At 39.2% G+C, this 72089-nt stretch overlaps 1 long non-coding RNA gene across 7 annotated transcripts; it reads left to right on the top strand.

Moving 5' to 3' along the window:
- The first annotated feature begins 56044 nt into the window (after positions 1-56044).
- Positions 56045-61716, top strand: LOC133819294 (uncharacterized). 7 transcript variants are annotated; one of them, XR_009886307.1, is made up of 7 exons: positions 56045-56306; positions 57383-57959; positions 58107-58317; positions 58713-58794; positions 59433-59473; positions 60153-60245; positions 61470-61716. It is a non-coding gene; the product is annotated as an uncharacterized LOC133819294 (long non-coding RNA). The 7 variants fall into 7 exon arrangements; XR_009886303.1 differs by having other exon boundaries at positions 56046-56306; positions 58107-58223; XR_009886306.1 differs by lacking the exon at positions 58713-58794 and having other exon boundaries at positions 56047-56306; positions 57383-57651; positions 57751-57959; positions 58107-58223.
- The last annotated feature ends 10373 nt before the right edge of the window (positions 61717-72089 follow it).

Raw genomic sequence — 72089 nt, 5'->3', positions numbered from 1 at the left:
GCTTCGACGCATCACAGTAGACTACAAACTTGTCGTTGGGTGTCAATACACAAAATACTGGTGTTAAGCATAGCTTATTCTTAAGCAACTGGAAGCTCTCTTCACACTTACCCGTCCAGTTGAACCTTTGTTGTTTCTGGGTCAGGTTGGTAAGCAGAGTGGCTATCATAGAAAATCCTTCTACAAACCTCCGATAATAGCCTGCTAGCCAAAGAAAACTTCTAACCTCTGACGCATTCTTAGGTCATGTCCAATCCTTTACAGCCTTTACCTTAGCTGGGTCTACTGCAACTCTGTCCTTGGATACTATCTGGCCAAGGAACTCTACTTACGAAAGCCAAAATTTGCACTTCTTGAACTTGGCACCATGGTCATTCTTAAATGTTCCTCGTGCTCGACTTCATCCTTAGAGTACACCAAAATATCATCGATGAATACTACGACGAATTTCTCCAAGTAATCCTTGAAGACCCGATTCATTAAATCCACAAATGCGGCTGGAGCGTTGGTAAGAACAAAAGATATAACTAAAAACTCGTAATGTCCATAACAAGTACTAAAAGATGTCTTGGGAATATCCTCTTCCCGTACCTTGATTTGGTGATACCCGGACTGTAGATTAATCTTTGAAAACACGGTTGCTCCACGGAGTTGATCAAATAAGTCATCAATTCGGGGTAGCGGGTATTTGTTCTTAATTGTCACCTTATTCAGCTTGCGGTAATCTATACACATCTGCATGCTTCCATCCTTCTTCTTCACAAATAGAACCGGAGCTCCCCATGGCGAATGGCTTGGTCTAATGAAACCCAAGTCCAGGAGTTCTTGGAGCTACGTCTTTAACTCCTTGAGTTTGGTAGGTGCCATTCGTTATGGTGTCATTGAGATAGGCTCAGTTCCCGGTACTAGCTCGATTGTGAAGTCAATTTCCCGAGTCGACGACAACCTTGGTAAGTCGTCAGGAAATACTTCTCAGAATTCCTTTATGATGCGGACGTGTCCAACCTTTAGTGGTGTTTCCTTTACCACATCCTTGACGATGGCTAAGAATGCTTGACATCCTTTCTCTATCATCCTTTGAGCTTTGAGAGATGAAATAAGCGGTGTTCGTAGTCTTGAAACCTTTCGCATAAAACATAGTCTCTGACCGTCAGGAGTTTCAAACATCACTTGCTTGCGTCTACAGTCTATGGTTGCACCATGCCTTGCTAGCCAATCCATGCCCAGTAATACATCGAAGTCTTCGATCTCTAACTCTATTAGGTCTCCTTCTAGTTCTGCGTCCTCAATTTTGATCGGTACGCCTCGTACTATCCGTGATGATAGGACTACTTTGCCCGAAGGAAATTCTGTCACAAACCTAGTTCTAAATCTTTCACAAGGTTTGTCTAATTTCTCTATCATTCCTAACGAGATATACGAGTGTGTTGCTCCCAAATCAAATAATACTGAACATATATTATCGAGGATAGGAATCTGACCTGTGACCAGTTTATTACTAGCTTTAACTTCTCCCTGGGTTAAGACAAAGACTCTGGCTGGAACCATCTTGTTGTCCCTTTTCTCTTCTTACTTGAGCTGTAGACATTCCCTCTTCAGATGACCTTCCTAGCCACAATTTTAACATCCCTTGGTGTTTGCATGGCACTCACCAGGATGTTTCTTTTGGAATTTAGAGCCCTGTGGGTATTCTACATAACCCGACCTATTGCCCCCAGTTTTTGTCCGTGCTCTTTTATCATTGTCAGACTGCTTATTGTCAGGATGCCTTCTATTCTAGCCATTATTGTTGCTATGTTGATGGTTGTTGTTGTGGTTCTGACCATTTTGAGGTTGATTCTGCTGTTCAGGCTTACTGGCCTCCTCCTTACTGACATTTTCCTGAAGCCTTTCCACTTCTATAGTCGTTTCTAGAGCATCGATGTAAGAAGTGGTTCTAGGATTTTCTAGTTTGACTCCTAGCTCAATCTTTGGTCTAAGTCCTCTAACAAACTTGGTGACCCTCAAAAAGTCTGTTGGAACCAACTCTGGTGCAAACTTGGCTAGTCGGTCGAACTGTCGAGCATACTCTGCTACTGATAAGTTGCCCTGCTTCAGACTAGTGAACTCTTCTACCCTCGTAGCGATGACTGTCGAGTTGTAATACTTCTTGTGAAAGAGCTCCATAAATCTAGTCCATGTCATGGTGGCGACGTCATGAGTCTACTATACTAAATCCCAGCAAATTCTAGCATCCTTGTTTAGAAGAGAAGAAACGCAGGATATGCGTTCCGCGTTACCGAGATTCATATGTGCTAGGATTGGCTCTTCATTCTTGAGCCATTCTTCTGCCTCAAAGGGGTCGGTTGTCCCTTCAAAGTTGGGAGTGTGTTGCTTATGAAACACCTCGTAGATTGGTTCCATGTACTGAGCTGGGTAGGGCGCATAGTTCTCCGTTGACCATCCCCCATAAGGACCTACTTGTTGTGGTGCTTGAGCCATTTGCTGAGGCTGTGGTTGAGGCTAAGTGTGAGTCTGAGCCTGTTGGCGTTGTTGCTGAAATAGTTCTTCCACTTGTCGTAGACAGACAATTTCAGCAGTGTTGTCAACCGGAGGCAGCAGTGCACTTATGTTAGCAGGAGTATTGGTAGCACGCGTTCCTCTTGTGCGAACTGGAGGGGCTTCATTAGTCTCATGAGTGGTGCCGGAGGCATTGGCGTTTGTGTGTACAGACCTTCTGAGTGACATATTCAACGAAGTTCTAACAGTCAAGAAAAACATGTTAGAACTTACCCTAATAGGCTCTAAGGCAAAACTTAGTCTAAGCAAACATAACTCGGACCTATTTGTTATGATTTCTTATGAAGAATTATGTAAGCCTTCTTTATGATTAGGGTGTGTTTCTATACTTAGAAAATCAACCATCTTTATTATTTTCCTAAGTCTATTTCTAATCATCCTATATGACTTAATTCTTAGGCTCGAAACTCGTCGTTGTTCCAAAGTTAACCATATTGAGGGAGGGTTGGGATCAATAAAATCGTTCCCACTACTATGGCCCCATAACTCTCAATATAGAACCCGGTCCATTGATTTGTATCCACCCTCACCGAAATCAGCCATTATTTATTAAATTTATTATGACTGTAAAAAAAATCAAACTCATACATGTCATTCAAAAATAACAATAATATTCATTTGGAAAAAAAAAAGGTTTCACTAAATACAATCATAAATCCAAAATAAATAAATAAACTAACATAACTAGGGTGAATCTAAAAATTAGGATCTTCTACATCTGACCATTCATCTAACATATCATCATCTATCTCCTCATAATCATCATTATCTTGAGCCTCAAAATTTCCTCGGGGAAGATTCATACAGATTCTATGTTTTTGTTCATTAGTGAATTGAAATTCCAACTTAGAGGTGAACCTTAGTATGAGAAAATAATATCTCATAGCTACCGGTAAATCATCTTCATTATCTATAGTCTCCCATATTTCTTCTAAAGTTGAAATTACAGAAGGAAAATCTTTAAAAAGCCTAATTACTAAGACATATTGCTCCATAGCTCTCATCATAATTTGCTTAGTAGTCTGAAGATGAACTATCTCCTTGTGGAATAAGATTAATCTCTGAGTGATTCTTTCTAACACTCCTACTGTATTCCTTGGCTCTCTAATCCTTTTCAATGCCTTAATGGCTCGGATATACTCATAGGTCAAGGCTTCATCCACTCTTAACTGAAAACATAACGGCTAAAACGTTAGCTATAAACATAAACATAAGCATAATATACATATACACTTACATTGGCGGTTAGATTTAGAGCTTGTGCGTGTGTATCAAGGAGAACTTCATGCTTATGAACCGTTACCCTAATACCAACTGTAATGACCCAACTATTTCTAAGACCTTGGACCATTAAAACTACTAGACATAGCTACTAATTTGGGAAACATACATTATGAATAACATAAGTTTATTTAAAACCCAAAATATTGTACCAATACAAGATAAGGTAAAACTATAAAATAAAATGTGATATGGTATGGGATCCCATTATTTATAAAACATGAAACATAAACTTTAATTGTTTAAATACTAAATGCGGAAATACATAAAGACATAAATAAAAAGACTTAAAAACAACGTCATCCTCGATTTTGATCGTCACGCAGTCCATTCAATCCATTCATCCTCAACTGTAATGACCCACTACTCTAGAATTTTGGACCATTAACGAAACTATACATACAAAACCTTAATAGAACTTACATTTGCGAAAATACCATAATTTTATTAAGTAACTTATAGAAATAAGAGTTACTTACATAAATACCAAGAAGGATATGGGATCCTCGAATCGAATAACGCTCGGCTCCTTGACTCCATTCACCATCGATACACATTCTCTAAGCGTCCACGAACCTTACCGCCACTAAAGCTATTTTCCTACACATAAAACAAAAAGGAATGAGCCTAATGCCTAGCAAGGAAAATCTAACACATACATCATGTACATAAAATTTCATACTAATCATAAAGACATAACATAACACTTATTACATACACATACTATAATGGCCATTATTACTTGGGGTCCCATAGACTAAACAAGTCATATGCCCATGAGATTAGTGGGGTCCTACTAGCTAAGTAGGTCATATGCCCATAATCTTTTTGGGGTCTTGTTAGTCATATGGTTCATATGCCCAAGCCTACAAACATACATATCATAACACTTATCATAACATAAGAAACATAAGATAACACATAGAACATATAACATATGCATTTCTATCCTATTTTCCTTACCAAGTTACCAGGATATGTGGACAGTGTTGGGACTTTGGAACACTCCTAATAATCATTATGGAAAAGAGTGAGTCTAATGAAGAAAAAGAGATGAAAAGGAATGGGAAAACTAACCATTGAGAAACATACTTACCAAAACTTATGTGCTCAAGAACTTAGATTTCCTAACCAAATTAAGAATTAAGGTTAGAGGCTGAGTAGAAGACTATGAGAACTTAAAAGAACAAATACAGAATTGAACTAGAGTTTTTGGTTACCTTGAAGACTTGTAAGACCAATCTACACCTCAAACTGAAATACTCTAAAACCTTACTTCCCAAAGTGTTTGATAAGCTTATGATGATCAAGCTTATGATTCCCAAACCCAGGTGTTTATACTCTCACACTCACTTAGCACTTGCAGCCTCTGAACTTAGAGCAAAAGATGAATAATGGCTGGGTACTAGGTCCTATTTATAGAGTTTAGGAATGAAAGGATCTTGATTTTACTTGAATAAAAATAATAGCTTTTTAGGTGAAAATAATTTGAATAATCGTTCAGTGGAGACTGAAGACTCGTTCAAAAAGATGCTGGACTTATCAAGAGGTTGAATGGCTGAATGGAAAATGAATTTAAACGTTTCAAAATACACTGAAGGAGGCGATATATCGCCCCCTGTAGGCGATATATCGCCTGGGCCAGTATGCCCGAGGCAGTCGTGCATCGTCTCGTGTTTTCCGTATCTACGTGCTGCGATATATCGCCCTCTATAGCTGCGATATATCGGCACACGCTGATTAATTAAACACGAAATTACACATTTTTAGCTAAGTTTGAATGGAGTAAACATCCTTGACTAAGCTCTCAACGTATTCAAAGCTGTTGACTGGCCTTATAACATTCAAACTTTACTCCTTATTAAATTTAATCCTCAAAATACTTAATTCCTTAATCACCCATTCATAACATGTGCTTAAAATCCTATTGGTCCTTATCTAAACCTTATAGTATAATAAATATTATCCTTAATATCAGTCATATAATCAAACCTTAGGTTAACATTAATATTCTTAAACTATAGGTTAAACTTAGAAAATCTATAAGTACTACTATGAGTGTCCAAATAATTCCCGGTCTGAACCAAAAATCCACAGTTACAAAGATAATACTATAAATACTATAATACTACTATCTAACTAGCTAAGTAAAGTTCTTGGACTCTACAATTCTCCCCTACTAAAAAGAATTTCGTCCTCGAAATTTACTTATCAAATAATTCCGGATACCGGCCTTGCATGTCCTCCTCCAATTCCCACGTTGCCTCGTGTTCAGAACTATTGCCCCATAGGACTTTGACTATAGGAAAGCTCTTGGACCGTAACTGCTTCATCCCTCTATCTAGGATGCTAACCGGTCGTTCCTCGTAACTCAAGTCTTTCTGGAGCGCTATCGTATCGTACTTGAGGACGTGAGATGGGACTGACACATACTTGCGTAGCATCGAGATGTGGAACACGTTGTGACTATCGGCTAGTTTTGGCGGTAGGGATAGTATATATGCAACTGGTCCCACTTTGTCCAATATCTCAAAAGGACCTATGAATCGGGGACTAAGCTTGCCTTTCTTCCCGAACTGCTTGACACCTTTCATAGGAAAGACTTGATCTCCAACTTGGAACTCCACATCGCGTCGCTTGGTATCCGCATAGCTTTTCTGACGGCTTTGAGCAGCAAGCATACGCTGTCTAATAAGCGCTACTGCTTCTTGAGCTTGTCTAATAGCTTCGGGCCTTAGAAGCTGCCTTTCTCCTACCTCGTCCCAGTGCAACGGTGATCGGCACCTTCTTCCATACAGCAACTCATAAGGTGCCATCCTGATCGTTGACTGGTAGCTGTTGTTGTACGAGAACTCGATCAGCGGCAGGTACTTGCTCCATGATCCTCCGAAATCAAGTACACTCGCGCGTAACATATCTTCTAAAATTTGAATCGTACGCTCGGACTGCCCTTCTATCTGAGGATGGAAAGCTATACTAAGACTTAACTTAGTACCCATGGCTTGCTGTGAGCTTCTCCAAAATCTTGATGTAAACACTGATCCTCTATCTGACACTATCATCTTGGGGATTCCATGCAATCGTACAATCTCTTGGATGTAGATGTCTGCATATTGGTCTGTCGTGTATGAAGTCTTAACAGGCAGGAAATGAGACGACTTGGTTAGTCTATCTATTACTATCCAAGCGAAATCATGCTGCTTATTTGTCTTTGGCAGACCCATCACGAAATCCATGGCTATATCATCCCACTTCCATTCTGGCACGCTAAGTGGTTGTAATAAGCCTGCAGGGCGCTGATGCTCCGCTTTCACTTGCTGGCATACCAGACACTTAGATACATACTCTGCTATGTCCTTCTTCATCCCTGGCCACCAATAGATTGCCTTAATGTCATGAGTCATCTTGGTAGACCCTAGATGAACTAAGTACGGGGTGTTGTGCGCTTCTTCCAGAATCTTCTTCTTAATACTTTGATCATTTGGCACGCATGCCCGATCCTTATATCTCAATAAGCCTTGGCTAGATATTGAGAAATCGGTATTCTTGCCTTCTCTGACTGCTTCCATATGTGCTGCTAGTGATTCATCATGTCTCTGACCAATCCGTATGTCCTCTAGCAGATTCGATTGGATAGACAAGTTAGCCAGCTTGCCTACAACCACTTCTATCCCGGCACTGATAAACTCCTGTTGTAGCGGCTTTTCTATTTTGGATAAGGCTACTAAGTTCCCATGGATTTTCCTACTAAGCGCATCGGCAACTACGTTCGCCTTTCCTGGGTGGTATAGGATTTCGCAGTCGTAATCCTTTACTAACTCTAACCACCTGCGCTGCCTCATGTTGAGCTCCTTCTGCGTAAAGAAGTATTTTAAACTCTTGTGGTCCGTATAAATCTCGCACCATTCTCCGTAAAGATAATGGCGCATGATTTTTAATGCAAAGACCACTGCTGCCAACTCCATATCATAAGTTGGATAACGTTGTTCATACTCCTTCAACTGACGTGAGGCGTAGGCTATCACCTTGTCATTTTACATCAGCACGCATCCCAATCCTTGCTTCGATGCCTCACAGTAGACTACAAATTTATCGTTGGGTGTCGGTACACTGAGTACTGATGTTGAGTAAAGCTTATCCTTAAGCAATTGGAAGCTTTCCTCACACTTGTCATTCCAGTTAAACTTTTGTTGCTTCCGGGTCAGGTTGGTGAGCGGAGTGGCTATCTTAGAAAAGCCCTCTACAAACTTCCTATAATAACCTGCTAGCCCTAAGAATCTTCTTACTTCAGATGTGTTCTTTGGTCTAGACCAATCTTTCATGGCTTCTACCTTTGATGGGTCCACTGCAACTCCATCTTTCGATATAATGTGCCCAAGGAACGCCACTTGTGAAAGCAAAAATTCGCATTTCTTGAACTTTGCGTAGAGTTGATGCTCCTTCAATCGCGTCAAAATCATCCTCAAATGTTCCTCGTGCTCTACTTCATCCTTAGATTATACTAAGATATCGTTGATGAATACAACGACGAATTTATCTAAGTAATCCTTGAAGACCCTATTCATTAAGTCCATAAACGCGGCTGGTGCGTTAGTAAGACCAAAAGACATAACCAAGAACTCGTAATGTCCATAACGAGTCCTAAAGGCTGTCTTAGGAATATCTTCTCCCTTTACTTTGAGCTAATGATACCCGGACTGTAAATCGATCTTTGAAAATATAGTCGCGCCTCGGAGTTGATCAAACAAATCGTCGATCTGAGGTAACGGGTACTTGTTCTTAATTGTTACTTTGTTCAGCTCACGATAGTCTATGCACATCCGCATACTCCCGTCCTTCTTCTTCACGAATAGTATCGAAGCTCCCCATGGTGAATGGCTTGGCCTAATAAAACCCATGTCTAAGAGTTCTTGTAGCTGCGTCTTAACTCCTTGAGTTCCATAGGTGCCATCCGGTATGGTGCCTTAGAGATAGGCTCGGTGCCTGGTACTAATTCTATCGTGAAGTCTATTTCTCGATTTGGCGGCAATCCTGGCAAGTCATTTGGAAGTACCTCTGGAATTTCTTGTATAACTCGGACATCTCCAACCTTAAGCGGCGTCTCCCTTTCCACGTTCGAGATGCTGGCTAGGAACGCTTGACATCCTTTCTTCATCATTCGTTGAGTTTTGAGAGATGATACTAACGGGGTGCGTAGTCCTGAAGCTTGTCCCATGAAGCATCGTCTCTGGCTGTCAGGAGTCTCGAACATCACCTTCTTGCGCTTGCAGTCGATCGTTGCGCCATGCCGTGCTAGCCAATCCATGCCTAGTATTACGTCAAAGTCCTTGATCACTAGCTCTATCAGGTCTCCTTCTAGTTCTATGTCCTCAATCTTGATTGGTACGCCTCGTACTATTCGTGATGATAGAACTACTTTGTCCGAAGGTAACTCGGTTACAAATCTAGTTCTAAATCTTTCACAAAGTTTGTCTAGTTTTTCTATCATTCCTAACGAGATATACGAGTATATTGCTACCAAATCAAGCGATACGAGAACATATACTATTGAGGATAGGATCTGAACTGTAATTGCTTGTTAATAGCATGGGTTCCTCCCTGGGTCAAGGCAAAGACTTTGGTCTGGAACCATCGTCTAATCCCTCTTCTCCTCACTAACATTCATCTGAATCCCTTTTACTTCTATTGCCGTTTCTGGAACATTGGCATAGGTAGTATTTCCCGGGTTTGCTAGCTTAACCCCTAATTCCATCTTTGGTCTAAGTCCTCTAACGAACTTGGTCATCCTCATAAAATCGGTTGGAACCATCTCCGATGCGAACTTGGCTAATCTGTTGAACTGACGAGCATATTCTTCTACCATTAGCGATGACTGCCGAGGTGAAATACTTCTTGTGGAACAACTCCACAAATCTTGTCCATATCATGGTGGCGACATCGTTAGTCTGTTGAACTAAGTCCCACCATATTTTGGCATCCTTCTTGAGTAATGACGAGACGCAGGCTATGCGGTCCGCATTACTGAGATTCATGTGCGTCAAAATCGGCTCCACGTTCCTTAGCCACTCTTCTGTCTCAAAGGGGTCTGTAGTCCCTTCGAAGTTTGGAGCGTGCTACTTGCGGAACCTTGACTCCATATTCGGTACTGGATGTGGCGCGTAGTTTGTCACTGGCCATCCCCCATATGGACCAACTTGTTGGGGTGCTGTGGCCATTTGTTGTGGCTGCGGTTATGGCTGTGACGGAGGCTGAGGCTGAGATTGAGCCTGTTGGCGTTGTTGCTGCAAAAATTCCTTGACTTGTTGTCGCAGTCTGGTGATCTCCGCAGTGTTGTCAGCTGGCGGTGCTGGCGCGTTGCGGCGAGCAGTAGCACGCACTCCCCTTCGGCGAACTGGAGGGACTTCATTGGTTGCTGGAACATCGTTGGAGGCGTTTCCGTTGGTGCGTGCAGATCTTCGGAGCGACATCTTCACCAAAAGTTCTAACAGTCGAGAACATGTTAGAACTTACCCTAATAGGCTCTAAGGCAAAACTTATTCTAAAACAAACATATCTCGGACCTATTTATTATGACTTCTTATGAAGAAAAAAAATTATAAGTCTTCTTTATTATTTAGAGTGGGTTTCTATACTTAGAAAAACAAGTCATCTTTATTTTCTAAGTGTGTTTCTAATCATCCTATATGAATTAATTCTCAGGCTCGAAACTTATCTTTGTTCCAAAGTTAACCATATTGAGGGAGGGCTAGGATCAGTAAAATCGTTCCCACTACTATGGCCCCCTAACTCTCAATAAGGAAACTTGGTCCATTGATTTGTATCCACCCTCACCGAACTTAGTCATTATTCATTTTATTTATTACTTATTATGATTGCAAAAATAAAATCAAACTCATACATGGTAATAAAATAGCATGTTATTCATTTGGAAAAAAAAAGTTTTCACTTATTACAATCATAAAAAATAAAAAAAACAAACAATGAAATCTAACTATTCTAAAAATCGGGATCTTCTACATCCGATCCTTCATCTAGCATATTGTCATCTATCTCCTCATAATCATCGTTGTCTTGAGCCTCAAAATTTCCTCGGGGAAGATTCAAGAAGATCCTATGTTGTTGCTCATTAGTGAATTGAAACTCTAAATCATAGGTGAACTTAAGTATGAGAGAATAATATCTTAGGGCTACTTGTAAGTCATCATCATTATTTATAGTCTCCCATATTTCTTCTAAAGTTAAAATTACTGAAGGAAAATCTTTTAAAAGCCTAATTACTAGGACATATTGTTCTGCAGCTCTCATCATGATTTGCTTAGACTCTTGAAGGTAACCTATCTCTTTGTGGAACAAGATCAATCTCCGAGTGATTTTCTCTAGTGTTCCTACGGTGTTCCTTGGTTCCCTTATTCTCTTTAAAGCCTTAATGGCTCGGATATCCTCATTGCTTAATGCTCCGTTCATACTTAACTGGAAACATAAACACTAAGGTTGTTAGCTATACACATAAGCAAAATAACTTGTAACTTAAATACTTACTTGGCGGTCAGATTCGGAGCTTTGAGCGTGTGTATCGAGGAGAACTTCATGCGAAGGAACCTTTTCTCTGATACCAACTGTAATGACCCACTACTCTAGACTCTTTGGACCATTAACGAAACTATACATAAAACTTACATTTTTGCGAAAATACCATACTTTATTGGAAACTTGAAGAAATAGAGTTACTTTCATAAAATAAGTAGGATATGGGATCCCATTGTCTTAAAAACAAAACATAATTTAAAATAAAAAGACATTACATAAATAGTGCGGAAAATACATGTAAAAAGACATAAAACAAAACTACATCCTCGAATCGAATAACGCTCGGCTCCTTGACTCCATTCACCATCGATACACATTCTCTAAGCGTCCACGAATCTTACCGCCTCTAAAGCTATTTTCCTGCACATAAAACAAAATGGAATGAGCCTAATGCCCAGCAAGGAAAATCTAACACATAGTCATAAACATGAATTTCATAAATAATCATAAAGACATATCATAACACTTATTACATACACTTATTATAATGGCCATTATTACTTGGGGTCCCATAGACTAAACAAGTCATATGCCCATGAGATTAGTGGGGTCCTACTAGCTAAGTAGGTCATATGCCCATAATCTTTTTGGGGTCTTGTTAGTCATATGGGTCATATGCCCAAGCCTACAAACATACACATTTCATAACATATTTATAACATATTTCATAACATATCACATAAGATAACACAAGCATAAAACATATAGATTCTATCCTATTTTCCTTACCAAAGTTAACGGGATAAGAGGACAGCGTTGGGACTTTTTGGAACACTCCTAGTACCATATATAACAGGGTGAGTCTAATGAAGAAAAAGAGATGAAATGAAAGGAATGGAAAGACTAAACAATTGAAAGTCACACTTACCAAAACTTATGTGCTCAAGAACTTAGATTCCCTAACCAAGATAAGAATGAGGTTAGAAGACTAAGAGAAAGAAAATAACAAATGAACTAGAGTTTTGGTTTACCTCAAAGACTTGTAAGACCAATCTACACCAAAACTGAAATACTATAGAACCTTACTTCCCAAAGTGTTTGATAAGCTTATGATGTTTAAGCTTATGATTTCCCCAAAACCCAGGTGTTTATACTCTCACACTCACTTAGCACTTGCAGCCTCTGAACTTAGAGCAAAAGGTGAATAATGGCTGGGTACTAGGTCCTATTTATAGAGTTTGGGAATGAAGGAATCTTAATTTTACTTGAATAAAAATAATAGCTTTTTAGGTGAAAATAATTTGAATAATCGTTCAGCAGAGGCTGAAGACTCGTTCAAAAGATGTTGGATTTATGAAGAAGTTGAATGGCTGAAAGGAAAAAGAATTCAAAAACATTTGAATTATGCTGAAGGAGGCGATATATCGCCCCCTGTAGGCGATATATCACCTGGGCCAGTATGCCCGAGGCGACCGTGCATCATTTCGTGTTTTCCGTATCTACGTGCTGCAATATATCGCCCCCTATAGCTGCGATATATCGGCACACGCTGAATATTTAAACACGAAATTACACATTTTTAGCTAAGTTTGAATGGAGTAAACATCCTTGACTAAGCTCTCAACGTATTCAAAGCTGCTGACTGGCCTTATAACATTCAAACTTTACTCCTTATTAAATTTAATCCTCAAAATACTTAATTCCTTAATCACCCATTCATAACATGTGCTTAAAATCCTATTTGTCCTTATCTAAACCTTATAGTATAATAAATATTATCCTTAATATCAGTCATATAATCAAACCTTAGGTTAACATTAATATTCTTAAACTATAGGTTAAATTTAGAAAATCTATAAGTACTACTATGAGTGTCCAAATAATTCCCGGTCTGAACCAAAAATCCACAATTACAAAGATAATACTATACATACTATAATACTACTAAATAATTAGCTAAGTAAAGTTCTTGGACTCTACACCAGGGTTGCCACCGACTCAGGAAATTGACTTCACCATCGAATTAGTACCGGGCACCGAGCCTATCTCTAAGGCACCATATCGAATGGCACCTACCGAACTCAATGAGTTAAAGATGCAGCTATAAGAACTCCTAGACTTGGGTTTCATTAGACCGAGCCATTCTCCATGGGGAGCACCTGCTCTATTTGTGAAGAAAAAGGACAGAAGCATGCGGATGTGCATAGATTACCGCGAGCTGAATAAGGCAACGATTAAGAATAAGTACCTGCTACCCCGGATTAACGATTTGTTTGATCAATTCCAAGGTACGACCGTGTTTTCAAAAATTGATCTACGGTCCGGGTATCACCCGCTCAAGGTACGGGAAAAGGACATTCCTAAGACAGCTTTTAGAACTCATTATGGGCATTACAACTTTTTAGTTATGTCTTTCAGTCTTACCAACGCTCCAGCCGTGTTTATGGATTTAATGAATAGGGCCTTTAAGGACTACTTGGATAAATTTGTCGTAGTATTCATCGACGAGATCTTGGTGTACTCAAAGGATGAAGTCGAGCAAGAGGAGAATTTAAGGTTGATCTTGTTACGACTAAAGGAGCATCAACTTTATGCCAAGTTCAAGAAGTGTGAATTTTTGCTTTTGCAAGTAGCATTTCTCGGCCACATAGTATCCAAGGACGGAATTGCAGTAGACCCATCAAAGGTAGAGGTTGTGAAGGATTGGCTAAGACCAAAGAACGCGTCAGAAGTAAGAAGCTTTTTGGGATTAGCAGGTTATTATCGAAGGTTTGTAGAGGGCTTTTCTAAGATAGCCACTCCGCTTACCAACTTGACCCAGAAACTGCAAAGGTTCAACTGGACTGATAAGTGCGAATAGAGCTTCTAGTTGATTAAGGATAAGCTATTGTCAGCAACAGTACTTTGTGTACCGACACCCAACGACAAGTTTGTAGTCTACTGTGATGTGTCAAAGCAAGGGTTAGGTTGCATGCTGATGCAGAATGACAAGGTGATAGCCTATGCCTCAAGGCAGCTGAAGGAGTACGAGCAACGTTACCTAACACACAATATGGAGTTGGCAACAGTGGTCTTTGCATTGAAAATCTGGCACCATTATCTTTACAGAGAATGGTGCGAGATTTATACGGACCATAAAAGCTTAGAGTATTTCTTCACTCAGAAGAAGCTCAACATGAGGCAGCGCAGGTGGTTAGAACTAGTGAAGGATTATGACTGCGAAATCCTATACCACCCGGGAAAGGAAAACGTAGTTGTTGATGCGCTAAGTAGGAAGAGTTATGGAAGTCTAGCAACCCTAGCCGGAATAGAAAAGCCGCTATAGCAGGAGCTGATCAGTGCCAAAATAGAAGTAGTCATTGGTAAGTTGGCTAACTTGTCTATCCAGTCAAGTCTGTTAGAAGAAATACATATTGGGAAAGGGCGTGATGACACACTAGTAGCACATATGGATGCAATTAGAGAAGGTAAGGCCACAAATTTCTCAATATCAGGTCAAGGGTTATGGAGATATAAGGATCAGGTATGTGTTCCAAATAATCAAGGGATTAAGATGAAGATCTTAGAAGAAGTGCATAATACCCCATACTCAGTTCACCCAGGGTCGACCAAGATGACTCACGACATTAAGGCAATATATTGGTGGCCAGGAATGAAGAAGGATATAGCGGAATTTGTGTCTAAATGTTTAGTATGCCAGCAAGTGAAAGCAGAACATCAGCAGCTTGCAAGAATTGCCGCGAACGAATAAGCATCATGATTCGGCTTGGGTAGTAATAGATAAACTAACCAAGTCAGCTCATTTCCTGCCTGTTAAGACTTCATACACAGCGGATCAATACGTAGACATTTATGTCCAGGAAATAGTAAGGTTTCATGGAATCCCTAAGACAATAATATTTGATAGAGGATCGGTGTTTACATCGAGATTTTTGGGAAGCTTATAGCAAGCCATGGGTACTAAGTTAAGTCTTAGTACAACATTTCATCCTCAAATAGATGGTCAGTCCGAGCGTACCATACATATTTTAGAAGATATGTTGTGCGCTTGTGTACTTGATTTTAGAGGATCATGGAGTAAGTACTTGCCGCTAATAGAACTCTCCTACAACAATAGCTACCAGTCAACAATCGAGATGGCACCTTATGAGTTACTTTATGGAAGAAGGTGTCGATCACTGTTACATTGGGACGAAGTAGGAAAGCTGTTAGAAAAGCTCAGGAAGCAGTAGTGCTGATTAGAAAGCGTATGCTCACTGCTCAAAGTCATCAGAAAATTTATACGGATGCCAAGCGACGTGATGTGGAATTCAAAGTAGGAGATCAACTCTTCCTAAAGATATCTCCTATGAAAGGTGTGAAGCGATTTAGGAAGAAAGGCAAGCTTAGTCCTCGGTTTATAGGACCTTTTGCGATATTGGGCAAAGTGGGAGCAGTTGTATATAGATTAGCCCTACCGCCAACTCTAGCAGATAGCTACAATGTGTTCCACATCTCGATGTTGCGTAAGTATGTGTCAGACTCATCTCATATCCTCAAGTATAATACGATACAACTCTAGAAAGACTTGAGTTACGAGGAACGACCGGTTAGCATCCTAGATAGAGGGATGAAGGAGTTATGGTCCAAGAGTTTTTTGATAGTCAAAGTCTTATAAAGTAATAGTTCTGAATGGGAGGAAATGTGGGAGTTGGAGGAGGACATGTTAGCTCGGTATCCGAAATTTTTTGGTAAGTAAATTTCGAGGACGAAATTCTTTTTTGTAGGGGAGAATTGTAGAGTCCCAGAATTTTACTTAGCTAGTTAGATAGTAGTAGTAGTAGTGGCAGTAGTAGTAGTAATAGCTAGTAGTAGTTATAGTATGTTTATTACTATGGATTGTGGTTCAAGCCGGGACTTAGTTGAACACTCGTAGCAACACTTATAGATTTTATAAGTTTAACCTATAGTTTAAGAATATTAATTATAACATAAGGTTTGATTAATATAACTGATTATAAGGATGTCATTTATTATACTATAAGGTTTAGATAGAACTAATAAGATCATGACACTTGTCGTGTGCATGTTTTTTTAAGGAATTAAGTATTTTTGATGAATAGTTTTATAAAAGAAATATTTAAAAACTCTAGGACCTGCCAGCAGCTTTAAAATCGTATTATGACTCAGTCAAAGCTGTTTATCCAATTCAAATTAAGCTGAAAAAGTACAATCACGTGTCTAATATTTCAACGTATGCCGATATATCGCCACACGGGGAATACGAAAAACACGTCAACTTCGTGACGAGCACTCGGGACATAAGCCCAGGCGATATATTGCCTATGGTGGGCGATATATTTGCCCTAGGGCCATATTTTCAAACATTTTTGAAACTGAGCTTAATTCATTCCTTAACCTCTTGACTAGCCTCTAAATGTTTTGACCGAGTCTTATGCCTTTGTTGAACGAATATTCAAATATTTTTCAATTAATACTCATTATTTTTATTCAAGCTAAAAGGAGGTAGTTCACTCCTTTAAATCTATAAATAGGACCTAGTACCCAGCCATTTCTCTCACTCTTCCAACTGTTTTCAGAGCCTTCAAGCTGCTAGGGTTACTATAGAGTAATAAACACTTGGGTTGGGTTATAAGCTTTATCATCTTAAGCTTTCTAAACTCTTGGGAAGTAAGATAAATAGTGTGTTTTTCAAGATCGAGGTGTAGTTCGGTTCTAGTACATTCAAAGGTATTCCTAATCTTAAGTTCATTTCAGTTTAATTCTTTAGTTTTCTTTACTCAAATCCTAACTCGTTGTTTTCCATTATTGGTTAGGTATTTAAGTTCTTTGAACTTAAGATTTCTTTTCGGTAAGTTTCTTCTCGGTGGTTTAGTTCATTTCTTTATCATCTCTTTCTTTAGAAATACTCACCATTCTTATTGTTTGTTTTAGGAGTGTTCCGAATCCCATCCTTATTCTCACATCCCGGTTTTGGTAAGGAAAATAGGATAGAATTCTATATGTCTATATGATATGCTTATGATATGTTATCTTATGATTGTTATGTTATGTTTACATTATGTATAGTATATAGTCCTTGGGCATATGACTTGTCTAGCTAGCAAGCCCCAATAATTTATGGGCATATGACTTGCTTAGCTAGCAAGCCCCACAAATCTAATGGGCATATGACTTGTTTAGTTATCAAGCCCCAAGAAGTATGATGACCATTGTAGTATATGACATATGTTTATAGTATATGGTTATGATATAGTTTATGTATATGTTTTATGTTATTAGTAGATTTTCCTTGCTGGGCATTAGGCTCATTCCTTTATTTTTATGTATGCAGGAAAATAGATATGGGGGGGAGGATTCATAGTATCTTGGTTTGTGTATTGAGGAAGAAGGGATTTGATGGACTGCGTGAACGATTCGAGGACGTCGTTTTTTTTTTTTTTTGTCTTTTTAAATTATGTTTTTATGTATTTTTCCGCACTTAGTTTTGTAAAAAATTGCATTAAAGTTTAAAGTTATGTTTTATTTATAAACAATGGGATCCCATACCGTTCATTTATGTATTTCAACATTTACCTTAGAATTTATAATAAAGTTTTGAATGTTTCTTATATATGTTTTCTCGAAAATAGTGTCTATGTATAATTGTTTTAATGGTCCAAAAGTCTTAGAATTAGTTGGGTCATTACAGTAGGCCTAATCTATATGCAACTATTCCCACCTTGTCCAATATCTCAAAAGGACCTATAAACTGGGGACTAAGTTTTCCTTTCTTCCCAAACTGCTTCAGACCTTTCATAGGAGATATCTTTAGGAAGACTTGATCTCCGAATTTGAATTCCACATCACACCGCTTGGCATCCGCATAACTTTTCTGTCGACTTTGAGCAGCGAGCATATGCTTTCTAATCAGTGCTACTACATCCTGAGCCTCTCTAATAGCATCGGGTCCAAGAAGTTTCCTTTCTCCTACCTCATCCTAATGTAACGGCGATCGACACCTCCTTCCATAAAGTAACTCATAGGGTGCAATCCCCATCGTTGACTGGTAGCTATTGTTGTAGGAGAACTCTATCAATGGCAAATACTTACTCCATGATCCTCTGAAGTCAAGAACACACGCGCGCATCATATCTTCTAAAATATATATGGTACGCTCAGACTGACCATCAGTCTGAGGATGAAATGTCGTACTAAGACTTGTTGCAAGCTTCCCCAAAATCTCGATGTAAACACTGATCATCTATCAGATACTATGGTCTTAGGGATTCCATGCAGTCGTACTATTTCTTGGACATAAATGTTTGCGTACTGATCCACTGTGTACGTAGTCTTGATAGGCAGGAAGTGAGCTGACTTGGTTAGTCTATCTACTACTACCCAAGCCGAGTCGTGCTGCTTATTTGTTCGTGGTAGTCCTGTCACAAAATCCATGGCTACGTCTTCCCACTTCCATTCTAGGATACTAAGTGGTTTCAATAAGTCTGCAGGTTGCTGATGTTATGCTTTCACTTGCTGGCATACTAAGCATTTAGACACATATTCCGCTACATCTTTCTTCATTCCTTGCCACCAGTACAATGCTTTAAGTTCGTGCGTCATCTTGGTCGACCCTGTGTGAACTGAGTATGGGGTATTGTGCTCTTCTTCTAAAATCTTCATCTTAATTCCATGATCATATGACACGCATACCCGATCCTTATATCTTAAGAACCCTATCCTAATGTAGAGAAATATTTGTCCTTGCCTTCTTTGACTGCAGCTATATGAGATACTAATGTGTCATCATCCCCTTGCTCGATCTGTATATCTTCTAACAGACTTGACTAGATGGACAAGTTATCCAATTTACCAATGACTACTTTTATTTTGGCATTGATCAGCTCTTGCTAAAGCGACTTTTCTATTCCAGATATTGCTGCTAGATTCTTGTAACTCTTTCTCCTTAGCGAATCAGCAACTACGTTTGCTTTTCCCAAGTGGTATAAGATTTCGTAATCATAATCCTTTACTAATTCTAACCACCTACGCTGCCTCATGTTGACGTCCTTTTGCGTGAAGAAATATTTTAAGCTTTTGTGGTCCGTATAAATCTCACACCGTTCTCCATAAAGTTAATGGCACCAGATTTTCAATGCGAAGACCACTGTTGCCTACTCCATATCATGCGTTGGATAGCGTTGCTTGTATTCCTTTAGCTGCCTTTAGGCGTAGGCTATCACTTTGTCGTTCTGCATTAGCACACAACCCAAACCTTGCCTCGACACATCACAGTAGGCTAAAAACTTTTCGTTGGGTGTCGGTACAAAAAGTATTGGTGATGAGCATAAATTATCCTTAAGCAAATGGAAGCTCTCTTCACACTTACCAGTCTAGTTGAACCTTTGCTGTTTCTGGGTTAGGTTGGTAAGCAGAGTGGCTATCTTAGAAAAGCCTTCTACAAACCTCCGATAATAGCATGCTAGCCCAGAAAACTTCTAACCTCTGACGCATTCTTAGGACTTGGCCAATCCTTTACAGCCTCTACCTTAGCTGGGTCTACTACAACTTCGTCCTTGGATACTATGTGGCCAAGGAACGTTACTTGCAAAAGCCAAAATTCGCATTTCTTGAACTTGGCATAAAGTTGATGCTCTTTCAGTCGCAACATGGTTATTCTTAAATGTTCTTCATGCTCGACTTCGTCCTTAGAGTACACCAAAATATCAACAATGAATACTTCGACGAATTTTTCCAAGTAATCCTTGAAGACCCGATTCATTAAATCCATAAAATGCAACTGGGGCATTGGTAAGAACAAAAGATATAACTAAAAACTTGAAATGTCCATAACAAGTTCTTAAAGATATCTTGGGAATATCCTCTTCCCGTACCTTGAGCAGATGATACCCAGACCATAGATCAATCTTTGAAAACACGGTTTATCCTCGGAGTTGATCAAACAAGTCGTCAATTCGGGGTAGCAGGTACTTGTTCTTAATTGTCACCTTATTCAACTTGCGGTAATCTATACACTTCTGCATGCTTCAGTCCTTCTTATTCACAAATAGAACCAGAGCTCCCCATGGTGAATGGCTTGGTCTAATGAAACCCAAGTCCAGGAGTTCTTGTAGCTGCGTCTTTAACTCCTTGAGTTTGTTAGGTGCCATTCGATATGGTGCTTTATAGATATGCTCAGTTCCTGGTACTAGCTTGATTGTGAAATCAATTTCCCGAGTCGGCGGCAACCCTTGTAATTCGTCAAGAAATACTTCTCAGAATTCCTTTATGATGCGGACGTCTCCAACCTTTAGTGGTGTTTCCTTTACCACATCCATGACGCTGGCTAAGAATGCGTGACATCCTTTCTCTATCATCCTTTGAGCTTTGAGAGATGAAATAAGCAGTGTTCTTAGTCTCGAAACCTTTCTCTTAAAACATAGTCTCTGACCATCAGGAGTTTCGAACATCACTTGCTTGCGTCTACAGTCAATGGTTGCACCATGCCTTGCTAGTCAATCTATGCCCAGTAATACATCGAAGTCTTTGATCTCTAACTCTATCAGGTCTCCTTCTAGTTCCACGTACTTAATTTTGATCGGTACGCCTCTTACTATTCGTGATGATAGGACTACTTTGCCCGAACGAAATTCTGTCACAAACCTAGTTCGAAATCTTTCACAAGGTTTGTCTAATTTCTCTATCATTCCTAACGAGATATACAAGTGTGATGCTCCCGAATCAAATAATTGCGAACATATATTATCGAGGATAGGAATCTGACCTGTGAACACTTTATTACTAGCTTTTGCTTCTCCCTGGGTCAAGACAAAGACTCTGGATGGAACCATCTTGTTGTCCCTTTTCTCTTCTTGCTTGAGCTGTGGACATTCCCTCTTCCGATGACCTTTCTGGCCACAATTGTTACATTCCTTCGTGTTTGCACAACACTCACCATGATGTTTCTTTTGGAATTTAGAGCACTATGGGTATTCTACATAAGTCGACCTATTGCCCCCATTGTTTGTACGTGCTCTTTTATCATTGTCGCACTACTTATTGTCAGGATGCCTTCTCTTCTGACCATTATTGCTGCCAGGCTGATGGTTGTTGTGGTGGTTCTGACCATTCTGAGATTGACCCTGCTATTTAGGTTCAAGATTACTGGCCTACTCCTTACTAACATTTGCCTGAAGCCTTTCCATTTCTTATGTTATTTCTAGAGCATCAACGCAAGAAGTGGTTCCAGGAGTTGCTAGCTTGACTCCTAGCTCAATCTTCGGTCTGAGTCCTCTAACGAACTTGGTAACCCTTAAAACGTTTGTTGGAACCAACTCTGGTGCAAACTTGGCTAGTCGGTCGAAATGACGAGCATACTCTGCTACTGATAATTTGCCCTGCTTCAAACTAGTTATAATACTTCTTATGAAAGAGCTCCAGAAATCTAGTCGATGTCATGGTGGTGACGTCTCGAGTCTGCTGTACTAAGTCCCACCATATTCTAGCATTCTTCATTAGAAGGGATGAAACGCAGTATATGCTGTCCGTGTTGCCAATATTCATGTGTATTAGGATCGACTCTACATTGCTGAGCCATTCTTCTACCTCAAAGGGGTCTATTGTCCCTTCAAAGTTTGGAGCGTGTTGTTTACAAAACCACTCATAGATTGGCTCCATGTACTGAGCTAGGTAGGGCCCATAGTTCACCATTGGCCTACCCCCATAAGGACCTACTTGTTGGGGTGCTTCAACTGCTGGTTGAGGCTGTGTTGCAGCTGAGGTTGAGGCTGTGACTGAGCCTATTGGCATTGTTGCTGAAGCAATTCTTCCACTTGTTTCCCTAGTCGGACAATTTCAGTTGTGTTGTCAACCGGAGGCGACGGTGCACTTCTGTTAACAGCAGTATTTGTATCACGCGCTCCCCTCCTGCAAACTGGAGGGGCTTCACTAGACTCGTGAGCAGTGCTGGAGGCATTGGCGTTTATGCGTGCAGACCTTCTGAGCGACATCATCAACAGAGTTCTAACAGTGGAGAAAAACATGTTAGAACTTACCCTAATAGGCTCTAAGGAAAAAACTTAATCTAAGCAAACATAACTCAGACCTAGTAGTTATGATTTCTTATTAAGAATTATATAAGCCTTCTTTATAATTAGGGTTTGTTTCTATACTTAGAAAAATAAGAAATCTTTATTATTTTTTAAGTCTGTTTTCTAATCATCCTATATGACTTAATTCTCAAGCTCGAAACTCATCGTTGTTCTAAAGTTAACTATATTGAGGGAGGACTGGTATCAGTAAAATCGTTCCCACTGCAATGGCCCCCTAAACTCTCAATATAGAACTTGGTCCATTGATTTGTATCCACCCTCACCGAAATCAGTCATTATTTATTTATTTAAATTTATTAAGATTGCAAAAAAAAAAAATCAAACTCATACATGTCATTCAAAAATAACAATAATATTCATTTGGAAAAAGGTTTTCACTAAATACAATCATAAATGAAAAAAAAAATAAAGAAATAAACTAAACTAGCATAACTAGGGTGAATATAAAAATCAGGATCTTCTACATCTGACCCTTCATCTAGCATATCATCATCTATCTCTTCATAATCATCATTATCTTGAGCATCAAAATTTCCTCGGGGAAGATTCATAAAGATTCTATGTTTTTGCTCATTTGTGAATTGAAATTCAAACTTAGAGGTGAACTTAAGTATGAGAAAATAATATATCATGGCTACCGGTAAATCATCTTCATCATCTATACTCTCCCATATTTCTTCTAAAGTTGAAATTACAGAAGGATAATCTTTAAAAAGCCTAATTACTAAGACATATTTCCCTGTAGTTCTCATCATAATTTGTTTAGTAGTTTGGAGGAGAACTATCTCCTTGTGGAATAAATTCAATCTCCGAGTGATTCTTTCTAACACTCCTACGATATTTCTTGGCTCTCTAATCTTTTTCAATGCCTTAATGGCTCGGATATCCTCATAGGTCAAGGCTCCATCCATTCTTAACTGAAAACATAAGGGCTAAAATGTTAGCTACAAACATAAACATAATCATATATACTTACATTGGCGGTTAGATTCGGAGCTTGTGCGTGTGTATCAAGGAGAACTTCATGCATATGAACCATTGCTTTGATACCAACTATAATGACCCAACTATTTCTAAGACCTTGAACCATTAAAACTACTAGACATATCTACTATTTTTTTTTCGGAAACATACATCATAAATAACATAACTTTATTTAAAACCCAAAATATTGTACCAATGCAAGATAAGGTAAAACTATAAAATAAAATGTGATATGGTATGGGATCCCATTATTTATAAAACATAAAACATAAACTTTAATTGTTTAAATACTAAATGCGGAAATACATAAAGACATAAATAAAAAGACTTAAAAACAACGTCATCCTCGATTTTGATCGTCACGCAGTCCATTCAATCCATTCATCCTCAACACACAAGCCAAGTTGCCATGGATCTTTCTGCCTTCCATAATCATTTCCCTGCATCAAGCTACAAATAAAGGAATGAGCCTAATGCACAGCAAGGAAAATCTACTAACACATAAATCATAAACATAAGACTAAATCATAAACAAAACATATGACTATAAAAACATATATCATATAGGACTACAATATTAATGGCCATTAACTCATTAACATGGCATGTGATAAACCATCTAGGTCCTCTGTCTACTAATCGAGGTAGGTTAGATCCCATGGTAGTATATGATAACTCATCTAGGGCCTCTATCTACTAATCAATGTAGGGTAAATCTTAACTCTAAACTATGAAAATGATAAAAAAATTCTTGGGGCTTGCTATCTAAGCAAGTCATATGCCCAAGGACTACAAAACATAATTATACATGTACATATCATAGCATAAACATATAAGCACATATAATCTAACCTACTTTCCTTACCAAAAACTGGGATATTTGGGGACAAGAACGGAATTAGAACAATCCTAAAAACTAACATGAAGAATGGTGAGTATCTCTAAAGAATAAAGATGAAAAGAGGACTAAACCATTAAGAAGAAACTTACCAAGAAGAACCTTAAGTTTCAAGAAACTTAAATACCTAACCAAGAATCATAAACAAGAGCTAGGATCTGAAAGAAAGAAAATAAAGAAAACTAAAGAACCATAAAGAACTAAACTTAAGGATGAGAATACATTGACTGATCTTATGAATTGATCTAAACCTCGATACTGAAATCTCAATATATCTCACTTCCCAAGTGTTTAGTAAAGCTTAGAATGATAAAGCTTTTAACCCAAAACCCAAGTGTTTCTCTATATAGTAACACTAGCAACTAGAAGGCTCTGGAGACTGCTTGAACAATGAAGAAAATGGCTAAGTACTAGGTCCTATTTATAGAGTTCAAGGAGTGAAACTAACCCCTTTTAATTTGAATAAATAAATGATTATAAAATGAAAAAGATTTGAATTTTCTTTCAACAGATGCCCAAAACTCGGTCAAAATCATTCAAGGCAGGTCCAAGAGGTTAAGGCTATTTTTAAAATTCAAAATCCAAATTTCAAAAATTAAAGCACCAGGGGCGATATATCTCCTACCCTGGGCAATATATCGGCTGATACATTTTCCCGAGCCCCGTTCGAACGCTCGTGCAAAGTCGACGTGTTTTCTGTATCTTCCGTATGCGATATATTGGCCCCTATAGCTACGATATATCGGCATACGTTGATATATCAAACAAGTATTTGCACTTTTTCAGCATATTTTGAATTGAGTAAATAGTTTTGACTAAGTCATAATACGATCCTAACAGTTTCTGAAAGGTTCTAGAGCTTCTAGATCTTTCTTTTAATTAAACTATTCATCAAAATACTTAAATCCTGAATAAACATGATTATGACAAGTGTCATGCTCTTAATGGTTCTACATAAACCTTAGATTATAATAAATATATTTCTAGAACCAACAATATTAATCAAACCTTATGTTATAATTAATATTTTTAAACTATAGGTTAAACTTATAAAATCCCTAACTGTTGCTATGAATGTCCAACTAAGTCCCGGCTTGAACCAAAATCCACGGAATCTAACATACCACAAACTAATACCAACTACTACTACTACTATCTAGCTAGCTAAGTAAATATTTTGGGACACTACAACAATATTAATCGCTATTAACTCATTAACATGGCATGTGATAAACCATCTAGGTAGTTTAGATCACATGATAGTATATGATAACCCATCTAGTTCCTCTATCTACTAATCGAGGTAGGGTAAATCATAACTCTAAACCATGAAAATGATAAAAATTCTTGGGGCTTGCTATCAAAGCAAGTCATATGCCCAAGTGACTATAAAACATATTTTTGGGGCTTGCTATCTAAGCAAGTCATATGCCCAAGGACTACAAAACATAATTATACATATACATAACATAGCATAGCATAAAACATATCATAACATAAACATATAAGCACATATAATCTATCCTATTTTCCTTACCAAAAACCGGGATATGGAGACAAGAACGGGATTGGAACACGCCTAAAAGCCAACAGTAATACCATGAGTATTTCTAAAGAATGAAGATGAAAAGAGAACTAAACCACCCAAGTAGAAACTTACCGAAAAGAACCTTAAGTTTCAAGAAACTTAAATACCTAACCAAGAATCATAAACAAGAGTTAGGATCTGAAAAGAAAATAAAAGAAAACTAAAGAACCATAAAGAATTGAACTTAGGGATAAGAATACCTTGAATGATCTTATGATTTGATCTAAACCTCTATACTAAAATCTCACTATATCTCACTTACCAAGTGTTTAGAAAAGCTTAGAATGATAAAGATGTTTACCCAAAACCCAAGTGTTTCTCTCTATAGTAACGTTTGCAACGTGGAGGCTTTGAACAATTGCTTAAAGAATGAAGAAAATGGCTGAGTACTTGGTCCTATTTATAGACTTCAAGGAGTGAAACTAACCCCTTTTAATTTGAATAAATAAATGATAATAAAATGAAAAATATTTGAATTTTTGTTCAACAAATGCCCAGAACTCGGTCAAAATCTTTCAAAGGTAGGTCCAAAAGGTTAAGGGATGTTTTAAGTTAGGATTCCATGGAGTTCAAAAATGCAAAGGTGGGGCCGATATATCTCCCCCTATAAGCGATATATCGCCTCCACTATGTTCCCGAGCCTCCGTTCGATCCTTCTTGCGAAGTCGACGTGTTTTCCATATCTTCTGTAGGCGATATATCGGCATACATTGATATATCAAACACGTATTTGCATTTTTTCAGCATATTTTGAATTGATAAAATAGCTTTAACTAAGTCTAAACGTGATCCTAACAGTTTCTGGAAGATTCTAGAGCTTCCAGATCTTTCTTTTATTTAAATTATTCATAAAAAATACTTAAATCCTTAATAAGCATGATTATGAAAAGTGTCATGCTCTTAATAATTCTATCTAAACCTTAGGTTATAATAAATAATATTTCTAGAACCAGCAACATTAATCAAACCCTATGTTATAATTAATATTCTTAAACTATAGGTTAAACTTATAAAATCCGTAACTGTTACTATCAGTTTCCAACTAAGTCCCGGCTTGAACCAAAATCCACAAAAACTAACATACTACAGTCTACTACTTGCTACTACTGCTACTGCTATCTAGCTATTTAAAATTATGGGACACTACACGCCACAACGGGAGTTCGAGTTTGTTCTAGAGTTGGCGCCAGGGGCGGAGCCAGTATCTAGGACACCTTATAGAATGGCTCCGACAGAGTTGAAGGAATTGAAGATTCAGTTGCAGGAGTTACTGGATTTGGGGTTCATCAGACCGAGTTTCTCGCCATGGGGTGCTCTAGTGTTGTTCGTTAAGAAGAAGGATGGATCTCTTAGGATGTGTATTGACTACAGGGAGCTAAACATGTTGACCATTAAGAACAAGTACCCACTACCTAGGCTCAATAACTTATTTGAACAAGTACAGGGAAAGACAATGTTTTCTAAGATTGATCTTCGGTTAGGTTACCACCAGTTAAGGATTAAAGAGGAGGAAATACCAAAGACCGCTTTTCGCACAAGATATGGACACTATGAATTCCTAGTTATGTCCTTTGGATTAACCAACGCCCCAGCAGCTTTTGTGGACATGATGAATAGGGTTTTCAAGGACTATTTGGACAAGTTCGTGATTGTGTTTGTTGATGACATACTGGTGTACTCTCAGTCAGAGACAGAGCATGAGCAACATTTATGCCTGGTATTGCAGCGGTTGAAAGAGCATAGATTATATGCTAAGTTCAGCAAGTGCGAGTTTTGGCTACCGGAAGTCACGTTTCTGGGCCATATTGTCAGTAAGGAGGGGATTCTGGTTGACCCAAGTAAGATTGAGGTAGTGAGAGCTTGGCCTAGACCGAGCAGTGTCCCGGATGTTAGGAGCTTCCTAGGATTGGCAGGGTATTATCGGCGGTTTGTTGAGGGGTTCTCTAGGATAGCAACACCGTTGACTGAGTTCATGAGAAAGAAGACTAAGTATGTGTGGACAAAGAGGTGGGAAAACAGTTTCAAGGAATTGAAGCGACGACTGATCACCACTCCAGTATTGAGTCTGGCATCAGAAAATGAGAATTTTGTGGTTTATTGTGATGCTTCCAGACAGGGTTTAGGGTGTGTGCTGATGCAAGCTGGAAAGGTGATAGCCTACGCATCAACATAGTTAAAGGATTATGAGCAGAGATATCCTACGCATGATCTGGAGTTGGCAGCGATGGTATTTGCACTTAAGGTTTGGAGACATTATCTATATGGTGAGAGGTGCAAGATATACACCGACCATAAGAGCTTGAAGTACTTCTTTACTCAGAGGCATCTGAATATGCGCCAGATACGGTGGCTGGAATTGGTAAAGGATTATGATTGTGATATCCTATACCATCCTGGGAAGACTAATGTAGTGGTTGATGCAATGGGTCGGAAGGGCCCAGGACAATTGTTCAGTTCGATGCAGATATTTGATAAGTTAGCTGAGGAGATGACTAAAGTGGGTATAGAGTTGGTGGTTGGTCGGTGAGCCAACATCACTCTTCAGTCTACACTCCTTGAGAGGATCAAGGAGGCGCAGGGGAAGGATCCCCAGTTGAGAGGGCACAGAGAGAGTGTCTTGGTCTGAGCGGCTAAGGACTTCTCTATCTCGGAGATGGGATTACTGAAGTACAAGGGTCAGATCTATGTTCCGATGAATCTTGATATCCGGCGAGAGATCTTGGATGAATCTCATACCACTCCCTATTCTTTACATCTAGGTACAACAAAGATGTACCAAGATTTGAGAGTCTTGTATTGGTGGTCGGGAATGAAGAGGGACATGGTGGATTATGTGGCTAAGTGGTTAGCTTGTCAGCAGGTAAAGGCTGAACATCAGAGGCCAACAGGGTTATTGCAGCCTCTAGGGATTCTAGAGTGGAAGTGGGAGGATATCTCCATGGACTTCGTGGTTGGTTTACCGAAGACCGTGGGACAGTATGATTCATTGTGGGTGATTGTGGATAGGTATACCAAGTTCGCCCACTTTTTACCTGTCATGGCATGTGAAACAGTTTGGTGTTCAGGGCAAGATGAGCCCTAGGTTGGTTGGCCCCTTTGAGATTCTAGAACGGGTTGGAGAGGTAGCTTATAGATTGGTGATGCCTCCAGCTCTATCAAGGGTTCATGATGTTTTTCACGTGTCCATGCTTTGGAAGTACGTATTAGATTGTAAAAATGTACTGAGTTATGAGAACTTGGAGTTGGACCAGGATTTATCATATGAGGAGAAGTCGATTCAGATTCTCAACCAGAAGGTTAAAGTCTTGCGGAGCAAGACCATCGCTTTAGTGAAAGTGTTGTGGAGGAACAACAAGGTTGAGGAGGCGACGTGAGAACTTGAATCAGATATACGGGAGCGGTATCCCGAGTTATTCATGTAATTTCGAGGACGAAATGTCTGTAAGGAGGGGATAGTTGTAGCGTTCCAAATTTGCTAATAAGGCTTAAGGCCTTAATTAGTGTGCCTGCAGAGCAATAAGTGATTTATTATATTAATATGTGAATTTGATGAGTATGTGATTAGAAATGGATGTTTAGGTGAATTAAATATGCATGTGGGCCCCATTTGGTTATTAGGGGCATGTTTGTAATTCTAGCCTGTTGAGGGCATAAATGCAATACTTGTGAATATTGTGATTCTTACCACATGCGAGTGGTGATATATTTGTGATGCACGATCCGAGACAGTCCTAGGGAGCAGTTTAGCTAGGAAGTCACAATGGGACCCAATACCTGACTCAGGGCGAGTCAAGGGGTATTTCGAGTATTAGACATTTTACTGGATTATCGGGTTATGAAAATAAATATTTGGAGATATATTTGAAGTTAGAACATTTAGGAGGGAATATTGAGGAAATTTAACATTTTTCCCTTGGGGAAATTTTGGTACCCCGAGCCTTGGAGGTAACTTAAGTGACTTAGGCTAAGTAAAACAAAGTAGAGAAACACTCAGAATTTTCCTAAACTGACCCTATCTTCTTTTCTCTTCCTCTTGTTTCCTCTAGACTTTTCCAAGAAAACCATTGAACCTTAAGCAATGAATTGGAGCTCTAGACTTGAGGATTAGCTCAACTTTAACTTGTGGATTCAAGTAGAGGTTAAGGTTTTCAGCGACGCTCGGAATAGGGGACTGTGCTCAGGATACCGGTGCTCAGAAAGCTTGGGACACAGGTAAGAAAACTATTTCACCCATAGAACAGGGTGTGGCCCTATAGTTTGTATTGTCGGGCATGACCCTATGAGATTGTGTTGAAGGGCGTAGCCCTATTAATTATGTTTGTATTTGTTTAAGTATCTTTTAAGTTTATGCTATGTGTTGCATATCTGTAAATGTACGGCAAGGGCCAGGAACGGCGAAGGCCGAGAACGATCAGAATATTCCTAAATCAACCCTATCTTCTTCTCTCTTCTTCTTGTTTCCTCTAGACTTTTCCAAGAAAACCATTGAAGCTTAAGCAAGGAATTGGAGCTCTAGACTTGAGGATTAGCTCAGCTTTAACTTGTGGATTCAAGCAGAGGTTAAGGTTTTCAACGAGGCTCGGACTAGGGGACTGTGCTCAGGATACTGGTGCTCGAAAAGCTTGGGACACAGGTAAGAAAATTGTTGCACCCTTAGAGCAAGGCGTGGCCCTATAGTTTGTATTGCAGGGCACGACCCTATGTGATTGTGTTGCAGGGCGAAGCCCTATTAATTATGTTTGTATTTGTTAAGTTTCTCGGATGCTTGGGACATCCTCACGGTGTAGACCATGAACCCAGGGCCTGGTAAAGCGCCTGGGATGGCATAGTTGTTATGTGTTTAGCCTATTGGCAGATTTGTTATATGCTGATTGATAGTTTTGTATATGTTGATTGCTTATGTGGAGTTTTCTTGCTGGGCTTCGACTCACAGGTGAACTATGGTGCGGGTAAGGGCAAGGGAAAGGTCGATCAACTATGAGCATGGAGAGCATGAAGCGGTGTGTACATGTTCGGCCTGCTTGGCTACCACGACCAGGGGTATTTTTGGAAGATGCTATGTATTAATCTGAATTTTGTCATTTAGTCGACTTTATTTGTATTTTTTAGTTGTAAATATTTCTAAACAGTATTTTTGGATCCCAAATGTATAACGCTTTATAATTTTAATGAATGATTACATTTTCAAATTATATGATTTTTTTTTTACAATTTAGCTACACTTTTAACCTAAAACATCGATTAGCTAGTTAATTGCACGTTTATAACTCACTTAGTAACGACTCTAAGGAAGTAGGGTGTTACATGCCCAACCCTTTCTTCTTTTTTCACTTTCTTCTTTACTTCACACAAACCAGAGCCAACCTAAAAAACCCTAAATATCCTCCTCCCAATCTATTCGAGAGCTAGTCTGTGTAACAACCCTCAAAACATACAAGACCAAAACATGCAGAAATCTAAACTTTTACTTTAATTCGTTGTACCAAAAATCCATATAAAAAACTTTTAAAAAGATCGCGTGCACACACTTTTAGTTTTAGCAAATGGAATTACAACTACTCTTTTACACAGTTAAAGCAAAACAATTGTCATAAAAGAAATAACAAGCTCCCAACATTTCTTTTCAAAATGGTGTTCCATCAAAACCTCCCCAAGTCGAGCCACATGTACATATCCACAAGCAGACTACGACGCTCACTGCCCCACTTTGATTTTGTACTTACCTACAACATGAAACAACTAGGTAAGTGAAAATGCTTAGTAAGAATAGTCTTGCACACAAATATACTAAACCCAGTAACGGATTTCCCTAAGGTAGTTACCGCTACCGGTCATAGGTTATTGGATAAATTCCAACCCTATCATATAATTCTCAATAATAGTCCTAACTGCAAATCAAGCACATTGGTTGTACCCAACAACCAATGTTCATACATATCAAAACAACAAGCATTCAGAAATTTCCTAGAGCATCCAACATAGATAACCATATTGAACAATAAATTTGGTTGTTTCTAACAACCAAGTTCACACTTAACACAAATAACCTACACTCAGCAAATTCCCAGAACATACAATATATCACTCATATCATAATATTCTTCACTCAGAAGATTCTCATAATATTCAAATATATTTAACACACATCATCACTAAGCAATTAAATTGTCAACAAGGGATCCGGGCCACAACTCGGTTAGAGTATTTATGTCCTGGCTCCAACCCGGACTATATTACCATTGTCCTGGCTTCAACCCAAACTATATTACCATTGTCCTGGCTTCTACCCAGACTATATACTTACCATTGTCCTAGCTCTGACTATATTACCATTGTCTTGGCTCCAACCCGGACTATTATTACCATTGTCCTGGCTCCAACCCAGACTATATACTTACCATGTCCTGGCTACAACCCTGACTATTTTATGTTAGGGTTCTGGCTTCAACCTGAACCTACTTACCATTTAGTTGCAGAATGCCAAAGCATTGCAAGAGTGGGCATTAATCATACCCTAGTCTTAATGACCCAAAAAAAACTAGTGTAATCTACTACTACAAGCACACACTAGTATATTCATGTTGTAGCCAAGAAAGAGAAATGATAACTTACTTGGAGTCCTTAGTTCCCAGTTGGATTTTTAACTCCGCGATCTTCTTTTCCCTTCGAGGTTATTGTAATTAATACAGTGTACTCTGATTAAACTATGGCATACTCGTATAGCTAATATTATATGATAGCTACATTCAATAAAGTTCTCATAGAGACTCTGTACTAAAATTTCTCTTATACACTTATAGTGTATAAGACCAAATTTCGCTTTAATCAATTTATGATTTCTTGAGAAAAATCATCCTTACCACAACATGCTCTCCATGCTATGCATTTTAATATTCTATCTCTAGATGACTCTCTCAATCGTATTATGCGTATTTTGGTTACTTATAAAAGGAGTTTTAAACAACTCTTAATCTTAGAAAACTACCCACTTTCTACTCAAGTATAGGGTTTACCGTTTTCCATTCTTTACCCAAAAATATCGTGTTTTGACATTTTACAATTTATTATTTGTCAACAATAATACTTTTCAATTTACAGTTTTATAAAACCTATGTAACGACCCGAAATTGCTAATAAGGCTTAACGACCTTGATTAGCATGCCGGGAGGGCATAATTGGTTTATGTATGATTTAATGATTAAATGTATGATTATTTGATTATATGAGAATAAATGGTTACATGCATGATTATGAGTATTAAATGTGCATGTGGGCCCTGATTAGTTTAGAAAGGCATATTTGTAATTTGAACCCGTTGAGGGTATGGTTTTCAGTTTATGCGGTGTTTCCAGCATGAGGAGATCCTGTCTCGCGGCATTAGTCGAGAGTCACAATTATGGTAAGTGATTTTTAGTTGAGGTTGGTAACCATTAGTAACCTTAGTGTTAGTGGTATTAGTGAAATAAGAAGGGGAAAAGTGGTATCTTTGTTATAGTAGGGAAAGACCAATATACCGTTAGAGTCATTTAATTGTGAGTTATGGGCTTGGGGGAAATTTAGTCATGTGTTAGCTTGAGGTCTGATATAGTCAATCACCTAGACCTTTGTAGAAGCTAAGTTAAAGAAAAACAAAACTTTCTCCCTCTTTCTCACGTTTTCTCTCTTCTCTCTCTCCCTTGGAATTGAGCTGGAAACATAGAGGAAAAAAAAGAAGCAGAAGGAAATTGAAGTAATGGAAAGCTCTGAATTTGCTGAAGAAAATTAAGCTTGGATTGAGGTTGGAAGTTGACAAGAATTAGCTGGGAAGTTTGGGAATCTAAGTTCAAGAATTGGAGAATTAAAAGTTTAGGATCTAGCTGCCATTGAGGTAGGGTTTCAGACCTTTGAGTTTGCTGAGTTTTAGTTGAGTTTGATTTTTGAAATTTAGGTTTTGGGATGAAGTGTTAGGGAACTTAAGCTTGGGGAAATTTGAGGAATTGAAGCTGGAGTGGCATTGAAGGCAACCTAGGGTCGAATTCCCTCTCTAAGGTAAGGATTTCTTCAATTCTTTCTAAGAAGTTTTATGGGATTTAATTGGTGTTCATAAGCTTCAAAACTTAGTTTAGATTTCTGTGTTTGGTGTGGTTTTCAGCCAAGTTTTGATGTTATTGGGTTTTCTGTGTTTGATTGATGATGTGAGTAAGTTTTTGGAGCTTTGGTTCGGGAAAGTTCAAAGGGAGAAACCCAGAAATTTCCATTTCTGGTGCTAGCGTTGTAGCACTAGGTTGGGAGCGCTAGGCTGTGTTTTCTGAGGGGCTTGGGTTTCTGACTTTAGCGCTGTAGCGCCCATCTTGTAGCGTTGTAGCGCTACTCAACCTTCTGAACTTGGTTTTTGGGTATTTCTCTAGGATTTTTACTTGGGGGATCGGGGGTCGATTCCACCACCCCGTTTGGTGGAATTGGGCTTCCCGAGAGCTTGGGATTGGTCCCAAAGTTGGGTTACGGAATCAAATTTTAATGAAGGTTCTATTTATGATTTGTGACTAGGTGACCGCTTGGATTTTGGGACAAGATCATACTCGAGGGGCCGACTCTTGAATTTAGTGCAAGTGTAAAAAGGTAAGAAAACTGTACCTTTATGTGATTGTGTGGGACTGAGATTCCTTGTAATTGAATGCATATGTTGTGTGATCATAATATGCCATGTGAGCAAGAAATAAACGGCCTAAGAGTGTCGGAACTGATATTTGCGCACAGGACGAACCTCAGCCATTGGTAACTGAGGATAACTAAATAATTACTGAGCACGGCTTAAGCGGACTGGAGTCAGTGGGTTAAGCACTGGGCTCGACCTAAGTGAGTCAGAGATAGTGTGTTAAATAGAGGGTGCGGCCTAAGGGCGTCAACCCTGAGTATTGTATGATGAATATTGATATGTTATCATTGTTGTCTGTTGATGATAATTTGTTTAACATTGAGATGAATGGCTTATGAATAATTGTTTGACCTCTCTGAGTAGATGACTATTATGGCATGCTGAATACATGAATAACAGCTTTATGGATTATTTTATTGTCTGTATCATTTATGCTCTGCATTATGGTTTTCTTTCTAGGCCTTGGCTCACAGGTGCTACGTGGTGCAAGTAAGGGCAATGACAAGGTTGACCAGTCCTGAGTTGGAGAGCTTTGGGGTAGAATGTACATAGTCAGCTACTCGCCCGCCACGGCCGAGGAATAGTGCAAGGACAAGAAAACCTAACATGTGTATTTTTCCATTAGAGTGGCTTATGGATGTATATAACTCTGAAATTTTGTAAACTGTCCTTTAAAACCTGTTTTTGGGATCCCGTGTACTAAACGTTTATTTAAATGAATTTTGTCTTTTATGACCAAAATCTTTTTAACCCTAGTTCGATTATGGTTTTAGTGTCGCATTTTTAATTAAATGACTTGATTAGCAAGTCTTGCACCCTTATAAACACATAGTGTAACGGTCTTGGTTATCTAGGGCTTTACAACCTAACTCCTAGTTTTACCATCTTTAATCCCTAACCTAGGATCTCTATTATGTCATTTTCGAAAAGAAAGGGCGATTGGACCCCGTGTTTAGAAAATGATAAAAATGAATTCTCAATAACCTTAAGCTAATTTGGGATTGGTTAGATATCCAAAACTTTAGCTATTTTTTAAAACAAGTTCATTTCCAATTCCGAACCTTATTTTTTCACTATTCATTTTAACATGATAAAAATCCCGCTTTTGAGCTCATATTCTATGTTAGGTTTTCTAACCACAACCCTTTAAAATCTTGTTCACATATTATGTGTCCTAATGGTGATAAATAGGCGAAATCTCATGTCAAAATTCAATTTAGGTTAGGAGAACTAACCTCCCAAAACTCGGTTTTTGTTAAGGTTCAAAATTACTAGTTTTCCCCGTTTTTAGGGCAACTTAGAAAAATTACTACTCTTAAACCGTGAAATATTTTATTCTAAAATTTTACCAGGGCCTTGATACATATATTAAAAAAATTTCTCACCGAGTTTCATAATTTTTGGATAACAAAACCCATTAAACCATTTAAAGAAATTTGGGCAGTGCCTGCTGCCCAGGAGTTTTTCTCAGATTTTTAGGGTTCTTTGAAAAATTATTTCTCTTACTCTGTAGCCCAGTTCTTTCTTAAAATTTACCATGATATTTAATAATATATAATTTAGTTTCTCTCAAAATTTCATAATTTTTAGGATAGATTAACTTATTCAAAAATGTAAGACAATATGGGCAGTGTTTGCTGCCCAGAAATTTTGTTTTCAGATTATTAGGGAAAACTTTGAAAAACCATTACTCGTTAACCACTTTTCATTTTCCTCTAAAATATTTCTGTGATCCTTATACATATTTAAATTAATATTTTACCAAATTTCATGGCTTTTGGCTCAGTAAAACGTGTACAATATTCAAAACAATATGGGCAGTGCATGCTGCCCATAAATTTTCCAGATTGCATCAAGATGCCAAAAAGTTCACAACTTAGGTTTGAAAACACATTTTTTCGATTTTCCAAAGCCTAAACTCAAGTACTCATCTATAAATATGCAACCATATAAATTATTTCTACAAATAGAAGTAGTGGGGTACGATATGACTCATTTAAAGTCAGACCACGAAAACTTGGCAGCATGCATTTTTACATATTCTAGCAAAAATAAACACAACTAGCACAACCCTAGCCACATCCATGCATAAAAATAAAAAAATCAACCAATCTAACCCTCAAGCATAAAATAAACTTCAAAAACTAACAAAACAACCTAGACAACCAGATCTAACATCAATAACCAAAAATAACTCAAAAACCAACCAAAAACTCTACCTTTGTAGTTCTAGCTTGGAGATGAGATTCCTTAGCTTTTCAAAACTTCCTCCTTGGATTCTATACACTCAAACCGAGCCCCAAAGGTTCCACATGGAGATTTTTAAAAGAATATTAGGGTAGAAGATGGAGATGAGTGGAAAAACATAAAAACTCCCGAACCCTTACCTTTGTTTTCACTAGATCACCAAAAAAATGCTTCGAACTTTGAGATTCTCCTAAAACCACATATCTTGAACCCTAGAATACAAGATTCATGCCATGCATGGCCATTAGATCTCATGCATGCATATCCAACCCTTAGGGTTTTGGATTTGAAGAAGAAGGGAACAAAGTGACAAAGTGTCGGACTTACTTGTACACTAGTCTTCCTTGAGCTTCTCTTTCCTTCAATGGAGAGTGAGTGCCTAAGCTTGAGGATAGGAAGGAAATGCAGCCATGGAGGCTTGGGGAGCTCTCGGTTTTAGGGAGAGAGAATGGAGAGAGTTCCTTTTGTTTTCTTGAGGAAAAAAGGAAATTTGAAAAAAAATAATGATTGGATGTGTAAGAGGAAAATGATTGGTGTTTAGCCAATGAGAGGGTAAGTCTCTTACTCTTCCTAGGGTAGGTGTCCTAGACACTTGAGCACCCTAGTGTAAAGTCCTGAATTTGATATTAAGGTTGAGTGTCTTGACTACAGTGCCTAGAGGGTCTAATTGGGATTATATGAGCGAGTAATGGATTATATGTGTGATGATGTGTTATAAATGAATTTTGTGGTAATGTGATTAGACATGCATGTTTATGTATATTAAGTATGCATGTGGGTCTGTTACTGTGAATAGGGGTGTATTTGTAATTTTAGCCTATTGAGGGCATAAATGTAAATATGCATGTGTTATGAGTGAAACCCCAATGTTATGGGGGATATATTTGAGATGTGTGGTCTGAGACGATCCTAGGGAGCAGATTATTGGAATAGTCACAATGGGCTCAGATACCCGGCTCGGGGTGAGCCTAGGGATATTTTGAGAACTTGACATGCGCCTGGGGTTTACCGAGTAACGGGTAATTATTTGGGTACATCGGGATTAAAAGGGATTTATAGGAACACTTGAGGAATTAGCAAGAGGTAGAAAATGACGAGATTTCCCTTGGTGGCATTACAGGATTAAGGTTTGACCTCAGGGGTAAATGGATCATTTTGTACTAAAGGATAGCTTAGAGCAGGCTGGGAAGTTGTGAGAAGCCACTAGAACTAAGGAAACAACAAAAATAACAAAAAATTCCCAGGCCTTATCTCTTTCTCTTGGCTCTCTTTCCCTCTCCTGGTGACATAAAATATTTTGGGGAAGAATTGAAGGGGAACACTCGTAATCTAAGATGGAAGTTAGGGATTTGTAGCTGGAGGAGTTGTGAATCCAGTCTAAGGTCGGAATCATCAAGTGAGGTAATAATTTTGTTACTGAAGTTTTGTTGTAATTTCTTAAGTTTTTCTTAGGTGTAAACTTTGATTTGATTGTGGAGTTTGGATGGGATATGAGCTAGGAATTTGGGGTGGTTTTCCTGTTGATGCTGCTGGGATATGAATTGTAGGCTAAATTTTGAGCATAAGGGTTGGATTGGATGAGGATTTATAGGTTTGGTTGGGAAAAAAACATAGTAGAAATGGTGAATTTATGGGTTTCAAAGGCCCGAGCCGTGACCCTGTTCTTCAAGTGCCGCGACCCGTGTGTTTGAAGAGGCTAAGAAGCCTCTAGTTTGCCCAGGCACCACAACCCTAAGGGGGCATGTCGCGGCCCGTGTCCTTCAGTAAAGAGAGCTCTGCTCTCTGACCTATAGGCGTGTCGTGGCCCTAAGGGGCATGTCACGACCCAAAATGACAAGAAAAGGGAAAAGAGGGGAAATGAAGGTTTTTGGCTTTGAAACCCAAATGTTAAGGCTCGAGAAGGATTCTACTACCCGGTTTAAAGAATTTGTGGTCCCGAAAGCTAGTATGTTATTCCAAAGGCTTTTAATTGATTTCGAACATGATGGATATTTATAAATACGTTGTGACTAGGTCTTACCTCTCAGGCTCGGGATTAGGAGTCGTGCTCAGGATCGCTTTGGGTTGTCAGCTCGGGACAACAGATAAGAGAACTATTTGTACCCGTAGAGCTATGTGATGTATAGCGTTGTATGTATTGTTTATTATTATTATGTAATATATGTGATTATGATTGATCAGTAAGAGGTGGGATGACAAGATCCGGAAGAGGCAAGAGCCAGAAGCGGCAAGAGTCGAAAGAGACAAGAGCCTAGAGCGACAAGGGGCCAAGATTGGCATTAAGCCTACTAAATGCAGGCCGCCAGGGCAAGACCCTCAAGGGTGTTGTACACACCCATTCGGCTAGGACTGCGGACTTGGTGTCTGATAATGCACCCCGATCGGCGAAGGCCACTGATGTGGTATTGTGTTGTTGTGCTATCATACTTTTCTGTCATTAGGCTGCTGTGTTACTGTATTGATGTGATGTTGTACTACAGGCTGATTTGCCAGTATGCTACTGTGCTATTATACTGCTGTAATGTTGTGCATTGCAATAGAAATGTGTAATTGCTTGCTGTCTTTGATTAAGTATGTATTTGTTGAAGTGAATTATTATATGTTCTACTGTGAATTTATCTTGCTGGACCTCGGCTCACGGGTGCTTTGTAGTGCAAGTAAGGGCAAGTAAAAAGGTCGAACAACCATGAGTTGGAGGGCATGGAATGGTGTGTACATGTTTGGCCTACCTGGGTGCCACAGCTGGGGTGTTTGAGGAGCAATTTTTGATGTTTGATTTTGTCACCTAGGTCGACTATAAGCAACCTTTTGATTTGTAAATATGTTTCTAAATAGTATTTTGGGATCCCAATGTAACACTTTTATAATTAATGACCACCCCTTTCATATTTAATTTTCGTTAACCAAGTTTCCATTTTTTAAAAATTAACCACACTTTTGGTCTAATACCTCGTTTAGCGAGCTAATGCACATTTATAAATCGCATGGTAACGACTCTAATGTAGTAGGGTGTTACAACTTGGTATTAGAACATGCTAAGGTTTTATGGTGACTCTAAATAGGATAATTTGAGACAAGGAATGAGAAATACTTATTCCGAAAAAATGAACCCAGGGACAGGAAGTATCCTGGTTCAGAAATGGCTCAGAGGACAAGTGCAATTATTAAGAATAATTAGGGCAGGAATGTCTGCGTTCCAGGTCTAAATATGGGAATGTGGAGTTCCAGGTTTGAGGGCTTTGTGTCCTCCATGTGTTATGAACTAACAAGGATCGATGGTTCAGAAAGGAAAGAGGAGTTTGACTCAAGAGTTGATGTAAGTTTGTGAGATCCTAAAAGGGATTAGGCCAGGGGCCTATAGTTTGGTCTTACCCCAGTATGGGTAGAGGCTTACGAGGTGTTACTGGTGCCGATGTTGAAGAAACGGGTGACGAGTAAAACCCCTGATTGGGGGAGGAGACCCTAGAAATTTAGTGGAACTTACTGTGTAAGGAAAAGCAAGTGGAATTCTGGATAAAAGACAAGAAATCTTACAGATTAAGACTATCGTACTTGTGAAAGTGTTGCAAGTAGTGACAAAGTAAAGGACCTGCTTCTGGGATTATAGTTAGGTTTTCAGGATTGATATCCTGAGGTATTTTAATAAATTTCGAGGATGAAATTCGGATAAGGATGGGATAGTTGTAACGTCCCGAATTCGATATTAAGGCTGAGTGCCTTGACAACAGTGCCTAAAGGGCCTAATTGGGATTATATGAGAGAGTGATGGATTATATGTATGATGATGTGTTATAAATGAATTGTGTGGTAATGTAATTAGACATGCATGCTTATGAGTATTAAGTATGCATGTGGGCCCATTTCGATGAATAGGGGCATGTTTGTAATTTTGGCCCGTTTAGGGCATAAATTTAAATATGCATGTGTTATGAGTGAGACCCCAATGTTATGGGGCAATATTTGGGATGTGTAGTCTGAGACGATCCTAGGGAACAGATTAGCAGAATAGTCACAACGGGGTCAGATACCTGGCTCGGGGTGAGCCTAGGGATATTTTGAGAACTTGGCATGTGCATGGGGTTTACCGGGTAACGAGTAATTATTTGGGTACGTCGGGATTAAAAAGGATTTATAGTAACACTCGAGGAATTAGCGGTAGGTGGAAAATGACGGGATTGCCCTTGGTGGCATTAAAGAATTAAGGTTTGACCTCAGGGGTAAATGGGTCATTTTGTACTAAGGGATAGCTTAGAGCAAGCTGGGAAGCTGTGAGAAGCCACTAGAACTAAGGAAACAACAAAAAAAAAACTAGAAATTCCCAGCCCTTATCTCTCTCTCAGATCTATTTCCCTCTCTTGGTGACTTCAAATATTTTGGGGAAGAATTGAAGGGGAACACTCATAATTTTAGCTGGAAGTTGGGGATTTGCATATGGAAGAGTCGGGAATCCAGTCTAAGGTCGGAATCATCAAGTGAGGTAAGAATTCTATTACTGAATTTCTGAAGTTTTGTTGCAATTTCTTAAGTTTTTCTTAGGTGTAAACTTTGATTTGATTGTGGAGTTTGGATGGGTTATGAGCTAGGAATTTAGGGTGAACTATAGGCTGTGATATGAACTGTAGGCTGAATTTTGAGTACAAGGGTTGGATTGGATGAGGATTTATGGTTTGTCTAAGGAAAAAACACAGTAGAAATTGTGAATTTCTGGGTTTCGGAGGCCCGATCAACAACCCTGTTCTTCAGGTGCCGCGACCCGCGTTTTTGAAGAGGCTAAGAAGTCTCTAGTTTGCCCAGGCGTCACGACCCTAGGGGGCATGCCACGACCCACTTCCTTCAACAAAGAGAGCTCTGCTCTCTGACCTGTAGGCACGCCACAGCCCTAAAGGGCATGCCACAACCCAAAATGGAAAGAAAAGGGAAAAGAAGGGAATTGAAGGTTTTAGGCTATGGAACCCAAATGTTAAGGCTCGGGAAGTATTCTACTACCCGGTTTAGTAGAATTCGAGGTCCTAGAGGCCAGTATGTTATTCTGAATGCTTTTAATTGATTTAGATCATTATGAATATTTATTAATACGTTGTGACTAGGTCTTACCACTTAGGCTCAGGATTAGGAGTCGTGCTCGGGATCGCTTTAGGTTGTCAACTCGGGACACCAGGTAAGTGAACTGTTTGTACCCATAGAGCTATGTGATATATAGCATTGTATGTATTGTTTATTGTTATTATGTCATACATGTGATTATGACTGGTCGGCAAGAGCCGGGAACGACAAGAGCTGGAAGCAGCAAGAGCCGGAAGCAGCAAGAGTCGGGAGCGACAAAGGGCCGAGATTAGCGTTATGCCTGTCGAATGCGGCCGCTAGGGTGAGACCCTCAAGGGTGTTGTACACACTCGCTAAGCTAGGACCACGGACTTGGTGCCTGATAATGCATCCCGATCGGCGAAGGCCACTGCTGTGGTATTGTGTTGTAGTGTTATCATACTTCCGTGTCATTAGGCTGTTGTGTTATTATACCGCTATGTTATTGTACTGCTGTGTTACTATATTGATGTGTTGCTATACTATAGGCTGATTTGCCAGTATGCTACTGTGCTATTATAGTGTTGTAATGTTATGCATTCCAATAGAAATGTGTAATTACTTGGTGTTTTTTATTTAAGTACGTATTTGTTGAAGTGAATTATTGTATGCTCTGCTGTGAAGTTCTCTTGTTGGGCCTCGGCTCACGGGTGCTCTGTGGTGCAGGTAAGGGCAAGGAAAAGGTTCAAACAACCATGAGTTGGTGGGCATGGAGCGGTGTGTACATGTTTGGCCTACCATGCCACCACGGCTAGAGTGTTTGAGGAGCGGTTTTGGATGTTTGATTTTGTCGCCTAGGTCAACTATAAGTAACCTTTTGATTTGTAAATATGTTTCTAAACAGTATTTTGGGAGCCCAATGTAATAATTTTATAATGAATGACCACCCCTTTTATATGTAATTTTCATTAACCAAGTCTCCATTTTTTTAAATTAACCACACTTTTGGTCTAATACATCGTTTAGTGAGCTAGTGGCACATTTATATATCACATGGTAACGGCTCTAGGGTAGTAGCACGTACACATAGGGCATATCCTAGCCACCCATCACACCTTCTCTCCACCTTTGGAAATGATTAAAATGCCCTTGTTCCTTTTAACTCACTTCTCATGCACTCAAGGGCCTTTTGGTAATTTTACTTTCTAATTTAACCAAATTTTTACCCTATAGTTTTCAAATATCTTCAAGCTAAATAAAATAAAATAAATGTGACCAAAAATAAAATTTTGTCACATAACACATAATTTTTGTATTTTACTCAAATTGACCAAAATTTCCTTAAAGGCTCGGGCAAGAATTTCCATTCTTAAGCTCGGTAGATTGGAATTAAATCTTCAATAAATTTTTCTAAATTGTATTGTCTCGGCTATACAATCCCAGTTGCCAAATATTTTTATGCCATAGTATTCCTCATTTTACCTAATCCGAGATTTATTCGTTATTAGGGTTCACCCCTCGGTCCAAGACCAATTTTTCTTTGCATAGGCCTAAAATTTTTACCAAATTAGCACAATGGCAATAAAATTCATGAAATAACATAATTTCACATAATATTATTTATAGAAATAATATTTCACATAATTCTTCACCGGCTCCAACCGGCTACTAACGGTGTTCAAAACACGGGATGTTACAGTCTGTGCCCTAACTTCTGTGTCACACCACCATCACACCACGAGCACGCTTATGGTGCCATACTCCTATAGAAAGTAAGTTTTCCAAACTTCTCTATTTAACTTGGCATTGTGTGTGAGATAATTTGTTCTTTTTCTCTACCTGCGTTCTTTACTATAGTCGTGGGTGGTATTTGCATGTTGCCTGCATCTAGGTTTAAGTGAATGTTTTGGGTAGTTCTAGGAATGGGCTTCTCATATTAGCCTTTGATTTCATGAAAATATAGCTCTCGGTGCCTTTCTTTGGCTGATTTGTGTTTGGTGTTTTTAAAGAACACGAAGAACAGTTCTTGAAAATTTTCTGAAATTTTTGTGTCCTCAGAACTTCTTATTCTTTGTTCAGCTTTATTTGTTGGTCAGTGCTTCTCACTATTCGTCATATTATACTGGTTAGTATAATACAAAACAGATACACCGACCAGCATTATTCAGTGGTCTCACCTCTTCCTTTCCCCTTTTTTATTGTACGCACAGACCATTGGGGAGGTGATCATCGGGCTAACATCGACCCATCGTAACATTCACTGTGTAGAGGTATTGTTTAGCATGACAAGGCCCTCCTCCAGCATGTGATTATGGATCGTACAAAGAATACTGCTCGTACCGATGATGCACAATATCCTCACATGGCCCACAGTGATACAAGAAATCAAGAAGCACTGCACACCGACCTGATCGAGGTTGAGAATATTTGGATTTATAATTCAAAGATTTCTTGCTGAAGCACGGTATTCTATCCCAACTCACAGCACCATGAATGCCACAACAAAATGGCATTTCTAAAAGAAGAAACGGGACCTTATTGGACATGTTCAGGTCTATGTTAAGCTACTCTTCACTTCCTCTCTCATTCTGGGGATATGCACTTCAAACGGCGACGTACATTTTGAATGTAGTCCCATCTATGACCATTAGCAAAACGCTACTGAAACTGTAGAATGGAGACAAACCTAGATTGCACCATTTCCACATTTGGGGATGTCATGCTCATGTTCTTACACCTAAATTAAGGAGACTTGAATTAAGGTCGGAAGTGTGCATTTTTGTTGGCTACGCTCCAGAAACAAGAGGTGGTTATTTCTATAGTCCCAAGGATCAAAAGGTTTTTGTTTCAACAAATGCGATATTCCTTGAACATGACTATATGAATAACTATAAACCTTGGAGCAAGGTAGTATTGGAGGAACCCACAGCTGATAAGATTCCATCACAATCATCTTCATCATTAAATGATAAACGACAAACCGGCGAAACCATGATTCCTAAAAAAGAAGTCTCGGTGCAATGTCGTAGTGGGGGGATTGTGAGAAAACATATTCGCTACGAACGTGAGGCACATGCCCTTGTTTCTAATACAGACAAGGACAATCCATCTACCTTTAAAGAGGCAATGGATGATCATGAAAAGGAGAAATGGCGAGAATCCATGAACCAAGAAATGGAATCGATGTATTCAAATTTTGTCTGGGAACTTGTGGATCCACCTGAAGATGTCAGGCCCATAGGGTGTAAGTGGATATACAAGAAAAAAAAGAGGTTTAGATGGGAAAGTAGAGACATTCAAAGCGAGGCTTGTAGCCAAAGGTTACACTCAGAGAAAAGGTGTTGATTATGAAGAAACATTTTCTCTTGTGGCCATGGTCAAATCCATTCGTATCCTCTTATCCATAACGGCTGTCAATGATTATGATATATGGCAAATGGACGTAAAGAAAGCATTTCTGAATGGCTATCTTGATGAAAGTATTTATATGGTACAACCAGAAGAGTTCATAAAGAAATGGGAAGATCAAAAGGTGTGTAAGTTGCTAAAATCCATTTATGGATTAAAGCAAGCATCTAGATCTAGGAATACCACTTTTGATGAAACAACTAAAACATATGGATTCCAACAGAATGTCGACGAAGCATGTGTGTATAAATATATCAAAGGAAAAGTGGTGGTTTTCTTAGTTCTTTCTCATTGGGAACAATGTAGAGACATTGTCAAATGTAAAGAAGTGGTTAGCTAAAAATAATTAAATGAAAGATTTGGGCGAGGTGAGCTATGTTCTGGGAATCCAAATCCTAATGGATAGGAAGAACAAGCTCTTGGCACTTTCTCAGGCTAATTATATAGATAAGGTGCTTGAAAGATTCTCCATGGAAAATTCCAAGAAAGGTCAATTGCCGACCAGACATGGAATTGCTCTCTCCAAGGAACATTGTCCCAAGACACCTCAAGAGGAAGAGAATATGAGAAAGTATCCCTATGCTTCATAAGTTGGGAGTCTCATGTATGCTATGTTGTGTATTAGGCCCAACATATGTTATGTTGTTGGGATTGTAAGTCGTTATCAATCAAATCATGGTTTGGAACACTGGATTGCAGTAAAGCACATTCTCAAGCATCTAAGGAGAATGAGAGACTATATGCTGGCATATTCGGGGGGTGAGCTAAACCCTACTGGATATACTGATTATGATTTCCAATCAGACAAAGGCAGTTGAAAATCGACATCTAGGTTAGTGTTCACTCTGGTGGAGGAGTTGTTGTCTGGAGAAGCATTAAGCAATCCAGCATAGCTAATTCATCCATGGAAGCCGAATACATAGCGGCTTGTGAAAGCAGCTAAGGAGGCAGTTTGGTTGAAGAAGCTCTACACTGATCTGAAAGTTGTTCTAGATATGGATAAGCCACTAATCTTGTACTGTGACAATAGTGGAAAAGTAGCTAATTCCAAATAACCAAGTAGCCACAAGAGAGGGAAGCATATAAAAAGGAAATATTATCTGGTAAGAGAGATTGTACACTGAGGTGATGTGACTGTTATGAAGATAGCGTCGGAACAGAACTGGGCTGACCCGTTAACCAAGACACTTTGTAATGACCCCAAATTCGCTAATGAGGCTTAAGGGCCTTGATTAGTGTGTCGGGAGGGCATAATTGGGTTAAATATGGTTTGCATGAATATATTGATTTAAATGCATAATTATATGATTAAAATGTCTGTATGACTATATTGACATTAATGTGATATAAATATGGTATTTGTGAGAACCACATTATTATGTGGGTAGGTTTGCAGAGCACGACTCGGGGCGATCCTAGGGCTAGATAGCGGGAAAAGTCACAACGGGGCTTAGCAGTTGACTTTGGATAAGTCAGGGGTATTTTAGGTATCGGGTAGTTATTTAGACTATCGGGTTATGAAAATAAATACATGGAGATATATTTGAGGTTAGCAAGTCTAGGCGGGAATATTGGGGAATTTTACCGTTTTGCCCTCGAGGACGTTTCCGGCACCCCGAGCCTCGGGTTTGACCTAAGTGATAAAGGATAGACTTACAAAGAGATAGAAAACAGTAGAAATAAATTAGACCGACCCTTTATTCTCAGCCTTGTCTCTCTATTCTCTCTCAAGGAAAACACAAGAAATAAACAGAGAAATTTGGAGAATTTGAGCTGGAATTTAGTGGATTGAAGGAGTGATTTAGAGGCTTAGCTCAAGAATCAATCAAGAAACTCAATCAGGACTAAGGTAAGCATTGAATTTCCTTCTTTGTGGTTAGAAATTCTAAGTTTTGGCTGGGTATTGAGGTAACTGTGATTTTGATGTTTAAGGGCAGAATTAAGGTGGAAAGCTTGGGAATTAACTTGGATTTCGCTTGGAGAAATGGTTCAGCAGAAGAGGTAAGTTTCAATTCGTGATTTAGAGGTTTCAATCTGAGTTTGTATGGCTGGTTTTAGTGTTTGAAGTTCTTGAGTTTCAGAAATTTAAAATGGGATTCTAGTAGGTTTTTGGACTGGATTTCTGCTGGGATGTGTTGTTAGAATCATGATAAAAGTGTTGTGATTAAAGGGTCTTGAATTGGGGAGCTTTGGCATGGCTTTGGATGAGGTTTAGATGTTGGAAATGGTGGGTTCTCTGGGCACGAAGGGAAGGGCCGCAACTCTGTTCTAGAGCGCTGCGACCCTAGGATGAAGATGAGCCAGGAGGGCTCGACCAAGGGTGAGTGCCGCGGCGCCCAAAGCAAGGGCCGCAGCGCGTGTCTTCTTTCAGGCATGCCCTTGGTTCTGTTTTTAGGCCAGGGCCATGGCTAGGCTTTGAGGGCCGTAGCCCTTAGATGCACACTTGAACATTTAGGGTTTTAAAGCACGGGAAACTAGCCTAGAGTGCTCGGGATTGATTTCACCACCGTGCTTGGTGGAATTCGGATTCCCGGAAGTTAGTTTTGTATCCGGAAACCCTTATTTGAATATTAATGGAACCCTACACCTTGGTTGTGACTAGGTGATAAAAGCTAAGGCTTGGGAGCGGATCGTGCTTGAGGAGCGTTGCTCGTAATCAGTAACCGCAAAGATCAAAGGTAAGAAAACTGCACCTGGTTGAATATATGTAATGGGACTAAGGGTTCCCTATTATGTATGCTTGAAAAGATGGTATTATTCCATGCAAGCTAATTAGTGAACCAACGGCCTAAGGGTGCCAAGGGTTACACTAGTGCACAGGGCACGGCTTGGCCACTGGTAGCCGAGGACAGCTTAATATGCACTGAGCTCGGTTTAAGCGGGCCGGAGTGAGTGGGGTAAACAGAGGGTGCGGCCTAAGTTGTCGGCCCTAGTTATTGTGTGATATGAATGTTGTAAGTGATTGGCTGCATCCTTGATTCTTATGTGTTGAATGGTTAATGTGAATTGTTTGATGAGAGTTCATGCTTAGTGAATTTACTACCTGCTATTATTGTCTGTGTTGCACATCATGTTTTCTTGCTGGGCCTTGGCTCACGGGTGCTACGTGGTGCAGGTAAAGGCAAGGGAAAACTTGATTAACCTTGATTTGGAGAGCTCTACGAGCTAAATGACATGGCCAGCTGCTCAGCCGCCACGGTTGAGGTTTAGGCAGGGACGCGAGACCCAGAAATTGTTCATTTTGCCTTAGTATAGCTGACAGTCGTCTGTATTTTGGGGAGTCTGTAATCCAACTTTAAAACTCTGTTTTTTTTTTTGGGATCCCATGTATGTAACTGCTCAATTATATAAAATGAAACTTTTGAGACCAAAACCTTTTTAACCCTATCTCATACATGTTTGGTGACACGTTTTTGAATTATTGACTTGATTAGCAAGTCTTGCACCTTTATAGGTACACAGTGTAGCGATCTTGGCTATCCAGGGCGTTACACACTTCCTGCAAAGTCGTTCATGGGTCACGTGCGCAATATGGGATTAAGGGAGATGCCTCGCTTGCTTTAAGGGAAAGTGGGAGATTGTTAGGATTAATGCCCTAAAAGCATGTAAAGACATTTTATTGGTTTTAAATAAAAGTATAATTTTATTATATTTAAATGTTATAATTATTGTTTGATTTAATTATATAATAATATCAAGAAAATTACCTATTCATTCATGAGAATATGTTCTTGTATTAGTACGAGAGAATTAAGATCATATATAATGAATAAAATAGTCAGTAACATATTAAAGTAAGGAATCTTTAATGAATGGTTACTAGTACGGTTTGCTTAGCATACGAGATGCAAGTAATCTAGATTCGAATTACCAATGTGGATAGACAACTTAGTAAACGTGTTGTATATAATAGAGATTAGATATAACAGGACCGATGAAAATTAATTATCTTTATAAACTTGTCGTTTGATGTAAAAATTTAATTCTTGTCATAATAGATGATTATTTGTAGATCAGTCTAAACCCTTAGTATTCATGAACTCCTGTTTATGTTTATTGGATCTTTTGATTCACTCGTTAAGGTCTCTTAGGATATTGAGGCTAATGACTTTTATTTTGAAGATTCAATATCATGGATGGCTGGGAACATGAATTATAATGATGGAATCCATACTTTCCTAACGGATCGAATATTGGTTCTCTTAAGGGTTGATTCTAGAACTGAATAGTTATTGAGCTCAAATCTATAATTAGATTATAGATTAATTACTCGCTAGTGAATTAATGGTACTTAAGGATCAAGAGGTATTTAAAAGGGTAAAACGGTAATTTTGACCAGCTCTAATTAACGATCCAATAATGGAGGACAAAACTACATATATTGATTATATCAAAGGACTACTAGAGAAAACTCTGTAAATACAATTCTATAAATACTTAGAGTGTAATTCCATATTTATAGTGGAGTAATCATGGAATTAATAAATAAGATTATTATATTAAAGAGTTTAATTAATAATCTAGTTTATTGGAGCTTCGTATTATAGGTCCATGGTCCTCATATCACCTTTGTCCTACACTATAAAGGGTAAGGATTTCAAAAGAAAGATTTGTAAAGAGAAATGACTAAATTGCAAAAGAATTAATTTTCCAGGGCAAGGAAATAATTATTTGATAATTATGGGTAATTGATTAATTGTGAATTAATTAATTATTTAACTACATAGTTTTTATTTTGAAAAACTATAGGTTAAAATTAATATTAATCTTGTTTGGATTAATATAAAGAGAGAGAATAATAAATATCTTATTCATAATATGATATTTATTTATTTAATTTAAAACCGATATTTTAAGATAAAGTTAATTTTAAATTAACTGATATTTATGTTGGGATAAATATCTTGTCTTAAAAGTTGATTAAATAAACAAATGAGAATTTGGGCATCCCTAATAGGGCTGGGCGACACACACTGTACATTACAGTGACTGGCGCCTGGCATCAGGGATTTTTATCCCTGGGATTTAAATTTTGAATTTCAAATAAGTTTGTTTAATCAGTTATTTAATTATTCTCTTTAAAATATGATTTAAATAAATAATTAAATGAAAATATCTAATCAGTTTTTAATTTGAATTATTATTTAATGTGTAACGACCCAAATTTGCTAATAAGGCTTAAGGGTCTTGATTAGTGTGCCTGAAGCGCATAATGGGAATTATGTGTGGTTTTAATGATTAAGATGCATGATTATGATTTAAAGCATGTTATATGATTATTTGAATATTTCAGATGCATGACTATGTGTATTAGTATGCATATAGGCCCTGATTAGATTAGAAGGGCATAATCGTAATTTTGGCCATTATGGGCATAAATGCTTTGGTATATGTGATAATTGTCAAGACCACATTATTATGTGGATATATCTATGATTTGTGACTCGAGACGATCCTAGTGAGCAAAGTAGCGAAAAAGTCATGGCGAGGATTTATACCCGGGTCGGGGTGAGTTTAGGGGTATAAATGGGAATTTAGTGAATATACTAGAGTTAATCTTGACATTGAGGAATGTTATTGGTGATTAATTAGGTATCGGGAGCTAAGCGGGAAATATTAGAGACACTCGAGGAGTTAGCGGGAATTGGGTAAAATGACTAAAATGCCCTTAAGTGGATTAAAGGGTTTAGATTTAATAGGGAGGGCATAATAGTCATTTGGCTTACAGGAGTTAAGTATTACCAAGGCTTTATGTTAGTAGGAATTGTAGAAAGTTATAGAAGTCTGAAAGAGAGAAAAGAAGGGAAAAGAAAGAAAGGAGAAAAGGAAGGGAAAAATAAAGTTGCACTTTCTTGGGTCGGTTTGTGGTTCTCTCACCACCTTTCTTGAGGATTTTTGGAGCAAAGCTCAGAGGAGAGCTGGGATAAACTAAGCATCAAGGATCCTAACCTAGGATTGAGAAATTGGCAAAGGTTTAGCAAGATTTCATCAACACTTGAGGTAAGACTTTAGAGTTCTTCAGTTTCTGTTTCTAGTTTTTGAGTTATGGTGCTTAAGTTGAATTGGATGGAAACTTTAGGGAATTCAGGCCTAAGGTTGAGGAGGAGCAAGCCAAGGAAGTCTAGAGGCACCTTGAGGTCGAAATTCCACTATAGGTATAAATTCTAAACTCCGACTTTGTTGTTCAGCTGATTTCTGCTGAGTTTTAGTGTTTAGGAGTGGCTATGGTGAATTGTGAGTTTGGGGATGCATGTGCTTGAGTTTTAGGTATTTGGGGTGCTTGGGATGAGTGGAATATGGTCATAAGGTTGTTTTTGAGGTTGGCAAAGGTTTGGGGAAGTTTTGGTTGAGTTTGGTTCGAGGAAATCGCAGGAAGAGAAATTTGGTGTTGGCCTGTCTGTGACTAGCGCTACAGCGCTAGCCTTTGGGCGCTATAGCGCTAGGCCAAGTTTGCTGATGGGGTTTTGCTTCTGTTTGTAGCGCTGTAGCGCCCTCCCATGAGCGCTGTAGCGCTACCCTGCCTTCTGAAGGGGATTTTAGGGTTATTTGCAAGGGCTTTTGACCTAGGGTTTGGGGTTTGATTCCACCACCTTGTTTGGTGGAGCTAGGACTTCCCGGGGGCTCGGGATTGGCCCCGGGGCTGGGTTTTGGACTTGAGGGTTGATGATAACTTTGGCCCATGACTGTGTTTAGGTGAGCGCTAGGGCTCGAGGGGGATCGTGCTCAAGGAGTCGAGGGATCAAAGCTAGTGAATTGAAAGGTAAGAGAACTGCACCCGATTATATGATTATGATGAGACTAAGTTCTCCCGATACTTTCATCGTGTCAATGATGGTATTACGCCATGGGACATGTAAAAGCGACCTAAGAGTGCCATACATTATATTTGCGCACAGGGCGCAGCTTGGCCACTGGTAGCCAAGGATAGCTTAACATTCACTGAGCTCGCTTTAAGAGGGCCGGAGTCAGTGGGATAACGGAGGGAGCAGCCTGAGAGCGCTAGCCCTAGCTATCATTTGTGCAGTGATGTATGCTATGAATTGATATGTTTGGCATGTTGAATACTAGGCTATACAAAATGGTTATGTGGTTGAGATTATGTGATGCAATATGAGATGTTGATTTGTCTGTTGATTGCTTATGCTCTGTAGTTGTGTTTTCTTGCTGGGCCTTGGCTCACGGGTGCTACGTGGTGCAGTTAAAGGCAAAGGCAAGCTGGACCAACCCTGAGATGGAGGGCCGCGGGGTGGAATGTACATAGCCAGCTGTTCGATCGCCATGGTCGAGGAGTGGGTCAGGACAGGGATTACCTAATTGTCTGTTTTACCTTAATATGGCCTGATATTGTATACGAATCCTGTGTCTTTTGTAAACAGTCTTTAAACTTAATATTTTTGGGATCCCGTGTAAACAGATGATGCTTCTTAATGAAAATGTAGCTTTTGAGACCAAACCATTTCTAACCCTAGTTCCTTTATAGTTTCAGTAACACAGTTTTAATTAAATGACTTGATTAGCAAGTCTGACACTTTATAAACACACAGTGTAGCGATCTTGGCTATCCAGGGCGTTACATAATGTATCGTCACAAATATATTAATAAGGCTTAGGGCCTTGATTAGCATGTCGGGAGGGCAATAATTGATTTGATTATGCTAATATGTGAATTCAGCGATTATGTGATTAAAAATGCATGTTTAGGTGAATTAAAAATGCATGTGGGCCCCATTTGGTTATTAGGGGCATATCTATAATTTTAGCCCGTTGAGAGCATAAATGTGATATATGTGTGTATTTTGATTGAGACCACGAGAGTGTGGTGATATATGTGTGATGCATGATGTGAGACGGTCCTAGGGAGCAGTTTAGCTAAATAGTCACAACGGGGTTGAATACCTAGCTCGGGAGGAGCCTAGGGGTATTTTGGGAACACAGCCAGTGTTCGGGATTTACCGGGTAGTGTGTAATAATTTAGTAATTATTTGAGTATGCCGGGATTAGTGGGGATTTATAGGAATACCCGAGGATTTAGCGAGATGTGGCAATTGACAGAATTTCCCTTGGTGGCATTAAAGGATTAAGATATGCTTAAGGGTATTTTGGGCATTTTGGAGACTTGGGTGGCTGAGGATAGGCTTAAACTGATCAAGAAGACACCTATAGAATTAAGAAAAGACAAAAATGGAAACTTTCTCTCTCAATCTCTCTCTTTCGGCTCACTCTCCCTCTCTTTGGGTGCTTGGAGTTTGTTGAAGTATTTTAAGGATCCTAGGCTAAGGAAGTAAAGGATTGAAGCTTGCTGTGGTTGGGAATTAGCTCGAGCCGGATTTATAACAGAGGTAAGGATTTCATATTGAATTCTCTAAGTACTTACTGTAACTTTTGGTATGATGGCCTAGGTTCTAGCTTTATTGAATTTAGGTGTTAAGCTTAGGTTGTGATGATGTTTTGTATCATTTATGTTGTTTGGATATGAATCCTAGGCAGAATTCTAGGATTAAGGCTTGGAATTGGTCAGTTTCAGGGAGGTTGGCTCGTGAAATGCATGGGAATTCTAGGCTTAGAGGCTCGAGGTGTGGCTCTATTCATCAGGCGTCGTGGCCCGCTTGTACGTAGAGGCCTGGGGCCTCAGAAATCTATCCAGGCGCCGCAGCGCAGGGCATAGCGCTTCGTGGCCCGTGTCCACCAGTAGAGAGAGCTTTGCCCTCTGACTTATAGCAGGTTGAAGCTCTAAGGGGCAGGCCACGACTCAAAAGGAGAAAAAGAGGGAAATAGAGATTTTAAGCTCGGGAACTCGAATGCTAAGGCTCGAGAAGGATCCTACTACCCAGATTAGTAGAATCCAAAGTCCTGAAGGCTAGATTAATATTCCAAAATTCTTATTTGGTTTTGGACTTGATGAATGGTTATTGTGAATGCGTTGTGACTAGGTTTTTAGCGAGGCTCGAGTAAGAGGACTGTGCTCGGGATCGCAGTACTCAGATAGCTTGGGACACATGTAAGAAAACTATTGTGCCCGTAGAGTAGGGCACGACCTTATTATTTGTGTTTCAGGGTGCGACCTTATTGTTTATGCTTAATATATTTGTGGATAGATGTGATTATTAAGTTATGTTAGCATGTTTGTGAGTGAACAGCGAAGGCCGGGAATGGGGAAGGCCGAGAACGGCAAGAAGCTAGGTACGGCAAGGGATCAGGATCGGCGTTTAGCATGCTGAGTGCAGGTCATTAGGGTGAGACCCTCCTAGGGGGCTGAATCCACCCGCTCGGTGAAGACCGCGAACCCAGGGCCTGGTAAAGCGCCTGGGATGGCATAGGCTTCTATATGTTTAGCTCGTTGGCTATATTGTAGCATACTGTGGATTGTTATGTTATATGTTATATGTTGAGTTTTCTTCCTGGGCTTTGGCTAACAGATGCTCTATGGTGCAGGTAAGGGCAAGGAGAAGGTCGACCAACCATGATTACGGAGAGCATGGAGCGACAGGTACATGTTCGGCCTACCTGGCTGCCATGACCAGAGTTATTTTGGGAAGAATGTTGTAATGAACTACTTTGTCACTTAGGTCGACCGTGATTATCTTTTTGAGTTGTAATATGTTTTCTAAATAGTATTTTGGGATCCCAACTGTTTAGCTTTTCTATGATTTCAATGAAGATCAAAATTTTCATAATTAATGTCAACAAACAAGTTTTATTTCAGTTTAGTCACACTTTTAACTTAAAACCTCGTTTGGCGAGCTAATGACACATTTTTAGCTCACATAGTAACAACTATAAGGAAGTAGGGCGTTACAACTTGGTATCAGAGTGCGCCAAGGTTTATGATTCCTGGAGATCGACCGAACATGTACGCTCGCTGCCAGTGACAAGCTAGACTCAGAGTTGGTTGGTATTTAATGAATTATATGCTTAATTGCTTGTGTTAAGTTGCCCTGTTTGCATGAATATATATATAGATAGAGCATGATGAATGTGTTGTTATATGGATGATGTAAGAGCATGGACCCCTTCATTGTTGTATACTATGTGTGATATGTGAGCTTGCTGGTTGTGGTTGATTGATGAAATTGGGAGGTGGTTTTTTATCTTTTTATCATGCCTGATGTGTGACATCATTAATTGAAGGCATATTGTAGTAATGCCTCGGCGATCAATCAGACTGCGCGACAATAGAACCGAGGATAACAACTAGGGTCAGGACCTTCCACATGCCCCACCGAATTGGCAACAGATGTTTGCCGAGATGGAAGCTAGACATCGAACTGAAGAAGAGCTTCGAAAGTTGAGGCAACAGGCCCTTCCTCAGGGCATTGGGTTACATGTTCTATAGGTTGTGAAACTAGTGCCAGCCCAACCTGCTATGGAAAATATTTGGGAACCTCTATATGAGAGGTTTAGGAAGCAACATCCTCCCACCTTTAAGGGTGGCCCAGACCCACTGCAGGCATAGCAGTGGATGAACATGATTTCTTCCATTCTAGATTTCATGAGGGTGGAAGGGAATGAGAGAGTAGCCTACGCTAGCTACATGTTGAGAGAAGATGCCCTCATCTGGTGGGATGTTGTGTCTCAGAGAAGGAATGTGGTAGTCATAACTTGGGAAGAATTCATAAACATTTTTAATGAGAAATATTACAGTGTTGCAGTACGAGTTGCAAAGGTTGATGAGTTTACACTACAACAATTTTTAGTATATATTACAGGAAAAAAATAACACATCTTTAAAAGTGTTATTAATAGATGATTAAAAAAAACACATAATAAAATTTTTAGCGCCATATGAAATATACCTAGGTGCCAAATGAAATTTTTTTGGGTCTAATTTCTCTCAGCCAAAATTTAATACCTAAACCAACATACCCAAACAATTTCTCTCAGCCTCCATTGCCGCCTCTCTGCCTCTCTTTCTTACACTCTGTTGCAGAGCTTATTCTCCTCCATTCACTTTCTTTCACACACTTATCCTCTCTCACTCTTGTCTCGTCTCATCTATCTCTGCCTCACAATGTCGGTACGAGCTTCGGAACACACAACGGCGGTATACTTGAGTTTATGTCCTTCTAGGTAATTTTTTTCTTCATCTTCTTTATTTAGAACCTAATTAATCTGAATACTTGAGTTTATTTACTTTGCTACAATGTCTGAAGCTGATGTTTATAGTGATTAGAAATTTTCCTGTCCTGCTAACAAAAGAAAATCGCTCATTTTTGTGTGCTTTGTGATGAACTTACGCAATTCAACGATACTCTCAGAAGGTCATTTGACTTAAATATGGGTATCGTTTGAATTATTTTTTGTTAAAGAAACTTTTTGATGCATACAATTATGGAAAGAAAAATAATGATGATGATGAAGATTTATATAAAATGCTTGGCTTTTACTATGTAATTTGGTTGTGGATGATTAATGTTAATATTATTTGCTCTTTGTGTAGTTGTTTACTTTGTTCAGTGAATGAAATTATCTAAGGGGCTTAGATCCTCGTAATATCTGGCTCTGTATTTGTTGTGTAAGATGTTTTTGGGAATTTTGTGCTCTGGCCATTGTGCCCTTTCCAAGCATTCATTTTGATTAACTTTTGGTTTGAGATTTGATTATATCACGTTATGTTATGTGCTATCTGTTGGGATGGAGAAAGGATGCATTTACGGTGGGTTTACCACAGAATTGCGTGGATGATTTTGAAGAAATAAATGCAAATATTCAACGTGCATGGATCAAAATGTCTGAGCTATTTAAGGTTCATGGGAAGGCTTTGATGCCCTCATTTTGATATGGAAGAGAAGATCAATGAACAATTGAGGCTCTTACACAAAAGATTACAAATTTGTTGAGAAAGTCCAAAAAGAGATTACAGAAATTTTTAGCCAGAGGGTCCTTCGAGGAGTCTAATGTTATGAAAAATGTACATGTATTGTTTTCATGGTTAATCTTTGCTGCCATAAAATTCCCACTTATTTTTGTGTAATGCTTTAGTTATTTTATGAGTTAAATTCTAGTTTCTTTATACTCAAAAGGTAAATAGTACTAGTATGCATGGTTTTTAATTTCATCACGTTGGAGTGGATTAGGAGAAATTTTTAAAGCCATTATCATATACAGAAAATTCTATGGATTTATTGTATTCTTCTGTCTTGCAGATTGATCGATATTGGAAAATTATGACAATGATTACTTACAATAGATCTTCAGAACCTTTCAGTGGATCTTAGGAAAAAACAATCAACATATTTGAAGCATTTACGACAGCAAAAGGATGTATGCTATTTATTTATTCCAAAGACCTATAAGGTTAGAATATGAGAGAACTACCTTAAAATCCATCTTTTTTGGGCTAGAAAAAGTACTTATTGCATACCTGTGCAAGGTACTTATGGTCCCTCTATTTCAGCCATTAGTGCCAGCCCAGGTAATATGTAGTGAAATATTTTGGATGCAATTCTTAAAGTCAGTTTTCTTCCCATAAAAGTTTAATTCTTGAGTTGATTATTGAGCTTCCATCATGAAGATTTCATTCCCACAGTCAGTAACAAACCTCCAACCAAGACGGATAATGGGACTATTCTGATTTTAGGATCTCCAACCAAGAAGAACAAGAGGACTGATTGATTGTAGGGGCTTCTGTTGGTATTGGGGTTTCAATATTTTTCTGTGTGTTGGGAATTCTATATTTTCTTCAAAGAAAAAAGAATTCTCAAAACAACTACAACAACGAAGGTATTCTTATTACCTTAATGCCATCCAACTGTCCCAAATGTTAAAGAAACTGCAATAATATGGCTTGTAATAGGGAGATTAGTACACTTCAACGTGTTTGAAAATGTATATGATGTGTATCACCTTATGTTTGGTTTGCATGCAAAGATTTTAGGGATGGATGTTAAACCATTGACTTTCAATTATGCTGAGCTGAAGATGGCTACTAATGACTTCAGTTCTGCTAACAAGTTGGGAGAGAGAGGATTTGGACTTGTCTACAGGGTATGTCATTTCTCTAATGAAAATTCAATTGCCCAACTCAAGAATTGTTATGTAATGTTCCATACTGCATTGAGTAGTTGGAACAAATTTTTAGGTAGACTTTCTAACCTCTCTCCCTCTCTCTCTCAACATATGTTCATAATCATTTTGTATTGTTAGTCAGTAAATTTTGTAGTAGATAACTTGAATCATAAATTTTGACTTATCTTTTAGAGTAGGAAGAGGATGACTAAAGTATGATAAATGCTTTTATGAGTAGTTTTTCTATATACACATATTCGGTCTACTTGCATCCAACATTTGATGTCGAATTCATGATATAAATTATTTACTCTTATTAAACTTAGTAGTTATTGGAATTGTTTTATATTGAATTGTGAAGGTGCGTTCTAATATTCTTATATGTGATTCCTTCATTATTATAAATGTTATTATAACGACCAAATTAACACACACGAATTATTGATGTGAAGTATTATTTTCTGTTAGGTTGACTCGATACCAGCAATAGTATTTGGTTGTACATATGATCCTTTAACTATTTACACTTCTAATATCTTTGCCATCCTAGGTAATTCTTGCTTCTACTTTTATGGAAAGTGTCTTGAAAACTAGATGATAGTTTATGCGGGAATCATTTTTAATATATATTTTCACTGATTATAATTGTCTTAAATGTTATATATCTTAGTAAAATCCTTCTAGTTGTTTTAGTTTACAAGAAAAAGCCACATTAATCACATTGAATATGGGCATTTTCCAAAACACGTTATTGTTTCCATTAATAAAAAGCAGGCCTTTTGCAAATAATAGAAAAAAGGTGGGACTTTAAAAATTTTGGTACAACAACGTGCACCCTGATTAAAAATAATTTACCCTCTCCACCCTTCAGCCTCTTCAGTTCCCCTTTCTCTCTTCCTTTCCCTTTGTCTCTGCCATGACTCTATCTCGCCAGTCTCTCTCCTCGACCCCTCTCTCAATTGTCACTTTCTTTCCTCAGCCCTTCTCTCTTCTCGGCAAAGCCCTTCCCACCGCTATTTGTAAGATATATATGTTCTATATTTGATTTATAATTTTTTTGGGTTGGACATTAGCAAAGCCCTAGCAGGCTTTGAAATCCCCAATTAATAGCCTCATTTGTTTGCATAAATGTATTTTCATCTTCAAAAATATATCTCAGTTCTTGTTTTTATATTCTGTAAATTGTAGAGATGGTGGAGACAACTGACTTAACATTAATGTAGTTGCAGGTACTTATTTCTAAAGCTTAAGATCTATAACTAGTATTTCTGGATTCAATGCTAGATTTTCATAAACTGTGTTATTTCCATTTTTCTTCTTCATTTTTCTTGTTTATCTTTTTATCTTGTAGAAGATGAAATATCTTAGGGCTAGAATCATTTCTGTGAAATTGGTGAAAGTTCTGGTCTATTTTATATTGATTATCTTAAGATCATGCCTTTTTAGCAAATTTGACTGCTTATAATGTTGATTATATGGGTTCCATATCCATGATTTGAATGTTTAAATATTAAAGTTGAGAAATGTTGATCTTAGGGTTATTATTGGAAATTTTTTATTCTTTTATCTATTTTACTATTGTTACTAGGCTTTTTATTTTGAGATTGGGAGTTGTAGGATTTTGTATCTATAATTTTTCATTGATTCGATGTTTGAGAGGATCTAGGGATATAGGGCTAGTCGATGAAAATAAGATAAAAATGATTTGAACTCCTCTCATTATGTAGTTACGGTATAATAGTTCTCCATTTGAAAATAGACTGAGTTCATTTAAATAATTTTTTCCATTTAATGTTCTGTGCCACAACTCAGTGTCTTCTTTATATAGTAATATTTGTGTACCTTTTTATTTGTTTGCCATTGATTCATTTAAATATTAACAGAGCTTTTACTACTTTACTTTTGTAGGACTAATGAGAATAATTGCTAGGATACATATGCTTGGGGCACTAAACGGTGTGAAGATGGACTTGGCAAATGTTGCTTCCCCTTTGCTTATAGGTATAAGCAATTTTTTACATTCTTGTATATATTATAGAGCTCTATTATTTTATCTTGATTTAAGTTATGTCCAATTTGGTTTTTTATGTGCTTAAGGTTTTATGTGAGATTGTATATATTTGAAGCTATTGTGATAATGCATCCTTCTCTTGTAGCTTTGTACTTTTCAAAGTATTTTTGTTGTTTTATAGTTTATTGCCTAAGTTTATTATTGTAAATTTATTATACATTTGGAAGTTGTATTGTATTAATTGCACAAATGTATTTGGCCAGGAAAATATTCAAGGTGATTCTCAATGCATGACCTAGATGATGTACTTCTTAATATTGATTCTGGTTTTGATATGTATTTACTTGTATGAACTATGATCATTAATTTTTGTTGGATAGTGACAATATAGATAGTAGTATACATTGGCTTAAGAAACACTAGACATGTTTCAATTTTTTTTCTTGCACTCCTTTGACATGTTCTTAGCCTAACTTTCTTCTACATTTATGTTAGATCCTTGTTTGAATTGATTATACTTGAGTTTAAGCTTTAATTGATCTAGTTTTGTAATCGATATAATATATGTGTATATATAAAGATATTTGTACATGTTTATGTATATGAACATCAATTCTCTGTTTTCATTAGAGCTATTGAATATATATGATTGGTATTGAAAAACCTAGAAGACAAATGTGTTGTTAAGGTTTATTTATGGTTAGATTAAGTTTCCATTTTATGCTTAGATTAACTTTTAAGTATGTACAATTAGTAGAGTTACCAAATTTTCATGAATATTGGTCACCTTATGTATACTTTTCATTTTATTATTGACTTTATCATCAAAAAAATTATTAATACATGATTACCCTGTAATTGTATTCATATGGTATATATTATTACCACTGCTTGATTGTTCATTTATGTTAATAACATACAAAACAAGAATTGAAAAAAAGGTTGAGATGATCAAAATATTATGATCATATATATTTTCAAGTACCTAGTACGAAGAACTCTTTACTTGATTAAAGAGAAAACATAAAGTTAAGGTCTACCGATTGAATGATGATGGAAAATGGGATGAATAACTAGTATAGAAGATGCTATAGGTAGTATAATTGCATGGCCAGCTGATAAAGTCATAATTAGTTAATTAACTTTTTTTATGTACTCTTTTAGTTTACTATTAACTTTAAGTTGAAGTATTAATTATTTAAATTTTGTTGTAGCTAAGCAAATAAACTCCCAACAAAGACTAGTGCACAAAGGATGATGAATGGAATGATGGAGCAAGTTTCATGCAAAGTTTACTTTTGTGTATCTTGTAGGGTTTCTGTTTTTCATTTTTGAAGTAAAAGATTATAAAACTTTATTATGTTATGCTTTCAAACTTAAGTTAGAACTAAGATCTCATGAAGTAGACACATTCATGGTTTGAATTAATTATTGTTTAATGTAATACTTATGGTTTATCAATCTATTGAGAATTACATTTTATGATTAATTTTGATTTTTTTTTTCAAAATACAATAATGAAAATCTTTTAATTAAAAAAAAACCTTATAAGTATACTTATCAATATAAAATTTAAAATATATTATCCAGACTAAAGTAACAAAATTTTATTACTATATGTTATGATTTAGAAAAATATTATAAGCGTAACAAATTGTTATGATTTATATCATATAACAAACTAAAAATGTTATCAAAATAATCAAATGTAACAGTTGAAAAGTGTTGTGCAAAAAGTATAAGATTAAACTTCAAATGTATAACCAAATACTCTAACTAAATGTTATTATTTGAATATTATAGCAACTAAAAATGTGTTATTGAATAGTTTAAGATAACATCGAACATAACATTCGAATACTGTTATAGAAAAGACATGACTTTTAATAACAGGGGCTATGTTAGCATTTTCAGAAGCGTTATCAATACTCCTGGTTAGCAGTTTTTAAGTGTTATGAATACTGTTTTTTCTTGTAGTGTTACTAACCTGACTCAGAACCGAATGACGGTTACTGAGTATGCCTTGAAGTTTGATTGGTTAGCGAAGTTCACGCCAGATTTGGTGCCAACTGACATGGCATGGGGGGATCAATTTGTGCAAGGATTGAACGTGATGATCGCCCGTGACATCAAGATAACTCTGGATCTAGGAACTACCACTTATGCACAGGTAGTGGAGAAGGCCCTTACAGCTGAGGGGGCCGAGGATCAGATTTGGCGAGAGGGCATCGCTAGGCGCAATGCTCAGAGAATGGTGCCTCCTTTTACTAGATCTAGTCGGGGTAGTGTCCCCACTGAACAAAAGAGAAAGGCTCTAGATTCTTTTGTTCCTTCTGGCACAGATATGGGGGCACGGGGTGCTTTCAGTGGCCGTCAGGGCAAGGGAATCAATTGGAGGAGTTTCCCAGTGTGTCCTTGGTGAAGACGACAACATCAGGGGGAGTGCAGAATCAGGATCTGCTTTACTTGTGGGAGCATTAGTCACCTGAGGAAGGACTGCCCACAAGCTAGGAAAATAGAATCGAAATAGAGTGACAGCCTCACTCTTGCCAGAGTATTTACCTTGACCCAGACTGAGGCTGAGGCTAGCCCCTCAGTGATGACAGGTCAGATTTCTAGTGTGGGTTCTTCTTTTACCGCATTAATTGACTCAGGGGCTATTCATTCATTTGTATATGCTAGAGTGATAGATGAGCTGTGTAAACCTAGTGATTTGTATGCTAGGGGATTTCAAACTTTGTTTCCGACTGGGGAACTGGTAGTCTCTAGGAGATGGGTTAGAGCATTGGCTGTAGAGATAAACAATAGGGAGTTGTCTGCAGACCTGATTGAGTTAGCGATGGACGACTTTGATATGATCCTACGGATGGATTGATTATCAAAGTATTGGGTGGCTATTGACTGCAAACACAGGATGGTAGTTTTTTAACTAGGGGAGGTACCCTTTGTATTTGTGGGGACAATGAGTGGACCGCGAGTACCTATGATTTCGGAACTGAAGGCAAGAGATCTAATGCAAGAAGGTTGCATAGGATTCCTAGCAAACATTGTGAATACTTCTAAATTTGTTTTAGTTGGACTGAATGAGACCAAATTAGTATGTGGATTTCCTGATTTGTTCCCTGTAGATCTGCCAAGGTTGGCACCACACCGAGAGATCGAGTTCCTCATAGAATTGGCTCCAGGAGCGGAGCCAATAACTAAGACACCTCATAGAATGGATCCAGTAGAGTTGAAAGAATTGAATATTCAGATGCAGGAGTTATTGGATTTGGGATTCATTAGACCAAGTTTTTCACCGTGGGGTGCTTCAGTGTTGTTCGTCAAGAAGAAGGATGGATCCTTAAGGATGTGTATTGACTACTGAGAGTAGAACAAGTTGACCATTAAGAAAAAATACCCACTGCCTAGGATCGATGACTTGTTTGACCAACTATAGGGGAAGATAGTGTTCTCCAAGATCGATCTTCGATCAGGCTACCACCAGTTAAGGATTAAAGAGAAGGACATACCAAAGACCACTTTCTGCACAAGGTATTGACACTATGAATTCCTGGCCATGTCCTTTGGATTAACAAATGCCCCAGCAGCTTTTATGGACTTGATGAATAGGGTCTTCAGGGATTATCTGGACAAGTTTGTGATCGTATTCATTGACAACATACTGGTACTCTTAGTTAGAGACAGAGCACGAGCAACATCTACGCCTGGTATTACAGTGATTGAGAGAGCATAAGTTATATGTTAAGTTTGGCAAGTGTGAGTTTTGGCTACCCCAAGTAACATTTATGGGTCATATTTTCAGTAAGGAGGGGATTCTGGTTGACCCAAGTAAGATTGAGGTAGTGAGAAATTGGCCCAGACCGAGCAATGTACCAGAGGTTAGGAGCTTTTTGGGATTGGCAGGGTATTACCGCTGGATCGTTGAGGTATTCTCCAGAATAGCCACACCATTAACCGAACTAACGCGTAAGAAGACTAAGTATGTGTGGACAGATAGGTGTGAGAACAGTTTCAAGGAATTGAAGCGGCGACTGATCACCACTCCAGTATTAAGTCTGCCATCAGACAATGAAAAGTTTGTAGGCTACTGTGATGCTTCCAGACAGGGTTTGGGGTGCGTACTGATGCAAGCCACTAAGGTAATAGCCCACGCATCAAGACAGTTGAAGGAGTATGAGCAGAGGTATCTGTTGACGGTAAGAACTCGTAACCTAAGTTAGATCAAGAACTTTTGGAATTATAAAAGAAGTGAACTTTTAACTCACTAAACTTCATGCTAACTCCCTTACGATCTCAAGAACATCAAATGTAAATGCTGTAATTCTAGAATTAAAAATGGAGAGAATGTTGAATATCTTTTTTCATTAGCAACAACTGGTTACAAAATTCTCCAAAAGATCCCCCCCTTCTCAGGTGAAGAGAGGCCATACTTATAGTAGAGAACTATTGGCTCACTATACATGGTGATCTCTAGGGACACGACTCTGCATATGCAGTCTACAGATGGTAGTGGTGCCAGGAGCGTGGTGGTCAGTTCCAATACATGCCAAGGGTATGCGGGAGCACCTCCAATTTAGTACCTAGTTATACCTCCACCATCTGTTTAGTACGAACGTCAGAGGTTGGTTGGGAAGGACCACATCAGGCACCTTACTCGTACAACAACTACTTGTCTGGCATGGTGCTTGTTGTCAGACACCTGGGGTCTTCAGGGTCGTACCCCCGTACGTACTTCATATCCATATGCATCCTACTCTTTTAACCTTTAGGTGTTGAAGCCTTTATGGGTCATCATGGGAGACATGATCCCAAAGGGCATGGGAGGCCAAAGTCTCGAGGTGCCCGTCACAGGGGGAAGGCTTGGGCATGAGAGGTTGCCTCCTGAGGTGTTGGCATATGGTATAGACTTGTGGCACGAGACGGGGTCGCAAGGCGGAGGCCTGGGCACGAGAGGGTGTCTTGCGAGGCGCTGGCGCATGACAGGGGCCTGTGGTGCAAGGCGAGATCACGAGGCAAAGGTCTGGGCACGAGAGGGTGTCTCGTGAGGTGTTGGTAAGCGTCATGAGCCTGTGGTATGAGGTGGGGTCGCGAGGCGGAGGCCTGGGGCAAAAGATAGTGTCTCACGAGGTGTTGGCGCGCAACGTGGACCAGTGGCGCCAGGCGGGGTCGCGAGGCGGAGGCCTGGGCACGAAAGGGTGCCTCACGAGGCATTGGCACATGGCAGGGGCCTGTGGCGCGAGGCGCCTGATGAAGGCCTCATGTGGTGCATTGACCGGATGCATGGTGCACGAGACAGGGGTCTCATGTGGCTAATGGGGCTTCACCTAGCGAGGCTACCCAACACTCGTCTAGGGGTGTAGGCGCATGTACGTACTTAGGCATTCACGGGACCTTAGCACGAGATTTGGGTTCTTAACAAGTATAGAATTTTTAGCATCCACACTTGCCCCCCAGTCTAGGAGAGGGCCTTTAGGCACTCTGGTAGACTATTCGCCATGGTGTCTTCAAAGCATAGGTAGCATTAGTGTGTTTATTTGCTTTGGTGGTATATACAAACACACTTTTGAGGTGGTGATCCTTATGATCCCTTGAGATTGAATGTGAGCCTATCATTTGGCTTCGCGGATCCCAATGTACGTGTTTGGTTTCATTTTTGTCCATAGATCAAGCATTGGATTCAACGGCTAGGATGAGTTTGAGCTTCTTATAAATAGGTCCTCTTCTCAAAGACAATTTCTACACTTTGTCTTCTTAGCTTGGTGGTACTTGTGCCTTCAAATATTCCAAGAGGTAAGTGGTTCCATCCCTCTCAAGGCCACTTTGTCTTCCTTTTCTCCTTATTTTTTTTATATGTAAATGTCTACATATGTGCTAGGAGTCTAAAACACATTTCCCCTTTCTTTTTGTAGGCGTGTACTTTCGACCCCTGGTATTTCTTCAGCTGCGACGGTGCATGAATTTACCCGCTCAAGGTACACTTCCACCCTTTCTTATGATCAATGGGTTTAAATTAGCGTTACTTGGGAAGGGTTGTCTCGGTCGGAGCTCCTTGTGAGCTAATTCATGTATATGCACCCGCTTGCACATATACCCTCCCTTGTACCCCGTAGTTGGTTGTTTCGAGCACTTGTGTCTAGAGGTTTTGAGCTTATTCTTTTGTGTTTTGTAGTACCCTTTCCACCTACACTTGCACCCTTATCACCAACAAGACGCGTGTTTATGTCATGTGGGGGGTCGTCTAGTGTTCCTCTGGGGATCGTGTTTGTAGACTTATCCTCAGACTCAGGATCCCTTGAAAACAACCCTTACCAAAACTATGACACCTTGAGGAGGGCGTATATGTCACCTTGAACACATGGCTGAGCTTAGGTGTAAAATCTGGGTGGTGGAGAGCGAGATAGATTCGGCTTTGAGGGGTGATGGAGTCCCTTTCTCCTTTAACCTTAATGATCACATTGCAAGCCTTAGAGTGAGCCTTTTTTATCTACAAATGGAGCTGGAGTTCATGGAGGAAAACCTCCCTCCTAAACCTCCTGCCCCGTTTTCTCCCTGTAGTATCCCCGAGGTCACCCCTGGTTCCCCTCAACCCTTGTCCTTAATCCACCCGTGTTCAATGCTTCCACACTCAATGCCTTGATGGAAAACTCACGCAAGAAGAAAAAAATGGAGGGCAAAGTGCCCTGTTTTGACATCACCTTTTTTTCTTTGGTTTTGTAGACATGTCAAAGAGAATGAGATGACTGGTGGCTCCCAAGAAGCCGGACTCCGGTCCTTTATTGGCGTCCACCATCATTTCCAATGTTTCAGAAAATAGGCTGTTAGAATTGTCTGAGAAGTACCACATTAGCAAAGAGTACAAGCTGTATGTACCCTCCAACAAGTGTCGGGCTAATAATCCCCCCCAGGGCGATGTTGCTATCAGTGAACATATCCTGAAAGTGGGCGGGACCATTCCCTTACACCCATTCTTCGTCAAGGTCCTGAATCACTTCGACTTTGCTCTGCTTCAGCTAGCACATAACAGCTGGATGACCTTAAGCTACCTATATATGGCATTCGTGAACCTTAACAGTCGTGCTCCCACGACCCAAGAGGTGAATTTTATGTGCAATCTCATGCCCACTCCTAAATCCAAAGGCTTCTACTTCTTACAGAAAGCCAACTCTCAGGTCTCCTTGATAGAGGGTTCTGTGTCTAACCCAGGTTCTTGGAAGCAGGAATTTTTCTTTGTGAAAGGTCTCATTTCCGTCTGTGAACATTTCTGCTCATCCCCAAGTAACTACTTCAAGTCTTTCCTTTTATATTGAGTTTTCTATTTTGGAACTTATACTTCTATTGATAACAGAGTTGATTCCTAGAGCTTCAGTATCCCCGACGTTCCCAATTCGGAGGCGGCACTGGTAGATGTCTTCCTTGACGCAGACCCCGCAATGAAAATGGCTGCCCATCTCTTTACTATGGCCAACCTCAATCACTATGGTCTATCCATGGTTTTGGAGCCCAACCTACTATGGCACATTTCCGAGCGAAAGAAGAAGGTAACTCCGGCAAAACCTCACTCGGACGAGGGTAATGTTGAATGGGTGCCTGAGGCAGTTTCCCCCGAATTTAAAAGTCCAGCTCGGCTATCTCCATCCTCCAGGGGGTGTCCCTCTTTTGCTCCTACGGACCGCGACACAGTTTCTCATTTCCCGCGATCCACAAACCATGCAATGGGGCTTGATTTTGCCTTTCTTCGATGAATTTGATAATCTTCCTTACGTTCCCGCTAGTCATGGCCATTCGGGGTACCCTTTGTCCGATGTTCCTGTACCTCCTCCTCCCTTGGTGAGTGGGTCATCTATCCTTGCTCACCCGGGCACTCCTAATTTGGAGGGAACATCCTGGGTGGGTCGCACATCAGCCCCTTTTGTGCAAAGGTATGCCTGAGTTGCCGAGGGTATTCCCGAGACCGAGTGGAGAGGTCTCGAGAATTTTACCATGGCGTAGTTTGGGGAGACCCTCCTGTGCTCCACAACTTGGGTGAGTTCATGCATCTTACATTGGTATTTTTTGTGTTTTGGGATCCTTGCTTGCTCACTTTTTGCTTCCTTGCAAGATTTTCTCGTGGCTCCACACTGTGTAGACTCGGCACAGGGCCTATCTTCTTCCAATGCCGAAAGGGATCGTCTAGTAGTCAGAGTTCAAGAGCTCGAGGGAAAGCTTGCCGATGTCAACCTCAAGCTGGAGAAAGCCCTGGAGAAAGCCTCTTCGTTTTCAAAAAATAAGAAGAAAGAGGAAGCTAAGGCTGAGATGTTGCGGGAGAGGGTCACTCTCCTGGAGGCTAATTTGGCAGAGGTTGAGTATAAGTCCGTATAGCGCACCCTTTATGGAATGTGGAGGCAGAATCCTAGCTTCGATTTCTCCTCCTTTGGTGACCATGTCGTTGCCAAGGTGGCCGAGTGGAATGCTCAAGGCGGGAGGCCTTGCAATTTCGCTTCTACAATTTTTATCTTTCAATTTGGTTGTATGCTTATTTGAACCTTATTATACTGGAGAGGTTTCTCTTGATTTTTTTTCCTTCAGGAACTTTTCTAAGTCCTGCAGTGGCTGATGCTGACTTTATCCTGCAACATTATCGCAACTTTATTTATATATATGTATGTGTGTGATCATTTGTTTTTTTTTTTCTCTATGCTTGAGGTCCTTTTGAGTCCACTCAAAGGGTTCGATAGGTCTCTCTTTTTTCTTTATGCTTGAGGTCCTTTTGAGCCCACTCAAAGGGGTTTGATAGGTCTCTCTTTTTTCTAATAACTCGTTGATACTTTATTTGCACCGATAGTGATGGTCTCTTTGGTGCATCTTGATTGTATTTGTATGGATGTGTTGACTCTTTGGGTTCTAGCCATCCTTTAATATATTTTTTTTGTGCGCTTGTTATTTCTTGCGAGAAGAGTCATTCTCGTCATTATGCATAGTAGTATTTTTACAAGGGTCTCTTTTAGGACCCTTTTTTTTTCTAGACGGCTTAGTGGCCGCTCTAGGCTTATTGGTGGATGCTCTCCCTGAGACCTTTCCTCTCGTGGAGGTATCAGCCTTTATTAGGAGGTTTTTCCTGTAGGACCTTTTGACTCTTTTGATGTTCATAAGGGTAGATAATCCTTGTGAACTCAAGAGATGCTTTGCAAGGGTTTCTTCTTATTTCTCTTTTTTTTTTACAAGGGTCTCTTTTAGGACCTTTTTTGGCTTTATGCTCTGTCCCTCAACTGGTTGGCGTGATTTATCTAGCCGGGCACTTTGATATTTTGCTCATGCATTTTGACAGTTCCAATTGGTGATAGGTACCCGAGAGTAAGATGTGTGGTTACGTAAATGAGGAGTGTGACATGACAATAAGAAAAATATCCATTCAAAATGAGGAAAGTACATAGGTATTTATGGCAACAATGTTCCTACTTCGTACCAGGGCATCTAAGTTACCCCTCTAATTCATAGCTGCTTTTAAGGGAAGGACTCACAACTATGTTGGGGGGCTAACTATAGTAACTCTTTTGATTTATCATACTAAAAATGGAGCTTTACCTGATGTTCCCTCTCAGGCGCGTATGCACAACCATCGATTCCGATCTCCTCAATAACTTTGGGGTTGGACTCACGCGGGTTTGTGCTCCCATGCACTACCATCGCCATAGTTTCTAGCAGTGCGGATGGACATGTTATGACATTCCCTTGCTTCTTTCTATTCCCCTTTCACGCTCAATACCCCCCAGGAGTTGGGAATTTTATTGCCAAGTGGTATACTGAGGTTATCGCCTATACCAAGTTGAAGGCCGAGGAACAGCTTACTACGACAAAGTTTTTTATTACAATGGTCTGTCTGGGTGGCTCTCCCATGGTGAGGGCTAACTCGATTATGCCCATGGGGCTATATCGAGTCTCCTATAAATCCATACAGGGAGGTGTTGCAGGGCTTTAGGTTTTTGATGCCATTCCCATCTTCTCTAAGGCTAGGCGATATAGGATGTCTACGAAGCTCCCATTATCTACCAAAACTCAATGCACCTTCATGTTAGCCAGTTGTACACTTAGTACCAAGGGGTCATTGTGCGGAAAGTGCACACCTTGCACGTTTTCTTCGGTGAAGGTTATTGAGTCGTTTTCCCCTTAAAAAATTTCGGGGGTCATTGTTCTAAGCTTATCATGCATGGGGGTGGACTTCATCTGGCTTGCTTGGCATATATATCTCACCCCTTTCTCGATTCTCCTCTGAATCCTGGTCCTCTGAAGATCATCTCACCTCTCCTTGAACTTCTGGGGCTACATCTCGTGCTCGTGGCGAGGGTGGTCTATCCTTTGGTCTTTCATTTTCTCTTTATACATATCTACCCAAGTGCCCCCTGTGTATGAGTTCTTCAATTTCCACATTTAAATGAGTGCATTTCGTTGTGGTGTGGCCAATGTCTTTATGATACTGATAGTATTTTCTGGGGTCTCTCTGTGACCAATCTCTCTTCATTGGTGGGGGTCTTCTGAAGGGGACCTGATTCTCGTTCGCTACAAAAATATGCTCCTTAGTATGTTTTATTTCAGTGTAGAAGGTGTGGGATGTTTGCCTAGGATTACCTCTGTGTTTGTGCTTCCTCTGGTGGTCATCTCTTGGCTCTTCGTACACCATTTTCTTTTTTGCGTCATTCGAACCTTCAGGGGCTGAGGGCTTGAGAAGTGATGCCTTCAGGTTCTCTTGGTCATCTTCGACACAAATGTACTTTTGTGCCCGTTCGTAGAAATCGTCTAAGTTAGTGACCTCCCTCTTTAGCATGTTATCCCACAACTTACTACCCGGGCGCACCCCGGCTGTAATGGCCATTTTTAACTCCCCATGGGTTAGGCTTTCTACTTTGGCTGCCTCCATATTGAACCTATGGATGTAGCTCTTTAGGCTTTCTTCTTTTCTTTTTTTCATATTAGTGACGTTGGTGCCTGGCATGGTGTAATCACGCACAGTGTGATGTTGCTTGAGAAATTCATCAGAAAATTGTTCCCAGGACCTGATGGATCCTGGCCGGAGTTTCTTAAACCACTTGTATGCAGGACCCTTTAACGTGACAACAAAACAATGGCATCTAGCTCTGCTAGTAATTCTCCTTAGCTTCATTAGGTCATTGAACGCATCCAGATGGTATTTTGAATCTGTATTGCCCTCGTAAGGGGTGATGTGAGGCTCTTTGAAGTTGGCTGGGAACAGCAAGGCTTGGATTTCTCTAGTGAAGGGCGATTCGTAATCAAACTCATCATCGACAGCGTGCCCCCCAGACGTGGTGATTATCTTACTCCGCAGGCTCCTCATCTCGGTGTCTAAGTCTTGCCTCCTTTTGTTCATGGAGTCTCTCAAGTCGGATGGGTTGGCCTTTCCTTTCTTTTTGTCTTCCAGGGGAGCCACATGAGGTGTGGTCCTCTCATTCGTCCTTCTTCTGTTGAGTTCTTCCCTTAAGTTTGGGGGTGTTTCCCTTGAAGTGACCTCAACTTCATTATGAGGGTTAGCGTTGTTCGCCCGCTCTGGCCTCTTAGGCCGCTTCGCCTGTCCAGGATGTTCATGTTGCTTTGGCCGAGGAGTTCTTCCCTTAGAGTCGAGTCCTCTCGTCATCTACAGGGACTATGGTTTCTCCTCCTTCATGGCCTTTTTCCTTTCGCCTAGGGAAAGGCATGCTTGACTTTCCTTGTAGTAGGCCATTCAATACCTCTTGCATATTCTCTAAGGTGGTTTCTAGCCTTTGATTCTTTCGGTGTAACTCGCGTATCTCCTCTTCGTAGAATCAAGTTCTAGAGCTCGAGCTTATGGAATGTACTCGTAG

This window comes from Humulus lupulus, chromosome 2, assembly GCF_963169125.1.
Source record: "Humulus lupulus chromosome 2, drHumLupu1.1, whole genome shotgun sequence".
In the NCBI taxonomy this organism is placed as follows: domain Eukaryota; kingdom Viridiplantae; phylum Streptophyta; class Magnoliopsida; order Rosales; family Cannabaceae; genus Humulus; species Humulus lupulus.
The sequence above is the reverse complement of the archived record's forward strand: the minus strand, read 5'-3'. Positions and strand labels throughout refer to the sequence as shown.